Source organism: Amblyraja radiata, chromosome 37, assembly GCF_010909765.2.
Source record: "Amblyraja radiata isolate CabotCenter1 chromosome 37, sAmbRad1.1.pri, whole genome shotgun sequence".
NCBI classification, from domain to species: Eukaryota; Metazoa; Chordata; class Chondrichthyes; order Rajiformes; family Rajidae; genus Amblyraja; species Amblyraja radiata.
Window position 1 is genome coordinate 12851450 of NC_045992.1, and position 57905 is coordinate 12909354.

General features: G+C 45.6%; 1 protein-coding gene across 1 annotated transcript; it reads right to left on the reverse strand.

Moving 5' to 3' along the window:
• Positions 1–4177: 4177 nt before the first annotated feature.
• LOC116966507 (glutamine--fructose-6-phosphate aminotransferase [isomerizing] 1-like) lies at positions 4178–54897 on the reverse strand. The gene is made up of 19 exons (XM_033012824.1): positions 54732–54897; positions 50972–51079; positions 43969–44076; positions 41775–41900; positions 41031–41089; positions 40238–40372; positions 38594–38655; positions 30898–30977; positions 29830–29938; positions 29047–29210; positions 25872–25967; positions 24143–24240; positions 19377–19497; positions 15194–15351; positions 12510–12624; positions 11005–11132; positions 9516–9683; positions 5932–6093; positions 4178–4377 (listed from the first exon to the last, which is right to left on the reverse strand). Exons 1-19 carry the CDS (start codon positions 54736–54738, stop codon positions 4324–4326), a joined length of 2058 nt encoding a protein of 685 aa, XP_032868715.1. The 5' UTR covers positions 54739–54897; the 3' UTR covers positions 4178–4323.
• Positions 54898–57905: the final 3008 nt, after the last annotated feature.

Here is a 57905-nt window from a genome sequence, read left to right on the forward strand (position 1 = left end):
TCCCACCGTCACTTCCTGCCGATTATGTCTTGAAAATATGGAGACACAGGAGGACCTTGTAATCGCAGGAGAGTGGGGAGTGCCAACCACAACAGAGGGTTTTGAAAAGATTTTAGGCAAGCTAAGGTGAAAAAGAAATACTGATCTTTCCTTGGTAATAAATCCCTGCCATTGTATATGTATTTGAGTGGAGTTGGAACAGCAAGCTTTGTGAACATTGTCAGGCCAGTTAAATTTGGCACAGTTATGGCTATTACACAATATGATTCCAGGGAATTGTAATCATCTCAGCACTGGGGGAGCTTGCGTTTCCTCTCATTATGTAGCCATTGCCTGTGGCTTGGCTACTGTCTCAAGCTGACCCAGGTCGTTCTGCAGTTCGGGAGTCTCGACCCCCCCCCCCCCCCCCAATCCCCTTTCTTCACAGATTGCCGGCTTCCAGCTTGTGATTCTACCCCCACTGAGACTCCTCTCCGGCTGCAGACTTATATAACTCAGCAGCGATCCTGCCCAAACTCTTGAGCTCAGCTCTTTGACATCTCAGCCGACCCAGCACCCTCCCAACTGTGAACTGATGACATTCCTCAATATCACTGTTCTTGCTGCATTGGTTCCTGATCCCTCAAAAAAAACAAAATATTAAAATTCTTATCCTTGCGATTAAGTATCTCAATAAATTTGGCTCTTCCGATCTCCGTAACCTCACCATCACAACATTCTTCTCTGGTGTTATGAGGTTGGACTGTCCTCCTTAGAACGAAGGAGGATTAAGGGCGGTTTAGAGGCTTCTGGCAATGATTAAAAACAGGGCATGACTACAAGTACAAATATGCAATAATATTGAAGAACTGAATGGAAGCTGATGATACATCAGTTTCCACAGAGTTGTAGGGACCTGAACACTTGCACTGAGAAGGGTGGGAGCTGAGGCTGTATTTAATTTACAATGGACTAGGGCAGTTATTTGAGGATCAAGAACTTAGACATACAAATCCACGTTCCCAACAATGCAACCTCCTGGTCTGCCAACAATTATGATCAGAATCTGAAGAAGAGTCAAGACCCATCATTCACCTTGTAACCTAGCCCTCCTCCTAGACATGTATGGGTCAGTGTCCAAGCTGTAAGAGCTATCCCACAGATTAGTCAAGTACAATGCAAAACAATAATACTTTATTAGCCAAGTGTGTTTCGCAACATACGAGGAATTTCATTTGCCAAGTCAGTCATACAAATAAAAAGCAACAGAACACAAAATACATTTTAACATAAACATCCACCTCAGTGACTCCTCCACATTCCTCACTGTGATGGAAGGAGAAAAAAAGTTCAATCTCTTCCCTTCTTTGTTCTCCAGGGGTCGGGGGCCTCGAGCCTACGTAGACGGGACAATCTTGACTCTCGTAGCCGGCGACGTTCGGGCCCTCCGCGTCAGGGCGGACAGCTCCTGCATCGGGGGGATCTCAGCTCCCCCACACCGGCTCGGGGCTTGCGAACGTTCGTGTGGCTTCCGGAGCTCCCAACTCTGTCTCTCCCAAGACGGCAATCCCTTGATGGTAAAGTCAGCAGGCCGCTGTTGGAGTGATCCCAGACAAGCGATCCTAGCCTGAGAACGTAGACACAGGGAACTGCAGATGCCAGTTTACAAAAAAAGACACAAAGCGCTGGTGTAACTCAGCGGGCCAGGCAGCATTTCTGGAGAACATGGATAGGTGATGTTTCGGGTCGGGAGATTATGGCATGGGGGTTGGGGGAAGCTGGAAGCAGGGAGGGGAATGACAAAGCCTGGTGAGCAATAGGTGGCTACAGGTGATTGTTTTTTGGATAGGTTGATCAAAAACCAGAAATGAAAAGGTAAAAGGTGTGAGTGCAAAATGTGAAGCCAGAGGAAGGAACATGGGTGTAGGGTGGGGGGGGGGGGGGGAGAGAGAAATGGGTGAGAGTTGAATGGGACATGGGGAAGAGAAGGGAGAAGGGAAAGGGAAAAAAAGGGGGTTGTTTGTAGGTGACCCTACAGAGAGTCAACTAACCTTCAAACCCACACGTCTTTGTGACTTGGGAGAAAACCGGAGCATCCAGAGGAAATCCACGCAGTCACAGGAAGAACGTGCAAACTCCGCACAGGCAGCACCCGGGGAAAGGATCGAGCCCGGGTCTCTGACGCTGTGAGGCAGCAGCTCTACCAGCTGTGCCACCCCATTTTTTATGTGAACCTGGTTAAGAATTTTTGGCATTACATAGTTAGTGTGCACACTGTAGACAAAGTAGATGCCACTGAATAACTTCAAGCTTCAGGTGGTATAAAAAGAAAAACATGACAGCATTTGTTGACAAAAAAAAATCAGTTTAATTGAGTTTACAAAGTTAATATAGGGGAGAGCGAGAGAGTAACAGGGCGGGCTAAATGGTGTGGGGAGAGGGGGGCGGGGATCCCGAATACCTATGTCTTTTACAAAATCCTTTATGAAGATCCATGCAATGCAACTTGAGAGTAATTCGTACCGACAGTTCCTGTTGGTGAACAGGGTAGAGCTGGGAGATTTTTAATTTAAATGAGGTGAACAAAGGATAAAACTCATCCAAAATGAGCAAAAGGTTTTAAATAAAATCTGCCCTGATGTCCTCGAGTTTTTTTCTGGAGTTTCCAAGGTCCTTCCTGTAAAGTGATTTTAAGTCCAAACGGAGAATCTGGGAGAAAGTGGCTTGTGCAGATTTAGCTGGCACTTTGAGGCAGAGCTTACACCTGGTATAATGTATACAAGCCATACATTACAGCCGTCCTAGTCCTGCTGCTGTCAGGCAGCAAATTCAGTTATTCCCAATGATCAAAATCCTTGAAATGGTTGCCTTAACTGCTGGGGGGGGGGGGGAAAGAGTTGAGGGAGATACGTTGGGGAGGAAACGGATTGTCCCACTCTCTGTACAAGATACATGAGGCAGTGGCAGGGAAAAAGACAATCGCAGTACAGTTGTACCAAAATAGGCCTCAAGTGAACACACTGGAGGTAGTTCAAAAATTCAAAAGACAATTGCACCCGAGGCCCGACCCAAATTATAATTTTGCAGAAATTGCAGATTCCCAAAGTTATGGTCAGGGTGACAACTGTAGATCCACTCACCCTCTCATACATTTGAGAGGGAGCGGCAGAGAACGGGAGCGGATGAAAGAGAGAGAGAGAGAGAGGCAGAGAGAGAGAGAGGGGGGGAGACAGAGGGGGAGAGAGAGGCAGGGAGAGAGGCGCAGAGAGAGAGAGAGGCAGAGAGAGAGAGGCAGAGAGAAAGGCAGGGAGAGAGGCAGTGAGAGAGGCAGAGAGAGAGAGGCGGAGAGAGAGGCAGGGAGAGAGGCAGGGAGAGGGGCAGGGAGTGAGGCAGGGAGAGAGGCAGGGAGTGAGGCAGGGAGAGAGGCAGGGAGAGAGGCAGAGAGAGAGAGGCAGAGAGAAAGGCGGGGAGAGAGGCAGGGAGAGGGGCAGGGAGAGGGGCAGGGAGTGAGGCAGGGAGTGAGGCAGGGAGAGAGGCAGGGAGTGAGGCAGGGAGAGAGGCAGGGAGAGAGGCAGGGAGTGAGGCAGGGAGAGAGGCAGGGAGAGAGGCAGGGAGTGAGGCAGGGAGTGAGGCAGGGAGAGAGGCAGGGAGAGGGGCAGGGAGAGGGGCAGGGAGAGGGGCAGGGAGTGAGGCAGGGAGAGAGGCAGGGAGAGAGGCAGGGAGAGGGGCAGGGAGAGGGGCAGGGAGTGAGGCAGGGAGAGAGGCAGGGAGAGAGGCAGGGAGAGGGGCAGGGAGTGGGGCAGGGAGAGAGGCAGGGAGAGGGACAGGGAGTGAGGCAGGGAGAGGGACAGGGAGAGGGGCAGGGAGAGAGGCAGGTAGAGAGGCAGGGAGAGAGGCAGGGAGAGGGACAGGGAGAGGGGCAGGGAGAGGGGCAGGGAGTGAGGCAGGGAGAGGGACAGGGAGAGGGGCAGGGAGAGAGGCATGGAGAGAGGCAGGGAGAGAGGCAGGGAGAGAGACAGAGAGAGAAACAGCTGGGCATGATGCAGAGGGAATGCACCTACCAGCGAGGGTCTCTCAGTGCGGTTTGCCCCAGAGTTCGTTTCTCCCAAGTGTTGGGACCACACCTCCAGCCCACATGCGCGATTGAGTGATGGCCCAAATAATGTTTAACATGGTAAATCCACGTGCTTCCTTGAACAAGGTATTGCATTATCTAATGATCCCAATGAAGAGTGGGTCTTGCATGCTTCACTTTACACTGTTCCACCACCACCTGCTTCATAGATGAGGAGAGCTCCCAGAAAGCTGCCGGTTGGTCTCTGTCGCTGCGATAGGCGTGGCGCCTCACATGACCACGTAATCGGCCTCGATCTTCCTCAACCTCTTGTTGTCGTCCACCTTGAGTTGCATTGTCCACCAGGGAGGCGTGGGCGAGATCGTCCAGAGAAGAGCGCGTGAGGAGGTCGGCACATAAAGAAAAAACAGAACATAAGCTTCTGCACTCAGCTGCCTGGGGGTACGAGGTGATTGGTGGCTAGCACAGACTGGGTGGGCCGAAGGGCCAGTTTCCATGCTCTACCTCCAAAGTCTGAATTAAGCTTTACACTGTATCTGGATACTCATGATAATATTAAACAAACACTAACATTGAGGCACAGTGAAAAACCTTGTCTTGTGTGCTATCCAGATATATAAAACCGTGCATGGGTGCCTCAAGAGAAACAGAGTGACTAGGAACCCCCTATCAGTCTCCCCGCCACCCCCTATCAGTCTGAAGAAGGGTTTCGGCCCGAAACGTTACCTATTTCCTTCGCTCCATAGATGCTGCTGCACCCGCTGAGTTTCTTCAGCATTTTTGTGTACCTAGGAAGATTGGACTGTTTGGTGAACTTTTATAGCATTATCGTTGCCAGAAAAGTTGCGACTCTTGTGTACTGCCGAAGCGAAGTCTGCTGCATGATTTTACCAGGTCAACAGCTTCCAAACTGCCTGCCAAAACCCAGCACAAGAATTACACTGTTACACAGTGTGGAAACAGGCCCTTCAGCCCAACTTTCCCACACCGGCCAACATGTCCCAGCCACACCAGTCCCCCTGCCTGCGTTTGGCCCATATCCCTTCAAACCTGTCCTATACAGGTATCTGCCTGTTTCTTAAACATTGGGATAGTCCCTGCCTCAACTACCTCCTCTGGTAGCTTGTTCCATACACCCTCTGTGTGAAAAAGTTACCCCTCAGATTCCTATTAAATCCTTACCCCTTCATCTTAAACATATATCCTCTCGTCCTCGATTCCCCTACTCTGGGAAAGAGACTCTGTGCATCTACCCGATCTATTCCTCTCATGATTTACACACCTCTATAAGATCACCCCTCATCCTCATGCGCTCCAGGGAATAGAGTCCCAGACCACACAATCTCTCAAACATAGCTCAGACCTGGCAATTTTCTCAAAAATATTCTCTGTACCTTTGTGAAGAAGGGTCTCGATCCGAAACGTCGCCCATTCCTTCTCTCCTGAGATGCTGCCTGGCCCGCTGAGTTACTCCAACATTTTGTGTCTCCCTTCTATGTACCCTTTCCAGCTTGACAACATCTTTCAATAGACAATAGACAATAGGTGCAGGAGTAGGCCATTTGGCCCCTCGAGCCAGCACCGCCATTCAATGCGATCATGGCTGATCATCCCCAATCAGTACCCCGTTCCTGCCTTCTCCTCATAGCCCCTGACTCCACTATTTTTAAGAACCCTATCTAGCTCTCTCTTGAAAGCATCCCGAGAACCGGCCTCCACCGCCCTCTGAGGCAGAGAATTCCACAGACTTCCACATCTTTCCTATAAGATGGTGCCTAGAGCTGAACACAATACTCTAAATGTGGCCTCGCCAACGCCTTATACAAGTGCAACGTGACCTCCTATCTTCCATTGTTATAAGAACAGTGTTTACTCACATCGTAGCCCCGAAGGACGGCGAGATGGAACGCCAGGAGCTGAAGGGGGATGACGCTGAGGATTCCCTGCAGGCAGTCGACTGTGTGGGGAACCTGGATGGCTCGGTAGGCATTCTTCATCGTCTCCTCATCATCCTTGCCACAGATCAGGATGGGCCGACCCTGCAGAACAGAAGCAGCCGGAGAACTCACCTGGTGTCTGCACATTGAACATCAACCCCTGGACCAGCTGTACACTTCCAAATTCATTGCTGGAATTTGAGGCAGCAATGTGGGGCAGCTGGTGGATCTGTTGCCTCACAACTCCACAGACCCTAGTTCGATTCCGACCTTGGGTGCTGTTTGTGTGGAGTTTCGATGCTCTCGCCAAGACCGTATAGGTTCGCTCCAGTTTCTCCCCACATCCCCAGGACTTACAGGTTTGAGGGTTAAGTGGCCCCTGAACATTACCCCAAGTGTGTAGGGAGTGGATGTGAAAGTAGAACGAGCATGAACGGGTGATCGATGGTCGGCGTGGACTGGCTGGGGAAAAGGCTTTTTTTCCATGCTGTATCTGTCAATTAAGTCAATCAATCAATCATTTTGCCCTATATGAGAATAAGCCCTGCTTCTAAATAATGCAAAAACAAGAAAGATTCAGTGGAACAGGAGCAAAAATATAACAGCTCGGTTCCAGAAATATTGTATGAGCACGAGAATGGAACAAAGATTTATAAATATATATATAGTCGCAGAGAGATACAGCATGGGAACAGGCCCTTCAGCCCAACAAAGCCGTACTGACCATCAATCACCCGCTTAAACTAATTCCACATTAATCAATTTTTTTACTTCCTCCGTTCTCATCAACTTTAGTTTATACCTACAGCACTGCACGGAAACAGTTTAGATACACCGGGTCCGCGCCGACCAATGATCCCCGCACACTAACGCTATCCTACACACACTAGGGACAATTTTTACATTTACCAAGCCAATTTACCTACATATCTGTACGTCTTTGGAGTGTGGGAAGAAACTGAAGATCTCGGAGAAATCCCACGCAGGTCACAGGGAGAACGTACAAACTCTGTACAGACAGCAGCCGTAGTCGGGATCGAACCAGGGTACAGTGCGGAAACATGCCCTTCGGCCCATCGAGTCCATGCCGACTGACAATCAGCCATTCACTAGCGCTATCCTATTCACTAGGGACAATTTACAATCTTTACCGCAACTAATTAACCTAGAAACCTGTACATCTTTGGAGTGTGGGAGGGAACCAGAGTTCCTGGGGAAAACCCACGTGGACGCATGGAGAAGGTACCATCTCCATACAGACAACACCCGCAGTCAGGATCGAACCGGGTCTCTGGGACTGAGGCAGGGACTCTACCGCTGCACCACCGTGCTGCCCTCAGAAATGGGGCAGGGAGTCTCAAGTGATTCCCACCCGCTCTTGAGGCACACACAGTTAAGGGTCTGTCCCACTTTCACAACCTAATTCATGACCTCTGCCGAGCTTGCCCTTGACTCATACTCGCAGCATGGTCGTCACGAGGTCGTGGGTAGGTCGTAGCAGGCCGTGATGCTAGTCGTAGGTACTCGTGGCATCAAGTAGGTGGGGGCGTTTTTCTAGCCTGATGAAAAATGTCCACGAGTAAAAATGGTCGTGAATTAGGTCGTGAAAGTGGGACAGGCCCTTTAGCAGCAGGTTGACCATTGATCTGACTGACTCTTTACTCTTGCATAGCAAGTCTCTCGCAGGGGAGAACCAACCCATCTGCTAGTCCTTCCCACTCATTGTTCAACTACAAATGAAAAAGATCTGAACTTGTCAAATTTACGTGGTACAACTTTCCTCACATTTGGAATATTGTGTTTAGTATTGGTCATCCTGCTGTGGGAAGAATGCTGATAAACTGGAAAGTGTGCAGGGAAGATTTACGAGGATGTTGCCAGGACTTGAGGGTCTTAGCTGAAAGTTAGTTTAGTTTATAATTGTCACGTGTACTGAGGTACAGTGAAAAGCATTTTTGTTGCGTGCTATCCATGTGGGTTGCGCAGGCTAGGACTTTATTCCTTGTAGCACAGGAGGATGAGGGGTGATCTTAGATCATGAGGGGAATAGATATCGTAAATGCACAGTCTTATACCCAATCAAGAACCAGGGGATACAGGTTTGTGATGAGAGGGGAAAGATTTAATAGGAGCCTGAGGGTCAACTTTTTCCAAGTGGGTATATGGAACGAGCTGCCAGAGGAGGTAGTTGCGCCAGGTACAATGACAACATTGAAAGGACATGCGGACAGTTATACAGATAGGAAAGGTTTAGAGGGAAATAGGTGAAAGATGGACGTGGGACTAGTGTAGATGGGGCATCTTGGTCTACATGGACAAGATGGGCCGAAGGGCCTGTTTCGATGCTGTACGACTCAAGCAGCACTCTTCAGATGTAGAAAGCTTCTTCCAACGTTTAAACACAGTCACACACAAACCAGTTTTTCTTAAATAAACTAAAGGCAAAGATTGCAAATTCCTAGACAGCTACAGTCATCAAAGCTCCCTCTGAGTCTCAGAGCTTCCTTTCTTCAAGCTGGCAGGCAGGCAGAGCCGTGTAGTGGCCAAGGCAAACAGAACCATTTCTAAAACCCTTGCAGCATGAAGGCCAGCTTTACCCAGAGCAGCAACTCCCGGTGAGCACCTTCCCTAAACATTTCACAGGAGTTCCGCGGCCAAAGTGCCACCGGCTGAGACTCAAATAACACAGAGTGGTCAAGGGCTGGAAGAGAACAGTTAACCTGCATTAGTTGCAATTTTAAAATAGTAAGAGTGAATCCGAAATGCTCGGAGTCACACGCGAATGGAAAAAGCCCTTAGTCATGTGGAAACAAGGGACTGCAGATACCAGTTAATACGCACATGAGGACACAAAGTGCTGGAGTAACTCAGCAGGTCAGGCATCATCTCTGGAGAACACTGACAGGTGACAGCTTCAGACCTGAAATGTCACCTATCCACGTTCCCCAGAGATGATGCCTGACTCGCTGAGTTGTTCCAGCACTATGTATCCTTTCAGCCCTTTATCACGACAACTGACCATCAAGTAGCCATCTCTACCAGAAACAGGGAACTGCAGGTGCTGCTTTACAAAAAAAAAACAGAGTGCTGGAGTGACTCAGCAGGTCAAGCGGAATCTGAGGAGAACATGGATGGGTGACGTTTCGGGTCAGGACTATTCTTCAGTCTGAAGAAAGGTCCCAGCCCAAAACATCACCTATCGATGTTCTCCTGAGATGCTGCCTGACCCACTGAGTTACTCCAGTACCCTGTCTTCTCCCATCTCTACTGGTCTTATTTCCAAACCCGTGGCCACCTATGCTTTGGTGATTTAAGTGCTCGGATCTCAGAAACCTCCAGGCACGTCTGATTTAACCACTCTTTCAGTTATTAATTTTGCTTGGCAGAGACATCGGATGGGTTGAAGCTGTCGAGGACTGCTAGCATGGCACTGTCGGGCCGAACGGCCTCCCGTTGGTGACAGCGAAGCACGGGCTCCCGCAGTGCCGGCTGGGAGGAGCACACGGAACGGGTGCGGGCATTACCTGGCGAGCCACCACCTGCTGCAATGCGTTCTGACACTTGGCAAAGATGAGGTCCTGCATGACGATCATGATGATGGGCATCCGGTGATCGACCAGCGCCAGGGGCCCGTGCTTCAACTCCCCCGCCAGGATCCCTTCCGAGTGCATGAAGGTGATTTCCTTAATTTTCTGCAAACAGCATTTCAAAAGATGCAAAGGTCAATTCCAGTGTGATAGCAGAGATATTCTAAGATGGTGAATGCAAAGTCCTTCACTTATGGAACAGCATCCTTCTTCCCATCAGAACTGCCCACTCCATCCACTCTTTTAAGTCTAGACTTAAAACTTATTTCTACTCTCAAGCCTTTCTTGAGGTCCTCTGAGAGAGCGCTGTATGTATGTATCTATTGTTGATCTATCTATGTACCACGTTAGTACCTGCACCAATGTAAAGCACTTTGGTCAACGAGAGTTGTTTTTAAATGTGCTATAGAAATAAAATTGACTTGACTTGACTTCACCTGGTGCGCAGACATAATTTTAATCAATGAGTAGGAAGGAACTGCAAATGCTGATCTAAACCCCGTTCATTTCTCTCCAGAGATGCTGCCTGTCCTGCTGAGTTACTCCGGCATTTTGTGTCTTCCTTAATCAACGAGTTGCCTGCGACAAACAACGGCATTGGAATAATTTGGGAATCGTCAGCAGGAGTATTGACTGAGATCGGTATGTACATTGAGTTCTCCAATTATAGGTAACTACATAACCTTTCCCCACTCCCTTCTTTCCCCCATTTACCCCCCTTCTTCTCCTCCCCCCACCCGTGCCCCATCTGGACTCGTACCTAACATGCATGCCCCATCTACACTAATCCCAGTCTGAAGAAGGGTTTCGGCCCGAAACGTCGCCTATTTCCTTCGCTCCATAGATGCTGCTGCACCCGCTGAGTTTCTCCAGCATTTTTGTGTACCTTGGACTCGTACCTATTTCTCCCCCCCCCCCCTTTTCCCTTCCACCTCCATTCCTTCCTCCAGCTTCACAATTCGCTGCTCCTCAATCCTTTTGTCACATTCTGTCTTTTCATCTCTGGTCTTTGTCCAACCACTTGCCTATCAAACCCCCCACCCTTCACCTGTATCCATCTATTACCAGCCAGATTGTGTCCTGCCCCTCCTCTCATCCAGCTTTCTTCCCAACCCCACACAATTAGTCTGAAGAAGGGTCCCGACTCGAAACGTCACTTATTCATGTTCTCCAGAGATGCTGCCTGACACACATGAGCTACTCTAACATTTTGTGTCTTCTTTGGTAAACCAGCATCTGCAGTTCCTTCTTCCCAGATTGACTAAGATCTATTCACATACTGTTCTGGCCCCCACCGCGTCTTCTGACTGACTTAGCAGCAGAGATTTTTGGTGATATTGAAATTCGTAACCGTTTAGCAGATCAGTGGGAAGTAGAAGGGACTGATAAGGAAACATGATTGTCCCCTCTGGTGTGTGTTACTCACCAGCGCCCCCTCCAGGCATGTGGCATAATGGTAACCACGGCCCATGATAAGCACAGACTTCTGCTGGTACAGGTCGCTGGCTAATCTCTGGATCTGCTCGTCCAAGTTTAGAACTTCCTTTATCTGGTCTAGTAGAAAAACAAAAATGGTTGGGTGAGTGGTAAACGGAAACAGCTTTCTCTGCCAGCAATCTGAACTACATATTCTGAACAATGGCCGAACATTGCAGGAATGATGTTTGCATGTTGAAATTAGATGCAATTTACCATTAGATAAAGTCTTAAAAACTGAGAGTTGGTGTGAAGACATTGATGTAAATGGAATTTCTATGACAATGGAATCACCATTTAATGCAGTGAAATGTACAAAATAATGAGGGGAATAGATCGGGTAGACCACAAAATCTCTTGCCCGGAGTTGTGAAATCAAGAACCAGAGGACATAGGTTTAAGGTGAGGGGGGAGGGGGAAGATTTAATAGGAACCTGACGGGCAACTTTTTCACACAGAGGGGTGGTGGGTGCATGGTGCGAGCTGCTGGAGGAGGTAGTTGAGTAAGATAGTATTGCAACGGTTAAGAAAGGGTTGGACTGGTACATGGATTGGTATAAGCTTGCAGGGATATGGGCCAAACATAGGCAGGTGGGATTAGTGTAGATGGGGCATGTTGGTCGGTGTGGGCAAGTTGGGCCTGAAGGGCTTGTTTCCACTCTGTACAACTCTATGACTTTAAATGCCACGAAGTTGACATTGTCAAACACAACTTGACAGTGAACAAAACATCAAGGCAGCAAGTTGGTCAAAGGGGTAGGTTTTCAGGAGCAATAATGCAGCAGATACACGGAGAATTCCATGGAGGGGATGCCCCGTGATTTGGGAGCAGGCATGGCTACCCATGGTAGGGTCATTACATTTCGGGAAACACTGGAAGGAAGAATTGGACGAACGCAGTGATCTGGGAGAGGGACGTCTGTTGGAATAACAAGGCCATGGAGGGAGTTTGAAGACAAATCGTACAAAATTTGGGTAAATCACCAGGAAAATGACCAACTATATTTAGAGTTTGTACGTTTTGCCCGTGACCTGTGTGAGTTTTCGCCAGGTGCTCCGGTTTCCCTCCATACTCTAAAGACATACAGGTTTGTAGGCTAATTTGCTTGGCAAAATTGTAAATAGGCAAGTGGTTGGACAAAGACCAGACCATTGTAAATTGTCCTGATTGTGTGTAGGATAGTGTTACTGTGTGGGGATTGCTGGTCGGCACGGACTCGATGGGCCAAAGGGCCCATGCTGTATCTCTAAAAGCTTAAAAACAAAACTACTAAACACAAGAGGAAAACATATTACTTGGAAACTACAACACAGCTTTGATTGCTTTAGTACCGTGCATAAAACATGATCCCAATTCTTTGTAACACTGCCACACAGCCATACCAAACCACATCCGCTCCTGAGATATTGCCACATGGTTAGAGAGAGGTGGATATTCTTTCTGGCTCAGGTTACCTGGCAGAGACTGGAGCCCCTGAATGATCTCATTCCGCCTGTTCTGCATGGATATCCGGTCTTCTGACATCATGAGGGCAAACATTATCAGGGCCACAAACTGGCTGCTGTAGACCTGCGGAGGGGATGAGTAAAATCAGGAAGCTGAGAATGATTTTGCTCCCCGTGCTTGGCGGCACGGTGTCACAGCGGTAGAGCTACTGCCTTACAGCGTCCGAGACCCGGGTTCAATCCCGACTATGGGTGCTGTCTGTACGGAGTTTGTATGTTCTCCCAGTGACTTGTGTAGGTTTTCTCAGAGATCTTTGGTTTCCTCCCACACTCCAAAGACGTACAGGTTTGTAGGTTAATGGGCTTGGTTATGTATGTAAAATTGTCCCTGGAGTGTGTAGGGCAATGTTAATGTGCGGGGATCACTGGATGGTGCGGACTCGGTGGGCCGAAGGGCCTGTTTCTGCACTGTATCTCTAAACTCAAGTAAACTCACCCTGGCCCGAGGCCAGAGTTTACCAGGGAAGACACACACTGACTAGGCCAAAGCCGAGGCAATTTACAGCAGTAAATCACATCCATCATGGTTCTATAAAATCCTCCATCTGGTTAAAGCATTTGCCACATAAAACAGTAAAAACTCTCACCATTATACGGTGTGTAATTAAATCCTGTTGAACTGCAAGGGAGGCTGCCCTTCATTCCTTCGAGATGAGTTGCACCAGAGGTTTCAAATACACGGCAACGCTTCAGAACCCTAACATGCACTAACAAAGCGGAATGTATTTAACGCGCTTCTGAATCATGAGAATTCAGGAACTGGAAACTGGGAAAAATAAACAAAGAAAACTTGTGGACGGCATTCTGCCCGTCTCGTTGGAAATCTACAGTAATTTGTCAAATTGCTGAGCAAGGTTCCAGTTCCACTAGAGTCTGCGCACAAGTACTGAAAATTCCCCAAAATATTAGCTAGGTTTAATTGAAGTTGTTGCAATCATGTTCGCAGAATAAAGAATGGTGACCAATTCATGGTTGCTCTACCTCTTGGCTTTGAATCCACTGGGCAGGGAATATTTTCCCTGAGAATATTTTCCCAGTCGTTTTCCTGGCAGCTCTGCACACCAAGTACCACCAAGCCACAAAGGTCAGGGTGTAATTGGGTAAGCATTACAGAACATGGCCCAACTGGTTTTCTTCAGGGGTTTGTAGATTTACTGGGGAGACTAAACCCGGCAGGTCTGCTTGGGGAAGAAACTATTAAATGGAGAGGAATTGGGAGTAAATGTTGAGAAGATTTTTGAAGGTCATAACAGGATGGATGGTAGAACCTTGGAGACCACAATAACCATCTGAAGAAGGGTCTCGACCTGAAACCTCGCCCATTCCTTCTCTCCAGGAATTCAGCCGTCATCTTCTTAAATATATTTAACCAGGAAGTGAGCGGGCAAGATCATCTCTGACCCCTCTCACCCTGGCCACAAACTCTTTGAATCACTTCCCTCTGGAATGCGACTCCGGATTGTCAAAGCTGCCACAGCCAGACATAAAAACAGTTTTTATCCATGAGTAGTTGCTCGACTCAACAGCCATAAATCTGTAGCCTCCCTTTGATCTGGTATTTTGTTGGTTCACATGCTTGATCAATGGTGTTTTATCATTAATGTCTTATTATTATGAATGTTTAGTGTTTTCTGAGTCATTCGAACCTGTCACAGTATGTCATGTTGTTACTTGTGGGCGGAGCACCAAGGCAAATTCCTTGTATGTGAATACTTGGCCAATAAACTTACTTACTTACTTACTTAACAATTTGGCTTTATCCTCGGTAAAGATCTTTTTCCTAACCTTATTCCCAAATCTCTTGTGCTGTAGCCAGGGACTCTAAACATTGTTCTGGGCTCTTTCTCCCAAAGCCAGGGAAAGTATTCTCCATGTCACCAGTCCGTCTAGTCACCTCAGAATTTTATAAACCTCAGTTAAATCTCTTCTCAATTCTTCTACAAAATACTTTCTCATTCTTCCAAAGAATTCCCAAATTTATTCTTGGCCTCGTGTGTGCAAATAAACAGAAGAGTGGGCAGCGCAGAGGTGCAGCCGGTAAAGCTGCTGCCTCTCAGCGCCAGGGACCAAGGTCCTCTGCCATCTGTGGAATTCTCTGCCACAGAAGGTAGTTGAGGCCAGTTCATTGGTTATATTTAAGAGGGAGTTAGATGTGGCCCTTGTGGCTAAAGGTATCAGGGGGTATGGAGAGAAGGCAGGGCTGGGATACTGAGTTGGATGATCAGCCATGATCATATCGAATGGCGGTGCAGGCTCGAAGGGCTGAATGGCCTACTCCTGCACCTATTTTCTATGTTTCTATGTTCAATCTTGACCTTGTGCGCTGTCTGTGTGGAGTTTGCACGTTCTTGCTGTGGCCACGTGGGTTTCCTCTGGGTGCTCCGGTTTCCTCCCACATCCCAATCATGTGGGTTTGTAGGTTAATTAGCCTCTGTCAATTACCCCACGTGTGCGGGGAAAGTGGGATATAACGCAGATCTAGAGTTAATGGGTGATTGATGGTCGGCGAGGACTCGGTGGGCTGAAGGGCCAGTTTCCATGTGGTATCTCTAAACTATACCCAAGCTGGATTTGACTTGGTTCCAAGCCATCGCAGAATATCCCAACAGCTCCGAGCTGGTCAAACGTCCTACCTTTGTGCTGGCCACACCAATCTCTGGTCCAGCATTGACGTGGACACCACAGTCCGTCTCGCGGGAGATGGAGCTGCCAACTGTGTTGGTGATGCCCACAGTCAGGGCCCGTCTCCCTTTGCAGTACCTCAAGGCCATTAACGTGTCTCCTGTTTCACCTGCAGAACAGAGAGCAATGGGTTACAGGGCCGAGATGACCACTCGCCACCCAGGCATCTCAATAGCCTCTGAATCCCATTAAGCGGCACATTCAGCAACAGTGGAAGAAGCAAAACAACAGCAAACTGATAAAGAAACCACATTTCCCTTCCCCTCAAAATGATACCACTGTGGTAGAATTATTGCCATACGGCACCAGAGACACAGTTTCAACCCTGACTACTGTTGCTGCCTGTATGAAGTTTGTACGTTCTCCCTGTGACCGTGTGGGTCTTCTCATGTTGCTCTGTTTTCCTCCCACGCTCCAAAGACGTATAGGTTAATTTGGCTAACCTAAGACATATAGGTTTGTAGGTTAATCCAGTCAAAGTAAAGACTATACAATCAAGCCATCCACTGTGTACAGATATAGGACAAAGGGTATAAAGTCCAGTGCGAGATAAAGTCCAGTCATGTCCGATAAGATAGTTCAAAGGTCTTCATTGAAGTAGATGGAAGGTGAGGACCGCTCTCTGGTTGGTGAGAGGACAGTTCAGTTGCTTGATAACAGCAGGGATAAAACTGTCCCTGAATCTGGAGGTGTGTGTTTCAAACTTCTGTACTTTTGATGGGAGAAGAGTGAGTGTCTGGGATGAGACTGATCCTTGATTATGCTGCTGGCCTTGCCGAGGCAGCATGAAGTGTAGATGGAGTCAATGGAAGGGAGGTTGGTTTGTGTGATGGTCTGGGCGCTTTCCACAACTTTCCACAATTTATTGGTCTTGGATGCAGCTGTTCCCAAACCATGCTGTGATGCATCCCGTTAAAATGCTTTCTGCGGCGCATAGTTTAAAGATAGAACTTTTATTTGTCCCCAAGGATCTTTAATGCAGTCAGATTCATAAAATAAGATCTTTAAATTATCATGGTCCACAAAACTCAAAAATATAAAAACTGGCAACAGGCATGGCCATGAAAGGGCGTAGGTCATGGAAAACTCCACACAAGCCCAGCTGCGGTCTGTGTCTTTAAACATTACGCAAGAACAAGGGTCATCTCTACCAGTGAAGGCCCTCATAGCTGGGCTGAGGCATCACTTTACACCATTGGGTTCTGGCCAGTAAAGTTTAATAGTCATGATGGAATTCTGTGGAATTCTCTGCCACCAAAGGCAGTGGAGGCCAATTCACTGGATGTTTTCAAGAGAGAGTTAGGTTGAGCTCTTAGGACTAACGGAATCAAGGGAGATGGGGAGAAAGCAGGAATGGGGTACTGATTTTGGATGATCATATTGAATGGGGGTGCTGGCTCGAAGGGCCGATAGGCCTACTCCTGTAACAATTTTCCATATTTCTATGTACAGCTTTATTATTGTAAAGAAGGCAGATGCTATGTCCATTAATACTCAGAGTTTAAAAATATCACAATGTGGGATTAAGACTGAAAAATGTCAGTGTCCTCTGAACCGGTTCAGATGTATACAGGTGCTCCCCGATTTACGATGATTCGACTCGTGACAAATCTCTGGTAAAAAAGGATAGGTGATGATTCGGGTTGGGACCCTTCATCAGAGTGAAGATGCTGAAGATGCTTCGGTATAAACCAGCATCTGCAGTTTCTTCCTGCACAGGGTTGTTAATACAATCGGTCAAAATACGATAGAATACAGGCCAAGAGACATCCTGTACCAGATTACCATGCTTTATAACCAATCCTGATGTAGTCCAAACAGAAGGACGGTGAAGAAGGGTCTCGACCCAAAACATCATGCATTCCTTCTCTCCAGAGACGCTGCCTGTCCCGCTGAGTTACTCCGGCTTTTTGTGTCTATCTTCGGTTTAAACCAGCATCTGCAGTTCCTTCCTACACAGTCGTGTACTGAGGTCTCATTCAACAGGCCGACTGTCAGTTGACCTTGTTAACGGTTGGGTTAAAGTTACGTGGCCCAAGGCACATTAACACAGGCCAGCATTCTGCCTCAACACTACAACAGTGACCTTTAATATAGCAGAGTGCTGTCAGCAGTGCTGGAGAACAGCAGCTGCTTCTTAAAATATGTTTGTACTGGGTTTGTATTTATTTGGATCAGGTGGGTTGAAGAGAGTGAGTGTCCCTTGGTTCACAAACACAGCAAGAACATTCGGCAGATAGCGCACCTTACAAACCACCAGTGGGTCCTCCACATTTATACACGCACGCACTCAGACGCACACACAAATTCATTGCAATTATACAGGAGCGAGAGATGCTGGAGGCCATGGAAAGCGATGTCCTTTTTTATTCGAACAGACCAAGAGGAAGATCTAATACTAATATTAAAATAATAAAAAGCTTTTGATAAGGTTGGTAAGTAATCCAATGACACATTTGCTTAAGGTCAGTATAGACATATTAGAAGTGTTTTGATGTGGTGGGTTGCTGGGAAATAAGATGCTGTAGCAGGAACGAAGACTTGGAGATGGCAGACTTTAGGAAGCAGCTCGCATTCACTGCCATCTTGTAGACCAAGCCCACACTTTCTCCTGTGTAGAAATAGAGCGGCAGATACTGGTTTAAACCGAAGATAGACACAAAAAGCCAGAGTAACTCAGCGGGTCGGACAGCATCTCTGGAGAAAACGAATCGGTGACATTTCAGATCAAGACCTTTCTACAGACCTTCTTCAGTCTGAAGAAGGGTCTCGACACAAAACGTTGGCTATTTCTTTTCTCCATAGATGCTGCCTCACCCGCTGAGTTTCTCCAGCATTTTTGTCCAGCTTTGATGTGTCCAGCATCTGCAGTTCTTTCTTAATCAAAGAAAAATTCAGTGCCTTTCAGCTGCCCATGCAATTGAACCACACTAGTTGTTCAGTAAAGTTGAGAGTGTGTTTTCAGATTTTAATTTGGAAATGCATTGCATTCTCCATTGACGACTCTGCTTGTTTTACAGGAAGGTGCTTTTGCCTTTTCTCCAGAGATGATGCCTGACCCGCTGAGTTACTCTGGCTTTTTGTGTCTATCCACACCGTCACGTTTTGTTCATCCCCCAATATGAAGCTGTTGGACAAAACTGGCGCCAATCTCACTGGCTTAGTACATTGGTGTCAAGACAATCTCTCCTTGAATGAGGGCAAAAGAAATGAGCTGGTCAGGAGGTGGGGTGCAGTAAAGGACCCACTCTGAATCAATGGTCCTTTAGTGGAGATGGTCGACAGCTTCAACTCCCTTGATGTAAATATCACCGGCAATTTGACCTGGTAAACTCTGTGACCAAGTAAACACACCTGCACCTCGACTTCCTCACAACACTAAGGAAATTCAGATATCTTCAACAAATCTTTCCAATGTCTACAAATGCACCATGGAAAGCACCCCATCAGGATGCATAGACCTTTGTTATGAGAAATGTACTGCACAAGACATAACCCATTATGCAAATCAGACTCTTCCCCTAACCTCCCCCCCCCCCTCCCCCCTCTGCCTCTCCATCCAATCATGGCTGATCTATTTCCCCCTCTCAAGCCCATTCTACTGCCCTCTCTCAATAAACTTTGAGGCCCTTACTAGTCAACCTATTAATTTCCGTTCTAAAAATACCCAATATCTTGGCCTCCACGGCCGTCTGTGGCAATGAACTCCACAGATTCACCACTCTCTGGCTAAAGAAATTTTGGCAAGCCCCTCAGATCACCAGGATGAATGAACTAACGCAGTTCATGTTGGTTCTCCATAATTTCCTCAGGGGTAACCTGACTCGCCAATAAATGGTGATGTAGAAAGGAGCTGCAGATGCTAGTTTACACTGAAGATAGACACAAAATGCTGGAACAACTCAGCGCGTCAGGCAGCATCTCTGGAGAAAAGGAATAGATGACATTCGGGTCGAGACCTTTCTTCAGACTCACTTCTTCAGACTTCACAGTCTGAAGAAGGGTTTTGACCCGAAACGTCACCTATACCTTTTCTCCAGAGTTGCTGCCTGTCCCAACAAATGCAGGTGCCGTTTGAAAGCAGGGCAAATAATCTTGCATCGAGAAACATATTTCACAGAAGCTTCACCGTACCTGACTGGCTGAGGAAAATGCAGACATCGTCTCGGTAGACGGGCGTACTGCGATCCAGGAAATCGCTGGAGAGTTCCACCATGACCGGCAGCTCGGTCAGCTCCTCGAGGATTTGCCGGGTCTGCGGGAGGAATCAGGGAACAGGCGGAAGTCAGGTCAACTCCAACAAGAAGAAGGGAAAATGGAATTTCTTTTCAACGTGGAGAAAATATCAGACATGGAGAAAATATCAGATGTGGATGCCGTAGAGTTGTCAATTCATAAGCACAGAAACAGGTCCTTCAGCCCAATGCGCCCATGCCATCCAAGATCCTCTAAACAAAGAGTTACTCCGGCACTTTGTGTCGTTCCTGCCAAATGCATATTCAGCATCAGTGAACATGAACAGGGACCTTGTGTGTAGGAAGGAATTGCAGATGCTGGTTTACACCGAAGATACATTAGACACAAAATGGTGGAGTAATTCAGCGGGACAGGCAGCATCTCTGGATAGAATGGGTGACGTTTTGGGTCGCGACCCTTCTAACGTCACCCATTCCATCTATCCAGAGACACTTCTAACGTCACCCATTCCGTCTATCCAGATCTGTCCAATTCTTATGAACATGGACTTTGTTACTCACCTCCCAACCTCAAGGTGGCACCATCTACACCTCCACCCTCCACATCGACTGGGAGTTCAACGTGGCTTCTTCATGGTCCATCTGACACGCTCACTCCACAGATGGGAGCACACAGCATGGACGCAAGCGTCAGTCAAATACTGAGTGAGTTCCTTACTGCTTGAGGTGCCATTAAACCCCAAGCCTCTTCGACCTTCAATTGGAGAAGTTGAGCTCCTCCCTCCCATTATACAAGATCACCAAAACTAAGTCTGATGCTTATTATAGGAGTTTAGCAAGGCACAACACCTTGCTACACCCCACCAGTGACAAGGTGTCAAAAGATTATCAGCTGTACAATATTTGATGATATCCCCAGATTATGAAAGGCACGACACAAATACACATCCTTTGATCATTTTCATACATGATACCAGCATTTCAACTGCACAAGGTGTTGTTTTTAATTTACATTTAAACCTTGCGGTTACATGAACAGTGGTAGTCACAGGTTGCAGAAGCAGGCTATCTGGCTATGGATCAACATACACAAACAGGGACAATACCGGTCATTTAGAAAGTACATTAGGTGTTCAATGTCCCAACAGTTTGCACTCGAGCTGGTATCGGGTAATTGAATTGGCAGCTCAGGTACCCAAGAAGGTAAGGGCTTGTGGAAATTCCCCTCCTCTTTGGTCAGAAAAGGGAGAGCAGAAGAAGGAATATCGGAAAAACAGGCAGTTTCAGTTTATCGGAAGCTAGGCACCACTGAGGCAGCCAGGATATATTATGGTGAGTTACCACATTCCTGGTCTATTGCAGTCAATAGGTATTTACAGAAGGCAGGGGGAGACGGATTGCGGGATTTCAACCCAGTGCCGATGAAGGACTGATGATATCTCCAATTAACGGACATGTCATGTCAAGTCGAGGTTAACGTCAAGCAATAAGATGGTGAGGAACAGGAACAATGAAAAATCGTGTTTGCAACAGCATCACAAGTACAGAGATGCAGCCAAGCACAAAATCAATTATATAAACCACACATCACATTTCTAAAATAAATACTGCAAAATAAAAACCAAGACAGTAATGCAAAATATATATATTTTTTAAAACAAGTTCATGGTAGTACAGGAGGTGGTGGCCCATTGTCACTGTAGTGCAGCGGTAGAGTTGCTACCTTACAGCGCCAGAGACACGGGTTTGATCCTGACACGGGTTTGGTGCTGTCTGTACACGGTTTGTACGATCTCCCCGTTACTGCGTGGGGTTTTTCTGTTTCCTCCCACATTCCAAAAACGTGCAGGTTGCAGGTTAGGTGCCCTTTGTAAATCGTCCCTAGTGTCTCTCCCCACCGCTCCATCCCCCGTCTCTCCTCCCTCCCCCCACTCTGTCACTCTCCCATCCACCCCCATCCCTCCTGCCTCTCCCCCCCTCTGTCCCTCTCCCTTTCTCCCCTTCTTTCTGCCTCCCCTCCCCCCCTTCTGTCTCTCACACCCAGTGGCGGACTGGGTCTAAAAATATTGGTTGCCAGGAGACAAAGGGGGCCCACTTCATCAGGGGCCCACTTGCCATCGGGCAAGCTGACACCCTGGCCAGTCCGCCACTGCTCACACCCACCCCCCTCTGTCTTCCTCCTCCCCCCCCCCCCCCCCCCCCCCCCTCTCCCCTCTGTCTCTCTCTCTCTCTCTCTCTCTCTGGGAAATTGGCACAGTGCTCCTTAGGAAAAGCCACAGATCTAGTTGATGGTTAGGATAGAAAACTGGATGCGAGTCAAGCAATGTCAAGTCAAGTTTATCGTCGTATACACAACTGTGGTGAGGTACAATTAGAATGGAATTCTTGCTTGCAGCAGCATCACAGACAGTTAGACACGGACAAACACTAAAACAAAATGTGCAAAATTGCATACACGATTTCCCCCAAAAAAAAGAAATTGACTCAGACAAACACACAAAAAATAAATCGTACCTAAATTACACATAACTATTTTAAAAGAAAGACGACTGTACAAAAAAGCAAGACAAGTTCTTCCCAAATTTCCCCCACAGTTTGTGCAAAGTAAAACCACCTCCTGACGCACTGAATGATTTCTCATGTTACAAGTTGAACTTCCAAATATAGACAGGAGTTGTGTTACACTGGGGAATTGGACGAAAAAGCAAAGGGCCAATTTCAACTGGAGCTGCAGGGCAATGTAAATAAGCAGCCAGGAGGCCAACAGTGGAAGCACAGAGGGACAATTATCCTGCTGCAAACTCCGGGCCAGTGGGTGGGAGTCGGGGGAGTTGCAGGGCTGTGGGGGAACACCGATGGTGCAGGGTCTGACAGTGCATCCATTTACATATGAATTCAATTTCTGGAGAGGTAATTGCCTCATTATAATCAAACATGGTTAATGAGGCGTGGAGCCTGTCAATAGGGAAGCACAGTTCAGCGTGAAACACCTCCCCACCCAGCCTCTCTCAATCGGAAGACAATTTGTCACCATTAGACAACAGCTGTGAGAGACAGACTCCAGATCCAGAACTGCAATAAATTAGTCGTTAACATATGAACACATCTGTGTAGTCAGGGGCAGGCATGCCCTCTCCGAAGATCAAACCCACGTTTAGAAAACAGTACAGGGCACAGATTCACACACGAGCAGGCCCTTCGGCCCATGATGTCTGGGCCAAAGGTAGACAAAAATGCTGGAGAAACTCAGCGGGTGCAGCAGCATCTATGGAGCGAAGGAAATAGGCAACGTTTCGGGCCGAAACCCTTCTTTAGATCATGTCTGGGCCAAATATGCCTATTCTAACTAATCCCTTTTGCCTGCACCTGGTCCATATCCATGTGTCTCTTAAACCCCACTATCGTGTCTGCTTCCATCACCACCCCCAGCAGTGCGTTCCAGGCACCCACCAACCTGTGTAAAAAATAAACTTGCCCCACACATCTCCTTTAAACTTTCTCCAATTTTCAAGTTATGTTCTCTAGTGTTTAACATTCTCACTCTGGGACAAACAGTTCTGGCAGTTTCCCTGCGTATGATTCTCCTAAGTTTCTATACTTCTATAAAATTGTGGGTGGCATGGTGGCGCAGTGGTGGAGTTGCTGCCTTACAGCACTTACAGCTCCAGAGACCCTGGCATGATCCTGGCTACGGGTGCGGTCTGTACAGAGTTTGTACCTTCTCCCCGTGACCAGCGTGGGTTTTCTCCAAGAACGTTGGTTTCCTCCCACACTCCAAAGACGTGCAGGTTTGTAGGTTAATTGGCTTGGCATAAATGTACAAATTGTCCCCAGTGTGTGTAGGATGGTGTTAATGTGTGGGTACCATTGGTCGATGCAGACTCGTTGGGCCGAAGGGCCTGTTTCTGCACTCTATCTCTAAACTAAACCAAATGAGGTCACCCCTCAGCCTCCAATGCTCTAGAGAAAACAATGCATGTTTTTCCAACCTGTCTTCAAAGCCAATACCCACAAACCCAGGGAAAATGTTTACCTTTACCAGGCCAATTTACCTACATACCTGAACGTCTGTAGGCTGGCCCAGAAGGCGAGATCACATGGGATCCAGTAGGAGCTACTCCACTGGCTTGGTGGTAAAAGTTTGAGGGTGGGGGTGGAGGGTTATTCAGATTGGAGGTCTGTGACCAGCAGTGTGCCACATGGAGTGACGTTAGGCCCACTTTTGCTTACCATCTATCTGGATGATGGGTAGTTGGTTTGGTTAGTAAGTTAGATAATAAAACTGGTGGGTCGACTGGACAACGGAGAAGATTATCGAAGATTACAACAGGACTTAGATCAATCGAGGAAGTGAGCTAAGGAATGGCAGGTGGAATTTAACTCAGACAAGTGCAAGGTGTTGCATTTTGATAAGTTATTTATCAAATGACATTTACTCAGGTACATGGATAATAAGCATTTGCAGGGATATGGGCCAAACGCAAGCAAAAGGGACTAGCACGGGTAAACACCATTGAAGGGCCTGTTTCCACACTGTATAACAAAGATAAAATAGAAACAGCAGTGCATACAGAGATGAAACAGAAAATAAACTATTCTGTAAATAAAGTTGAGGTTTCATGGGCTGATCTCAGCAAAACTTGAATTAGAACTTTTGATATTTGTTCCAACTTTACGACTTTAAAAATATCAATGAAAACATACCGCCAGTCCAGAATGGTAGCTGGTTCCACAGGCAATAATTAGCAAGCGTCTGCATCTTCTGATATCTTTAATTAAATCTTTTAATCCTCCAAGGATCACTGAGGAGAAACAGGCAACATACAGGTTGAGGCTGAGCCAAACATTACGGCTGGTCTGTTTGTACGTGGTTACACAATAACAGTCAGGGTGCACTTCTCCAAACACCCACAGGACAGGATTGCCACAGATCTTCTACAGGAGAGCATCCAATACCATTGCTACATTGCACTAGACATCTTTGTAAAACAGGGAAGATAGACACAAAATGCTGGAGTAACTCAGCGGGACAGGCAGCATCCTTCTATCGAGTTACTCCAGCATTTTGTGTTATCTTCAGTGTAAAACAGCATCTGCAGATCCTTCCTACCCATTTTGTAAATCAGGGTGCTGCAGAATTGGAATTGTCTGCTGCATTAAGAAGAGTATGGAGTGTCCCCACCTTCACACTCAGCGAATACCTGTTATCAAGGAATCAGGGATTTTCCTAACACCAACTAAATGCTTTTCTGGTCCATAGCCACTTCAACACAGAGGGTAAACGACACTGTTAGCCTCGCATGTTGGGTCGGACAGTCCGATCCGCGGGGCAGCAGTAACAGGAAGAACTCCGCGGGTCAGGCAGCATCTCTGGAGAAAAGGAATATGTGACGTTTCGGGTCGAGTCCCTTCTTCAGACCCAACCCGAACCATCACCTATTTCCTTTTCTCTAGAGATGTTGCCTGACCTGCTGAGTTACTCCGCATTTTATGTCTAACTTTGGTTGAAACCAGCATCTCCAGTTCCTTCCTACACATCGGAAGAACTCTGAACCTTAACTATGAATTGCACTATTCTCTCAATGACAGATGCTAGACTCGGTGCCCGATTACAAGGTGGTCAGACTAATGGAGTGGCTCTACGAATGCTGACACAGCCAGCTCCAACCTGCAGCTCACTCACTGCACAGTAGGGAGGTGAAATTGTCCATTTAAATCTACTTTGAAAGCCTTTGGCAGCCAGTGATCAGAATATTCTGGGGGATGGGGGGGGGGGGGGGGTTCCCAAAACAAACACAGAGGGAGCTCTACCTTGCATGGGCTTCCATTGGGTACAAGGCATCAGTTCAACTGGCCCTATACACCCTTCATACAAATATTATTCCTTATAACATTGAGACCAGTACCTCAGGTGTGCTCTAACCACCACCCTGTAAAATTGCAACAAAACACCTTGGTAGATTAAATTTAAAGTGTCCACTATCCCCCATAAAAGTAGTAAATGTGGAAATATTCTGGAGGTCTGGCCACATTTGTGGGAAGAGAAACAGAGTTAACATTCACCTCTCCAAGCCAGACTGATACGAGGGCAAATTGTGGACGACACCAGCAACAAAGGATCAAACAGACCACTGTCCCTCGTGAACACAGCAATGGAGATTTCATGTACAATGCAAGAGAAAAATAGGCAATTGCACTTTTGGGGAAAAAAAAGTTCTTGCAACCTGAAGTTTGACCGCAGTTGCCTTCAACGCGGGAAATGGTTCCAGTACATACACAGATTACAGCAGCAGGCATTTGTGCTGTTCCTCCTCATCCCCTCCTCTTTGCACTTCCACTATTTCCCAGAGATTCCCAGTTGATGCAACTTCTAACAGTGTTCTTGCTAGGAGTTGAAGGTGGAAAAGGGGCAATTGTGCAACAGCGTTATTACCTGTGTTGTCCGCAAAATTGACTCGTCCTCTCATTGTGTTCACCACCGATTCTGGTTGCTCGAAGATTTCTTTCTGCATGAAGGAGCTATAGCTTCCTGTGAACAGATCAGGCAGAACAACAACGTGAAAATTACTTCATACAAAAAGGATTTGTCTACAGGATAACAAAGTATTAAAACTACGCTCATAATAATTCATCAAGAGCCATGCAGATTCATGAGTCTTTTTGCTATAAAAATAATTCTAACTGTGTGTGTATTTAACAACTCCCAACACCATCCATCTGAAGAAGGGTTTCGGCCCGAAACATTGCCTATTTCCTTCGCTCCATAGATGCTGCCTCACCTGATGAATTACTGCAGCATTTCTGTCTACCTTCAAGTTGAGGTATAGGTTGCCTAGAGGAGGTGCTGGAATTGGGCGCAATCACGACATACAAGAGACATTTAGGGAGACACTTAAATGGCAAAGCATAGGAGGAGATTTTGCAGTGGAGTAAGCTTGCTAGTGGGCTCGGAGCTCATTGAGCTGTAGGTGCGGGGCATACAAAGGCAAGGCCTAAGGCCTAGTAGAATACGGATATTATGGATGAGAGTAGATGGGAGAGAAGGATTGACACGGATGCGGTTGGTTGAAAAGCCTGTTTCCATGCTGTACAAATCCGTGACTAATGTCAGAGGATTAAATGTCTTTCCGGGAAGGAAATGTGTTGCCCTGACCCAGCCTGGCTTGTACGTGACTTCAGACCCACCAACGCTGCGGACCATTAACTATCCCCTCAGTTCAGGAGCAGGAAGTGAAAACCAGATAGACAATCTGTTTGTTGTGATGTTGATCGAGGGATAAATGTTGAGCAGGACACCAGGGAAAAGGCCCCTGATCCCCTCTGCCTGATCCCACACGTCACTGGAGAGCAAAAGCAGGGCCTTGTTTTAATCCTTCATTTGCAAGGCAGCACAGATGACAATTACCCAGACTGGGCCTGTGCTCTCTTTAGTTCAGAAGAACGAGAGGTCACCTCATTGAACCGTATAAAATTCCTTAGGGATTTGACAGGCGAGATGCAGAGTTGATGTTTTGCCTGGCTCGGACGTACAGGACCAAAGGACACAGTCACAGTAAAAGGGATAGGCGACATTTCGGGAAGGGTCTCGACCCGAAACGTCACCCATTCCTTTTCTCCAGAGATGCTGTCTGACTTGCTGCGTTACTCCAGCACTTTGTGTCTATCCTCGGTTTAAACCGGCATCTGCAGTTCCTCCCTACACAAAGTAAGAGGGGTATGTATCTTTAGAAATTTCTATGACAGAGTGTCTTACGGTCTAAGTCCATCAATTTTTAGCTTTGAGGGATAAAAGTAATCAGTGGAGGAAAGCAGGGGTGAGGCAAAAGATCTGCCTTTATCTTATAAAATCACAGCGCAAATATAAGTAGCTGTTCCTAGTTCTACTTATTTTTTCCCTCAGACTCTACCAGACTGGTAGCCCATGATTTAATGAAGTCTGTGTAAGTGTATCAGATCACAAGGGGATAGATAGGGTAGATGTACGAGTCTTTTACCCAGAGTAGGGAGATTAAGAATCAGAGGTCATAGATTTCAGGTGAGATGGGAAAGATTTAATAGGAACCTGAGGGGCAACTTTTTCACAGAGGGTGGTGGGTATGCAATGAGTTACCAGAGATATACAGTGTTGGAGTAAATCTGTGGGTCAGGCAGCATCTGTGGAGAAAATGGATAGGTGGCGTTTCGGGTCGGGACCCATCTTCATTATGCTCAACCCACTGAATTACTCCAGCACTTTGTGCCTCCTCTTTGGTATAAACAAGCATTTGCAGGTCGTTGTTTCTATGAGTTACCAGAGGAGGCAGTTGAGGCAGGTACTATAACAACATTCATCACATTTGGACAGGTACATGGATTGGAAAAGTTCAGCGGGATAGGATTCAAATGTGGGCAGGTGGGACTGCTGTAGATGGGACATCTTGGTAGGCATGGGCAAGTTGGGCCGAGGGGCCTGTTTCAATGCTGTATGGATCCATGACTCTATCCCGCTAAACTTTCGGATTCAGTAGTGACTAGTCATTGACGTTCATATCCAAAGTTGGGCAGGACAAGGGTCTGGGCTTCACTGCAGAGAAAGGTTAACTTAGGGCATTCCTCTTAAGGGTCTGTCCCAATTACACAACCTTTTCGGCAACTGCCGGCACCCGTCATAGGTTCTGGCGGCGATCAGAAAGATGCTACGACTCTTTGGGTGACTAGGCGACCTCTCACGACCATACAGGTGACCCCCTGGTGACATTCCCCCTGGTGACACCTTCGACATGTTGCCAGGGGTCACCTGTATGACAGTGAGAGGTCTCCCAGTCACCCAAAGAGTCGTAGCGTCTTTCTGGTCGCCGCTGAATTTTCAATATGTTGAAAATTGTCGGCGACCTATGACGGGTGTCGCCGAAAAGGTTGCGTAAGTGGGACAGGCCCTTAACGTAAACTGCCAGTCTGCTTTTAGTGGCGACGGTGAACACAGCTTCCAGCCTTCCGAGGAATTAACAATGCTGTTCTGCTCACTTCAAACATTAAAGGGCGAGCACTGTCCTGTTTTCAGTCAGTAAAGAAGCAACTAGGAACTGGAATGAAACGGGTATTCTAGCAAGCAAGCCTCGAGCTCAGGCTGCCACTCTGCAGAAACAAGGCCGATTTTTAAAATAAAACAAGAATTCTGTGGGTGAGAAGTGAGAGTCAGCCCTCACGCTTGCTCGTGCGTTCAAACTCCAGGCAGCCTCCGCAGCTAAACATCATAGAACCTTAAAACTGGACGATTTTTCTTTAAATTCCTAGCGGACCAAATCTATGCAGCCAAATTGATCAGAAAGGTTAAAAAAAAGTCATAGAATCCAACAGGAATTAGCAAGTAGGTTTAAAATTGGTTCAAAGATAGACACAAATGCTGGAATAACTCAACGGGACAGGCAGCATCTCTGGAGAGAAGGAATGGGTGACGTTTCGGGTCAAGACCCTTCTTCAAAATTGGTTCAGTGCGATCTCTATTGGAGCCATCACCAACATAGCCACAAATAGAGAGTTTGAGGAGGGAGTACTTTTGGTTGGCATGGACACAATGGGCTGAATGGCCCCCTGCTACACTTTACAGTGTTGAGGACATACGGCCTTACCCTTCATCATCTGTTGAAGCTCCACCTGCAGTATCTGAATACCCCTCGCTGAGCAGTCACTTGCTGTGCGCTCGACACGGTGAATAGAGAGACATCCATCCACTACTGCTGCCACGTCATCATCCTCCAGGAAGATCGCTTGGTTTGTGTGCTTAATGATTGCACTGCAAAATAAAACAAAATAACACCCCCCTGACACACTCATCGACACCCTCATTGGAAACTGCCCCCCCCCCCCGCCCGAAGATTATAGGATTAAAAATATCCCCATGTCATCTATTTGTGGAATCTCTGTGTTTGATCACAGTTTCACAGATTCACTGTGTAGGAAGGAACTGCAGATGCCGGTTTAAATGGGAAGATAGTCACAAATAGTTGTAGTAACTCAGCGGGACAGGAGGCGTCTCTGGAGAGAAGGCATGGGTGACATTTTGGGTCGAGGCCCTTCTTCAGACCTGTGGAGATTGAATGCTGGAGCAAGTGTGAGAACTGTCCCTCTTCCCCTCATTGACAAGTTTACTACCTTAAAGCACAGTGCTCCAGTCGAGAAGGACAGGCCTCAATTACCTCACCTTAGCAACAGAAAATGCTAACCTAACCAATGCCATCAAAGGTCCACAAATGTTTCAGTTCAAGTGGAAGTCTTAATAGAGTTAACTGGGGACACTTAACATTTAAGTTATGGAAATGCATATGTAAGTTCATAAGTTCGAGGAGCCGAATTAGTCCATTCGGGCCATCAAGTCTACTCCGCCATTAAGCCTGCAAGATAAAACCATTCACCTGGCATCGGATGCAAAGAAGTACTCCACTGATTTATCTTCCCCAACAGGGTACAACGAGGAAGAAGCATCAGTGCGGGGCAAGGGACAGCTTGGCTTCAATTCTTTGCCTGTTAAAATCATGCAAAAAGTGTGTAAATCATGGGAGATTGACATTTTTACACGTGACTTCTTCCCCACCAGCCCCCTCCCCTAACAAAGGCTCAGAATAAAAGACCCCCTGCTTGCATTCTGTGCTGAAACACAAACGGACAAGCTGGATTGATGTAAAACAAAATGGTTTCTACTTAGACCCAATGAAATCAAAATGGTGAGATCGCAAGCTGGCGCTAATCAGCCATTTAATTAAATCATTTAACAACCTCCACTATTTTAAACCAATCTGCCTTCCTCAAATCCACGTTATAAATGCATCCATGAATCAAACATGTTTGATTTTTCTTCCCATTACAAACTATTTCCCCTCTTCCATTCAAACCCAGAATTCTACCGCTTGGCACCACAATTCATGATCGTATGGTGTGCCTAATCCTCATAGGTTTTGAGCACATTATATTAAATGAGGCCTTATCATAGGGCAGATGGGGCTCGTCAGCCTGGGAAGGCAGTCCATCGAGGAGAGGGAAAACTCTGATTTAAAACCCCCACTGCCTTGTGGCCATATCCAGTCATGGAGAAGGCTCCAGGAGTAAACCTCAAGAAAATCCGGAGTTGGAGCCCCTAAGGCAGTTCGTCGTTGTCTCCAACCTCGCTCTGGCAGCTCTTGCGACGGCGCTGGTGCCAAACTGTAACGGCCCTGCAGTTCCTTATAATCGATCAGTGACGTGGAGAGGGGGGACGTGCTGCATGGGCAACAGCCTGTCCTCCATATGACATTGCCCAGGCTTGCATCCGACCACAAATCACCTGCAAACTAGGATGCATCATCCATGGTCAGGCATGACCGAGGGGGGGCCTACGACTATCATATTATGCAGTATATATTCCTTTTAGATAATCAATAACTCATTTGCTCAGATAGAAAGCACAATGAATAAACCTCTTTACTCTCAGCTCCACAGTTACTTACAGGTGCGATAGAGAACAGGTATATGATCTGTTGAAAACTTATGTTCACTCTTCACACCAATCATCATAGGACTTCCCCGTCTAAGTAATAATAATAAAAAATAAATCAGCATTAAGTCATTCATCAGGCAAAATTTTTTTTTTATGAAGAAGCCAATATTAGAAACTGGAACAGTAGAGCACAGGAACAGGCCCGACAGCAGGGGTGGGAAAACCTTTCATGTTGGAATGCTGCTTTAAGTTAGCTGTACTCTAACAAGGCCGCATCCAAGAAACTTCAATTAGATATACTTCAAAATGTACATTATTTTGTGAAAATCTATCTACCATGTACTAACTTCAAGAATATGAAATTCTAAAGTTAATTAACCTTTTAGTGACTTTGTTGCGACTGCTTTTTGTGGGAAAGCATTTGAATATTTGGTTGCAACATGGAGGTACACAGTTTCAGCTGATCTTCTAGATGGGTATCCGTCATTTGTGACCTTAAGGGCGTCTTGATTTGGGTTAGGTAGGAGAATGTAGATTCGCAGCAATAAGTGGTTGAAAAGCAAGAAAGCATTTTTCGTGCATGTCAAAGTTAAGGTACATTCTAGAGTTGCATTCGAACTAAATCATGAACATAACAGGTGTTAAAATAGCCCTCATGACTTACTAATGTTTTAATTGTGGCCGTCAGTCAGGGAGGATTCTGTTGTTGAATCTTCTTTTACACTTTGGTATTTTAAATACGTTAATTTTAAGACTAAAATAAAAATAATAAAAGACGAACAAAAACATATTCATAAATATAAAAGGATTTGTTCTACAAAATTTGGATTCATTCAAAAGGCCGCATTTAATGAGCACTTAAAGACAGCTAGATAGGGCTCTTAAAAATAGCGGAGTCAGGGGATATGGTGAGAAGGCAGGAATGGGGTACTGATTGGGGATGATCAGCCATGATCACATTGAATGGTGGTGCTGGCTCGAAGGGCCGAATGGCCTACTCCAGCACCTATTGTCTAATGGCCTAGAAGGCAGCATGCGGCCTTAAGGCCGCAGGTTCCCCACCCCTGCCCTACAGCCTACAATGCCTGTGACAAACATGATATCAAGATAGACTAATCTCATCTGGCTGCACATGATTCATATTTCTCGATCCCTACATATCCATGTGCTGAGCTAAAAACATTTTAAACATCATTATCGTACTCATTCAGGCAACCAAGATTCTCAGTGTAAAAAAAACTTGTCCCGCACATCTCATTTAAACTTGGTCCCTCTCACTATAAAGCTATGCCCTCTCGTATTTACCATGGTGGGAAAAACATTCTGCGTACCCTTTCCATATTATGAAAGGCCTTCACATCCAATGTTCAGCTGTTCTCACTCTTACAATGGGGTGGAAGATTGCAACCTTCACGTGGTCCGCCCTGTTTCAACGAATGCAATCAACCCGACGTGCACAATCAAATAAGATCAAACAGAACAAGTTGTCCTACAACTTTAGGCTGTGCACGCCATACGCAAGAAGAAGAAGAAGACTTACAATGCTGGGACATGGAGCAATCAACTTCTGCACAGCAATGAAAGGGTTGGCCAGGTAACATGCAGTTGAAGGATCTCGAAGGATAACTCTAGACCAGCACATTGTACTAACGCCCAAGCCTTCTTTGCACGGCAACACCTTCCTCCAGGGTTAGTGTCTCATTGGGAGGGTGGCAGGGTGGTCACACCTTCTCAGCATTACACTTAAGTAGCATCCTCCATACAAAGGTCCATGTTAGGAGGAGGGCTTGAGGTTGCAGTGTTCTAACTAACGTACCAAGATGTTGAAGATCTCTATTCTCCTCCACATGCTTGGAAACATTTTAACTAAGACATAGTTTATCTCAAACTAGAACATTAAATATTCTTTCTCAAACGACATGGTTTTCTCAGTGCTACAGATTTCATGGTTCTTTGGCCATGATCAAGGCAGATCATAAAGGTGAGGCAGAACACATATTTTAGAGTAGTTTATTACCAAGGTGCAGCCACAATCTTTTGGTCTGTGTGCTATCCAGTTAGCGGAAAGGCTGTATGTGATTACAATCAAGAATTCTGTGCCCATTTACTGAGTGGGACGAGTAATCTCTTTTATCATGCCTCATCTAAAGTAGAAGTCCAGGCCATCTTCTAGTGAGGTCACTCCAACATCAATCGCAAGCTGTTACATGACATACACTGACCATTTCCAAAGAAGACACCACCATTCAGTGGTCTCCCATTGCTATGTAACTTGGCATCAACACCCTGTAGGCCACCAGTAAATAGACCAACATAAATGGTCTGGCTACCAAAGTAGGCGATTCCACCATTAAAGGCTTACCTCTTAAGTGGCAGAGCTTTTCCAAGCAAAGCATAAGTCAAGAGCATCAAGATTCCATACCAGACATAGATATTCCAACAGATATCAAAAACGTTGAAACTATCCCAATCCAGAGGGGGAACTTAATCAATCTCATCCATTGCCTTAACCGTCCAACACCAGCATATCTCCAAAGGGATGGACTCCGGTGACTTCAAGTCCTCTTTGGAAGCATCTCTCCAATTAGCAATCCCTGCCATCCAGAAAGGTGCAAGCACCACTGGCAAGATGCTCTCTCTGATGTGCACTTGACTGTTTAGTATAGAGATACAGCATGGAAACAGGCCCTTCGGCCCTCTGGGTCCGCGCCGGCCAGTGATCCCCACACACTAGAACTATCCTACTCACACTAGCGACAATTTACGATTATACCAAGCCAATTAACCTACAAACCTGTACATCTTCGGAGTGTGGGAGGAAACCGGAGAAAACCCAGGCATGTCACAGGGAGAACGTACAAACTCCATGTAGACAGCCCCCTTAGTCAGGATCGAACCCTGGACTCTGGCGCTGTAAGGCAGCGACTCTGCCGCTGCGCCACCGTGCCGCTACTTGCTTGGACATATATCCACCATTCCTGGCTCATCGCGGGTCAAAATCATGCAGCTCCACAACCTACTAGCTCTGTGGGAGTTCAGACACCACATGGGCTGCAGATGTTCAAGCAGAATCACCACCATCTTTTGAAAGACAAGACCATACTTGTCTCTCCATTCATCTCCACGTCCCAGGAACAATCATCCTCTCAAATACAAAATGTGCATTTCATAAGTAGTAACTAGAATTGACAGCATAAAAGCAAAATCTTTGGATCACCTTTGGTGTTTAAAAAGAGAGTTAAGTTAGGCAATTTGGAGGGACAGAGAACTTCAGATTGCTGAAAGGTTTACATTGAAGGTTGGACAAAATCGTAAAAATAACTCAACTGTTTCCTGTCAATGGTCGTATTACTCTTAAGCTCCATTGAGCAAAGCTTGCAGGTTTCAGTGGAGTTGGATTTGGGGATTAGTTTATCTTGCCCACTGCCACACCGTATAAACATACACATCGACCACAGTGTAAACAGAGTGCGACTGGTTTTGTCAGATACTTGGTGGCAACTGTGCTAAAAATTCCTGTGGATTTGCCAACAGACGTAGACATTTTGCCAAGAATGGCCATCATTGAGTCAATCTTTCCATTCGACTTTCCTACAGATTTTTACTGTAACACGTCCTGAAGCCTGAAAGCACAAGGCTGCCACCCCACAGCCTTTGTGAGTACATTCCTGACATTCCTGTCAGTCTTTTTAAATACATCCTTGTAGAAGATATATTTAAAATCATGGGAGAAATAGATCGGGTAGATGCACAGAGTCTCTTGCCCAGAGTAGGGGGAATCGAGGACAAGATGACATAGGTTTAAGGTGAAAGGGAAAAGATTTAAATAAATCTGAGGGGTAACGTCTTCACACAAAGGGTGCTGGCTGTGTGGAATGTGCTGTCAGAAGAGGTAGTTGAGGCAGGGACTATCGCAACTTTTAAGAAACTGTTAAGATAGGTACATGGATAGGACAGGTTTAGAGGGATATGGGCCAAATGCAGGCAGGTCGTAAGTGATAGGAGTAGAATTAGGCCATTCAGCCCATCAAGTCTACTCTGCCATTCAATCATGGCTGATCTACCTCTCCCTTCTAACCCCATTCTCCTGCCTTCTCCCCATAACCTCTGACACCTGTACTAATCAAAAATCTATCTATCTCTGCCTTAAAAATATTCACTGACTTGATCTCCATAGCCTTCTGTGGCAAGGAATTCCACAGATTCATCACCCTCTGACTAAAGAAATTTGTCCTCATCTCCTTCCTAAAAGAACTAGTGGAACAGGTGGGGCTAGTGTAGCTGGGACATGTTGGCCGGTGTGGGCAAGTTGGCCCAAAGGGCCTGTTTCCACACAATATGACTATAAGCTACAAGGAGCCGGGCACATGGAAGCAATGTGCAGCTCAATCTTCCATACTTCTGACTTCCCCACCTGGGAACTTGAATGGTTCTCGAATCTGTGATCCCACTGACTCAGAAACCTACCCAAACTCCCACTGATATCAGACGGACTATCTCCAACAGGCATGTTCCATGGCCACCTGTGGTAATAGGGTGGTTTGATTTTGTTGTGTTGTGCCAAAATAACCCTTCATTTCACTGCATGACCTTTACGTTTAAGGACAACGCTATTTTGGAGGGGGGGGGGGGGGGGGATGCAGGCTAAGTGGAGCAGCTTTAATCGAACACAAGGTCAGGCGAATCCAAAGCTGAAATTCCTCCACGAGTCATAAGTGATACGAGCAGATTTAGGCCATTCGGCCCATCAAATCTACTCTGCCATTCAATCGCGGCTGAACTATCTCTCCCTCCCAACCCCATTCTCCTGCCTTCTCCCCAAAGCCCCCACTTTCAATATTTCGGGTGGCGAGGGAGAGGGAGGTGGAGGGCGGGTATTATGATTGAGAAAGTGATGGTGATAGTGTGTGGAAAGGGGATGGAGGAACTTGAACACAGAAGCTGACATTGTTACAAAATAGGGCACGTTTCCAGTCTAGGAGGCAGTGCAGAACAGTGAATGGGAGTTGGCAGGAATGGGAGTTGTAAGGGGAGCTTTGGATGTGAGGCTGACCACCAGAGAATTGGGACCCTTCATCCCAGAGGTTCAAGGGCATGGACGAGGATAGAAGAAGCAGACCAAACCAGTCTGGGGCACAGTGGAAGCGGGAGAGGACAGTCTAGTCTAGGGGTTGGGGAACCTGCGGCCTTCTTGGCCATTAAGTGCAGCCATTTGAATGAATCCAAATTTTGTAGAACAAATCCTTTTATTTTTATAAATATGTTTTTGTTCGTCTTTTATTATTTTAATTTTAATCTTAAAATGAACGTATTTAAAATACCAAAGTGTAAAAGAAGATTCAACGAAATAATCCTCCCCGACTGACGGCCACAAGTAAAACATTAGTAAGTCAGGAGGGCTATTTTAACACCTGTTATGCTCATGATTTAGTTCGAATGTGACTCTAGAATGCACGTTGACTTTGACATGCACGAAAAATGCTTTCTTGCTTTTCAACCACTTATTGCTGCGAATCTACATTCTCCTACCTAACCCAAATCAAGACGTCCTTAAGATCACAAATGACGGATACCCATCTAGAAGATCAGCTGAAACTGCATAACTTGATTTAGTTCTAATGTGACTCTAGAATGTACGTTAACCTCCCACAAAAAGCAGTCACAACAAAGTCATTAATTGGTTAATTAACTTTAGAATTAACAAAATGTTTTCATTTTCTTGAAGTTAGTACACAGTAGTTAGATTTTTACAAAATAATGTACATTTTGAAGTATATCTAATTGAAGTTTCTTAGATGCGGCCTTGTTAGATTACAGCTAACTTAATGCGGCATTCCAACATGAAAAGGTTCCCCACCCCTGGTCTAGTCTCTGCCAGGACAGTGCCTTCCTCACTGTTTCATAGAACATAGCGCACTGACACACCTCACAGGTTCCATTCCACTGCTGATATGCAGCTCCTCCAACAACAAAGGACTTTTTGATCTCCTGGTTGCTAAACACTTTAATTCTCCTTCCCATTCTCACACAGACCTTCCTGTCCTAGGTCTCCTCCATTGTCAGAGTGAGGCTAAATGCAAATTTCAGGAGCAGCACCTCATATTTCGCTCGGGCAGCTTACAGCCCAGTGGTATGAATATTGATGATAGACATAAAAAGCTGGAGTAACTCAGCAGGACAGGCAGCATCTCTGGAGAGAAGGAAAGGGTGAATGTTGATTTCTCTAACTTCAGGTCACCACGGCATTCCCTCTCTCTCTATCCCTCCCCCACCCAAGTCGCACCAGCTTCTCATTTTCATCCAACAAACAGCTAACAATAGCCTGCTTTCTTTATTACTTTTTTGCATATATTTCAGTCATTGTTCTTTATCTCTCTACATCCCGATTCAGATTCAATTTTAATTGTCATTGTCAGTGTACAGTACAGAGACAACGAAATGCATTTAGCATCTCCCTGGAAGAGCGACATAGCAAATGATTTAAATAAATAATAATAAGTGATAATAAGTGTCCGGGGGGTGGGGGGGGGGTGATTGGCAGTCACCGAGGTACGTTGTTGAGTAGAGTGACAGCCGCCGGGAAGAAGCTGTTCCTGGACCTGCTGGTTCGGCAACGGAGAGACCTGTAGCGCCTCCCGGATGGTAGGAGGGTAAACAGTCCATGGTTGGGGTGAGAGCAGTCCTTGGCGATGCTGAGCGCCCTCCGCAGACAACGCTTGCTTTGGACAGACTCAATGGAGGGGAGCGAGGAACCGGTGATGCGTTGGGCAATTTTCACCACCCTCTGCAATGCCTTCCGGTCGGAGACAGAGCAGTTGCCATACCATACTGTGATGCAGTTGGTAAGGATGCTCTCGATGGTGCAGCGGTAGAAGTTCACCAGGATCTGAGGAGACAGATGGACCTTCTTCAGTCTCCTCAGGAAGAAGAGACGCTGGTGAGCCTTCTTGATCAGAGTTGAGGTATTGTGGGTCCAAGAGAGGTCATCGGAGATGTTGACTCCCAGGAACCTGAAGCTAGAAACACGTTCCACCTCCGTCCCGTTAATGTGGATGGGGGTGTGCGTGCCGCCCCTGGACTTCCTGAAGTCTACAATGAGCTCCTTGGTCTTCTTGGAGTTAAGGGCCAGGTTGTTGTCAGCGCACCATGCTGCTAAGTGCTGGACCTCCTCCCTGTAGGCCGACTCATCGTTGTTGCTGATGAGGCCAATCACCGTTGTATCATCTGCATACTTGCATACTGCATCATCGTTAAACTTATTAAACTTGGCTCGGACAAAACTCTGAACATTAATACCCCTTTATCTGTTATTTGCACTTATCAATTTATTTATTCATGTGTGTATTTACGTATATAATGGCATATGGACACACTGATCTGTTTTGTAGTCAATGTCTACTATGTTCTGTTGTGCTGAAGCAAAGCAAGAATGTCATTGTCCTGTCAGGGACACAAGACAATAAACTCTTTTGACTTTTTTTGATATCTCTCTTTTCTCTCATCCCTAACCAGTCTGAAGAAGGGTCTCGACCCGAAACATCACCCATTCCTTCTCTCCAGTGATGCTGCCTGTTCATTTGAGCTACTCCAGCTTTTTGTGTCTATCTTAGACTTTCCAGTACTGAGGCCAGGTTAGCTGCATTTGATAAACTGTGTATAAAATACATGACAACCTCCCCGTAAGGTCCAGAGCTGTGGTGCTTTACCTGGTGCAGACGGCTTGTCCTGGGAAGTGGACACTCTTGAACACCAAGGCAAAAGCACCTTCCTGTAAAACAAGCACAGTCGTTAATGAAGAATGCAATGCATTTCCAAACTAAAATCTGAAAACACGCTCTCAACTTTATTTAGCAACTAGTGTGGTTCAATTGCATGGGTGGCTGAAAGGCACTGAATTTTGCTTTGATTAAGAAACAACTGCAGATGCTGGAAAAATCGAAGGTAGACGAAAATGCTGGAGAAACTCAGAGGGTGAGGCAGCATCTATGGAGAGAAGGAATAGGCGGCGTTTTGGGTCGAGACCTTTCTTCAGACTGAATTTTGCTTTGTAAGAGGTTTGCAAACAGCACCTAAGCTAAGCAGCCCGTTCCAAGGGCTGAATGAACCTGTTGTCAGCTCTCATTCGATTGTATCGCACAACCTCAGACGGATGCTTCTGTGCACTGAATCAGTGCAGTGACCTGATCTCTGCTCCTTCCCATTCTCTTACGCTTCCCCCCTCCCCCCCACCTACACTAGAACTCGTCTGAAGAAGGATCTCGACCCGAAACGTCACCCATTCCTTCTCTCCAGAGATGCTGCCTGTCCCACTGAGTTGCTCCACCATTTAGTGTCTATCTTTGCTTCAGTGCACTGATGACTGACACTGCTCTCTACTGTAATTAAAACAAGCTCAGATCCAAACTAGTTCGGGACTTTGGCCAGTGGCAATGTCATTGTCAGAGCCATCACTGAGATTACTCACCCGACAGAATCTCAGAGTCGCACACCATAGAAACAGGCCCTTCAGCCAACAGAGTCCCAGCTTACCATCAACCACCCATTTACACCAACAACATTTTTATATACCGCTAATTCCCATTAACTCGCTCCAGATTCCACCACGCGGTTACTTTGGATACAACGCCCAGTGGGCAATTCACATACCTACATGCCGCAGGTGTCGCAGTTAGATAGAGCTCTTAAAGATAGCAGAGTCAAGGGATATGGGGAGAAGGCAGGAACGGGGTACTGATTGTGGATGATCAGCCATGATCACATTGAATGGTGGTGCTGGTTCGAAGGGCCGGAAGGCCTATTCCTGCACCTATTGTGTATGGGAGGAAACCAGAGCCCCCGAGGGAAGTCCACGTTGTCACAGAGAGAACATGCAAGCTGCACACAGACAACATGCAGAGCATGTGGAGGGCAAGACAACTAGGCAGAACTGATAGGTAGAGAATAGGTTAAGATATCACTATCAACTGCCCCTAGTGTGGAAAGGGACTGCAGATGCTGGTTTATACCAAAGATAGACATAGCACACAACTCTGCGGGTCAGGCAGCATCTCTGGAGGAAATGGATGGGTGGCGTTTCGGGTTGGGAACGTTCTTCAGACTAGTTCTCGTCTATCTGGGGGGAGGGGGGGGGAAGCGCAAGATAATTTAAGGAGCTGAATTGGAAGGAGCAGATGGGCATAGATCAGGTCACAGTGAAATAAATAACACACATGAGATTGCACCGAGAGCTGGCGTAGACTCTGTGGCCTGAATGGCCTCCTTCAATGTCGTCATCAATAATGAAAATATAACATGCACACATTTTAACAATAAACCTCAAGGTGGGTCCAAACTCTGCAATTCTCACTCACCAGTTGCTGGATAACTCTCTCCACCAAAGTGGCAAAGCTGATCTCCTCATTCTCACTGTTGTCGTAGACGTATTTGATCAGCTTGGCAATAGACTCGGTATCGGTCTCTGACTCAAACCCGTAGCCTTGGCTTTCCTGAAGGGAACGAGAGAGAAAAACATTTGCACGAATAAGTCACGTCCAATGACACCAGCAACTGAGTCCTCTTGTGAAGGCCTCCAATGTTGTCACATATAAGGGTGTAGTGAAATGAGAGTGCGCTGGGGGAGGTGAAAGGGCATCAGCAAGTTTGGCTGAGGCTTTCATAAAGGGAGACAGAACATTATAAACAGGGCTTCTGGAGGAATATCAAGACAGTTAAAAGGTCAGGCACAAGCATGAAAGGCAACTGGAAGGGGGGCAGCGGACCAGCAGAATTGGAGAACAACTGTGTTCATCAAAATTTAAACTTGTGGTAATTTGCATCAAACGACAAACAAAAGCTTGCGCACAGTGGGGGCAATTTACACAAACGCCAAGCCAATTAGCCCACATACCTGCGCGCCTTTGGAGTGTGGGAGGAAACCAAAGATTTCGGAGAAAACTCACGCGGTCACAGGGAGAACGTACAAACTCCGCGTAGACAGCGCCCGTAGTCGGGATCGAACCTGGGCCTCCGGCGCTGCAAGAGCTGTAAGGCAGCAACTCTACCGCTGCGCCACCGTGCCACCAGTTAACTTCCAGATGAGGGAATAACTATGTTTGACATGGTAAGGATGCTTTGAAAGTCAATACTTGGTTATTGAGGGCTTACCAGGAACTTCCGCAGATTCTTGTGGTTGGTAATGATGCCATTGTGAATAACGATGAACTCTGCAGATTAAAAACAGAAACATCACTGCAAGAAAGAGACAAGAAGAGCACAACATATTAAGTAAGGTCTTAGTCTATGGTCAGGGTCAAATTATTAAGACTTATTTCAGTAAATGTTCATGTCCTTGATTAGAAGTTATAATTTTTATAATTTTAAAATATATAATTAGATTTTTATATATATTTTATATATATATATATAAAAATCTAATTTTTACAACTTTTATATACATTAAGTATGGTAATAAATATATATATAATATAATATATAATATATAATATATATATTACCGTACTTAATTTTTATAACTCATATATATATATATATATATATATATATAAATTAGATGCAGGAAATGCAACAATGCCTGGCATTCTTTACGTTCAATGCCCCAAGCCCACACATTGATAGTGGCATCAGTTAATACATCCTGTTTACATTGCACCAATGCCACTCACGTGACCTCCTTGAACAATAAACCCTTCGAGTGTTTGCGTGTTGTTATGCATGAACCAGTCCTTCAGTGTCCAGTGGGGAAAGGACTAGTTCACTGGACCAAGCTTCAGTGCATCCTTTAGCACGTACAGGCCGTACAGTGGCGCAGCGGTAGAGTAACTGCCTCCGAGGTGCAAGCGAATGGTTGTCCGTTAAAATGGTGGGGGGGGGGGGGGCACACACACTCACCATTGTCTTTATCCGACCTCTGTGGGTGAGCGTTGACTATATTAGGAACACCATGCGTTGCCCAGCGAATATGAGCAGCAGCAAAATGTGTTTCATATTCAACATCAAAGTCAATATCCTCTTGTTCTGGAAAGAAAATCAGAACATATTTAACATAGTGTGACAGCAGCAGACTGCGCAATTACAGACAGGTTCGTTGGTCGGCACGGACAAGTTGGGGCAAATGAACTATTTCTGTACAGTGTGACTCTACGACAATCACCTAAAACTCTGACTGGACAATACCTGGCATAGCGTGTATTAATTTGATATTCCTACCTGACAAAAATAATATACTTGCCACAGCTGGAATGCAAGAAGAATTCCTGAGATGCCAGGTCTTTACATGCATAAATGAGGCTGCATTCTTTAGAATTTGGGAGAATGAAAATTTACCTCAATGAAACGTACAAAATTCACAATAGGCTCAGCAGTGTTGATATTCCGATTTTTAAAAAAAGATTTTGTGGCCAAGTTATCTGGAATTGAGGGACAAAGTCCCAAAAATGAGGTGCAGAATATTTAGTAGGGAGAAAGCAGTAGAAAGTTCTAAGCTCGGGTTCTGAGCCGATTCACCTCAATCCCATTGTGGGCATTGGAACTGATGTGCTACAATGCTGAGAACTATATCTGCATTCTGTATATTATACTTTGTTCTAACTTAGGTTTGATTTGATTGTATTTCTGTATAGGATTATCTGATCGGATTGGACAGCATGCACAAAAAAAAAAGGCTTTTCACACTACCTTGGTAAATCAGACGATAATAAACTTAAAACTATGTTCTGCATTCAAAGGGCAGCTAACCTGTGGAATTCTCTACATTAGAAACTGAAATACATTCAGAGCCAGAAATCCATCAGTCTGTGTTGAATCGAATTGAAGACTGTGGGGATAGGGCATAAGAATGGTCATAGAATGACAGAACAAGCCAGAGGAGCTGAACGGCCTTTTGATCTCCCTTTTTCTTCTCGTTTCAGGTCATCCCAAATCAGCCCTTGTACTTTCGCAGACTTCAGGCTGATGCCCTGTACGACTTCAAGCTGATGGCTTCATGCGTTTGTGGGGAATAAGTCACTAGATTAAACTAAATTAAATCAGGAGTACATGACTGCATGTTGGCACAGCGGTAGAGTTACTGCCTTACAGCACCAGAGACCCGGGTTCGATCCTGACTACGGGTGCTGTCTGCATGGAGCTTGTACATTCTCCCCGTGACCTCGTGGGTTTTCTCCAGGTGTTCCTCCCACACTTCAAAGACGTTCAGGTTTGTAGATTAATTGGCTTGATATAATTGTAAATTGTCCCTAGTGAGTAGGATAGTGTTAATTTAGTTTTAGTTATATAGATTCAGCGCAGAAATAGGCCCTTCGACCCACTGAGTCCGTGCCGACCAACAATCCCCGCACATTAACGCGGTCCTACACACACACACTAGGGACAATTTACACTTACACCAAGCCAATTAACCTACAAACCTGTACGTCTTTGGGGTGAGGGAGGAAACGGAAGCTCTCGGTGAAAACCCACGCGGTCACGGGGAGAACGTACAAACTCTGTACAGACAACACCCGTAGTTGGGATCGAACACCATTTCCGCGCTGTATCTCGAACACTGATTCTAAATAAAAACAGTACGGCACAGGAACTGACCCTTCGGTCCACACTGTCCGTGGCGAACATGATGCCAAGTGAAACTAATCTTATCTCCCTGCACAGATCCATATCCCTCCATTTCCTGCATATCCATCTGATTGCAAATAGTGCTGTAAAATCTGTGTAATTCCACATTAATTAAGTGTTACATCTGTGTAATTCCACATTAGTCATTTGCGCGTCACAGATGGCGCGCGAAGATTTTGTGAATCCCCAAATCCTGGGGCGCTGCGCGCGATTGCGCGTCACTGCCTATGTCACCACGCACCTTGCGCGCGTAATGCACGCCATGCGCGCATCACGTGCACGTCACGATGCTCGCGTCGTGCGCCGTGACGCATAAATGATGTCGGGTAAATGACGCGCAAATCACGCCCAAGTGGGACAGGCCCTTTAATCTTATCAAAGCAAGTTTACATAGCAATAAATCTCTTGAGATTATGAGTTGTTAAAAATAACCATGAAAAATCTTTCCACTTTAAATCAAGAATGTACTTACTGCGTACTTCCTCTTCCAATAACTTTATTTTACCATTTATTTTAATGATACAGATCTGTTTCCCTTTGTCGCTCCGATCTTTGTTATTTCCTCCATCAATTCCAATACCTTGGAAGAAAGTCAGAGATAAATTGATGTTCAACAAAATCTTCACTTAACATAATGAGCCTTCATATCAATGTATGCTCATGAATGATAGAGTTTAGTTAAGTTTAGTTTAGAGATTAGAGATTAGAGATATGTTTAGTTTAGTTTAGAGATACAGCGCGGAAACAGGCTCTTCAGCCCACAGGGTCTGCACCGACCAGCGATCCCCGCACATTAACACTACCCAACACATACTTGGGACAATTTTACATTTACACCAAGCCAATTAACCTACAAACCTGTATGTCTTTGGAGTGTGGGAGGAAACCGGTGAAAACCCAAACAAGTCACGGGGAGACCGTACAAACTCCGTACAAACAAGCACCCGTAGTCAGGATCGAACCCGGGTCCCTGGCGCTGTAAGGCAGTAGCTCTACCACTGCGCCACTTGCCGCCCATAGTCTACCTCCAGTTATCCCCTCTTGGGGTGCTTGGCATGGAATGGAATGATGAGCCAGTGGGAATAGGAGTTGGGGAAGGGGACAGTGTCCAAACATTAAGTTTACGAGGCGGATGAAGGAGGCAATGCAAGAAGGGGTATTGAGAAGGGAGCACATATACTGAATATGACCAAGATCAATGGATAGGGAGTGCATTCGGGGGTCTCTCTCCCAGCCTCACCATCTCTATTCCTTCATCATTTCATGCCCAAACACACCCATGTTCCAGTATCCTGGAATGAGCCTCCTTTCACCTGGCTCAGACAACCACTGTGAAATCTCTTGCACTGGATCAACACAGGCGGGAGGGCAAACGCAAGACCCGCTGAGACCAGGTGCTTGGGCAACACACAGGGACATGCACTGACAACATCAATGAGGGAATTGGGAAAATCTTCCTCCACAATATCAGATGTGCACAGAAATTCAGCTGCATAGCCCCAATGAATATTGCAATAAGATGCATCCATTCACCTTACTTCTGGGGGATGTAGCAGCTTAAAATGTGCCACATTGCTTTGTGAAGATCAGGCAAATTGATATTAATGCCTCATTTCCTGACCTCAGGATGACTATGGAATGCTTTACAGAGAACCACGTACTTTCAAGGGTATATACTTTTTAAAATCCCCAGGTTACAGCAAAGTTCCGTCCTAGACAATAGGCAATATGTGCAGGAGTAGGCCATTCGGCCCTTCGAGCCAGCACCACCATTCATTGAGATCATGGCTGATAATCGCCAATCAGTACCACGTTCCTGCCTTCTCCCCAAATCCCCCGACTCTGCTATCTTTAAGAGCCCTATCTTTCTCTCTTTTGAAAGTATCCAGAGATCCGGCCTCCACTGCCCTCCGAGGCAGAGAATTCCACAGACTCACCACTCTCTGTGAGAAAAAGTGTTTCCTCGCCTCCATTCTACATGTCTGTCCCCTTATTCTTAAACTGTGGCCCCTGGTTCTGGACTTCCCCCAACATCGGGAACATGTTTCCTGCCTCTAGCGTGTCCAAACCCTTAATAATCTTATCTGTTTCAATAAGATCCCCTCTCATCAGATAATTGTTTGCAACCGAAACAGCTGTGACGGGAGAGCAAGCAGGCACGGGCCGAGTGGTCGCCAGCTGGACTCACTGACTTGGCGAGTGAGGGAGTGAGTGCCCAGCTCAGCTTCACGCCACACAGCCTCCAAGTGTCGCAGCTTGGGCTGTGGGCAAGCACCAGTGGGAAGGAGAAAAAAAGGCAGACGGGAGTGCCTTGTTCCCACATGGCAGAAGATGCTGGCAGCAGCTGGCAAATCCACCTCACTGATCTCCCACACACCTGCTCATTGGTACAGGCTGTCCATACATAAAACGCTGATAACACATGGATGGCCTGTACCAGGATATATATGGCAGCCAACACATACAACCCTGCCTAGAGTCGCATTCGAACTAAATCGTGAGCACAACAGGTGTTAAAATAGCCCTCATGACTTACTAATGTCAATACAATACAATACAATTTATTGTCATTTGAGCCTCAGTGAGGCTCAAACGAAATTCCGTTTCCACAGCCATACAAACAAAGACAATTCCTAGACATACACACAATTTAATTCACACAAACATCCATCACAGTGAACCCACTGTGATGGAAGGCAAAGTCTTTTCTCTCCCCTGTTTTCCATGTCTCTCCCGATGTCCAAGCCCCAGGCGGGCGATGCTAAGTCCCACGGCCATTTTAGTCCGTGCCGGGCGATTTACGGCCCCGCTCCCGGTCTAAATGTCACAATGTTGGAGCCCCCGGCGGGCGCTGTAATGTCCCACGGCCATGAAGCCGCGCCGGGCGATGTACGTCCCCGCTCCGGGTCGTTCCAACGATGTGGAGCCATGTTCCACAATGTCTTAATTGTGGCTGTCAGTCGGGGAGGATTATTTTGTTGAATCTTCTTTTACTCTTTGGTATTTTAAATACGTTCATTTTAAGATAAAAATGAAAATAATAAAAGATGAACAAAAACAAATTAATAAAAATAAAAGGATTTGTTCTACAAAATTTGGATTAATTAAAAAGGCCGCACTTAATGGCCTAGAAGGCCGCAGGTTCCCCACCCCTGCTCCAAGGCAATGCTACCATCCGTTGCATCATCCTCTCCCCTCCCCTTCCCTCACCATGTCAAAGAGACTGCTAGATTCTCATCCATGCCCTGAGCTCAGTCTTGTAAAGGAGGGACCAGGCATCACAATTACACCCAGTTGTTCAGATGCATCCAAGGTAGATGCTTAAATAAGCATCACCTTGACAAAGCGGTCCTTCTGCACCATTTTAGCCACTCAAAAAGGAACACCAAAAATGTCTCGAGAGAAATACTTGCAGCACTCAAAAAACAGTTGCACCTGAGTAAACCTGTTCAACAGGCATAGGTGTGTCCAATGACCCTAGTGCTCTCGGTTCTTTGGGTGTGTCTATGCAAAATAGAAACATAGACATAGAAACATAGAAATTAGGTGCAGGAGTAGGCCATTCGGCCCTTCGAGCCTGCACCGCCATTCAATATGATCATGGCTGATCATCCAACTCAGTATCCCGTACCTGCCTTCTCTCCATACCCTCTGATCCCCTTAGCCACAAGGGCCACATCTAACTCCCTCTTAAATATAGCCAATGAACTGGCCTCGACTACCCTCTGTGGCAGGGAGTTCCAGAGATTCACCACTCTCTGTGTGAAAAAAGTTCTTCTCATCTCGGTTTTAAAGGATTTCCCCCTTATCCTTAAGCTGTGACCCCTTGTCCTGGACTTCCCCAACATCGGGAGCAATCTTCCTGCATCTAGCCTGTCCAACCCCTTAAGAATTTTGTAAGTTTCTATAAGATCCCCTCTCAATCTCCTAAATTCTAGAGAGTATAAACCAAGTCTATCCAGTCTTTCTTCATAAGACAGTCCTGACATCCCAGGAATCAGTCTGGTGAACCTTCTCTGCACTCCCTCTATGGCAATAATGTCCTTCCTCAGATTTGGAGACCAAAACTGTACGCAATACTCCAGGTGTGGTCTCACCAAGACCCTGTACAACTGCAGTAGAACCTCCCTGCTCCTATACTCAAATCCTTTTGCTATGAAAGCTAACATACCATTCGCTTTCTTCACTGCCTGCTGCACCTGCATGCCCACTTTCAATGACTTGTGTACCATGACACCCAGGTCTCGCTGCATCTCCCCTTTTCCTAGTCGGCCACCATTTAGATAATAGTCTGCTTTCCTGTTTTTGCCACCAAAATGGATAACCTCACATTTATCCACATTATACTGCATCTGCCAAACATTTGCCCACTCACCCAGCCTATCCAAGTCACCTTGCAGTCTCCTAGCATCCTCCTCACAGCTAACACTGCCCCCCAGCTTAGTGTCATCCGCAAACTTGGAGATATTGCCTTCAATTCCCTCATCCAGATCATTAATATATATTGTAAATAGCTGGGGTCCCAGCACTGAGCCTTGCGGTACCCCACTAGTCACTGCCTGCCATTGTGAAAAGGACCCGTTTACTCCTACTCTTTGCTTCCTGTTTGCCAGCCAGTTCTCTATCCACATCAATACTGAACCCCCAATGCCAGTGTGCTTTAAGTTTGTAAACTAATCTCTTATGTGGGACCTTGTCGAAAGCCTTCTGGAAGTCCAGATACACCACATCCACTGGTTCTCCCCTATCCACGCTACTAGTTACATCCTCGAAAAATTCTATAAGATTCGTCAGACATGATTTACCTTTTGTAAATCCATGTTGACTTTGTCCAATGATTTCACCACTTTCCAAATGTGCTGCTGTCCCATCTTTAATAACTGACTCTAGCAGTTTCCCCACTACCGATGTTAGACTAACTGGTCTGTAATTCCCCGTTTTCGCTCTCCCTCCCTTCTTAAAAAGTGGGGTTACGTTTGCTACCCGCCAATCCTCAGGAACTACTCCAGAATCTAAAGAGTGGAGGATGTGACTTTGGAGACACAAGGTCCTGGAATCTGGACCAACAAACAACTTGATGATCTCAGCACCAGTGGACGGAAAGGAATGACTAACCCTGCATCAGGATTCAACTTGAAACTCTGTTGAACGCGTGCCCGAACACTGTGCTTTAACCTCTCCCCCAATGTCAGCAAGACAGAGGAGATTGTGAGCAACTTCAGGAAGCAAAGCTGCAACTAAACACTCCTCTCATCAGCTAGAATGCAGTCCTGGCCTCCCATCTACCTTCTTGGAGACCTTATCTCTCTTTAGTCTGACTTTATCTTGCACTAACTGCTGTACCCTTTATCTTTTATCTGTGCAGGCTTAGATCGCATTCCTGTATGAAGATAGACACAAAATGCTGGAGTAACTCAGCGGGTTAGGAAGCATCTCTGGAGATAAGGAAGCGGTGATGTTTTGAGTCAAGACCATTCTTCAGACTGGATTTCTGTATAGTCTTTTCTTTGACTGGATAGCACTCAAACAAAAGCTTTTCACAATACTTTAGTACACTTGATAATATTTAACTAAACTTCAAATATCTCATTGCCCTGGTCGTCATCTGTTGCAACCCAGGTTTGCGACTGATTGAGGATTTGTCCTACTCTGGTGTTTCACCTCAAGACCTGGGCTGATACTCCAGTGCACAAAAGAAGAATTTGACACCATCAGATTGCTGCCTTACCCTGTTCCTGCTTTCTCCCCATATACATAGAAACATAGAAAATAGGCGCAGGAGTAGGCCATTCGGCCCTTCAATATGATCATGGCTGATCATCCAACTCAGTATCCCATACCTGCCTTCTCTCCATACTCCCTGATCCCTTTAGCCACAAGGGCCACGTCTAACTCCCTCTTAAATATAGCCAATGAACTGGCCTCAACTATCTTCTGTGGCAGAGAATTCCACAGATTCACCACTCTCTGTTGAAAAAATGATTTTCTCATCTCGGTCCTAAAAGACTACCCTCTTATCCTTAAACTGTGACCCCTTGTTCTGGACTTCCCCAACATCGGGAATAATCTTCCTGCATATTCCTGCATAACCCTTAAGAATTTTGTAAGTTTCTATAAGATCCCACCTCAATCTTCTAAATTCTAGCGAGTACAGGCCGAGTCTATCCAGTCTTTCTTCATATGAAAGTCCTGCCATCCCAGGAATCAGTCTGGTGAACCTTCTCTGTACTCCCTCTATGGCAAGAATGTCTTTCCTCAGATTAGGAGACCAAAACTGTCCCTTGATTCCATTAGCCCTAAGAGCCACATCCAACTCTCTCTTGGACTTGCTAGTTGCTAGGACAAGTGGAGCTCCAACAACTCTCAAGAAACTCAACAACTCTCAAGAAACTCAACAACATCGAATTCAAGTGAGCCTGTGGCACTGGCACCCCATCAATGATCCTAAACAGCCACCCATCCACAGCACTCCAACAGCAACTCAGAAGCATGTGACCATTACCACCAAGAAGGAAAATGGATTTATACTCATGACTACCCATTATCTGCAGGCTCTCCTCCAAATTTCTTACCGTTGTCTGACAAAATGAAATCTATCACAGATCCGTGATCCTTCATGGGTCTAAATGCTGGTACTCCTTAGCCAAGAAGACCTTCACCAAAAAGGACTGCTACAATTCAAGGTGCAATTCACCACTACCTTGCCAAAAGCAATTCAAAAGCACTTCAGGAAGGGAAACAAATTTGTCCAGGTTCAGTGGGCCTCTGCAGGGTTGGTGGTAGAAAGAGCCACAACTTCCAAGTGTTTGAGCCTGCACATCTCTGAATATCTGTCTTGGGCCCAATACATTGAAAGCAAAAAGAAAGCTCTTCAATACCTCCAATCACTTAACAGAACGATGAGATTCGGAACTTAAACTAATATACTCAATTGAACTTTTACATGTGTACAACGAGCACTGGTTGCATCAAGGCCTGGTTTGGCAACTCGAATACTCAGGAGGCTACAGAGAGTGGTAGACATTGCCCAGTACATCACAGGTATTGTCTTCCCCACCATCAAGGGGACCTATGGGAAGCAGTACCTCACAAAGGCAGCCAATATCAAAGACCCACACCACCCTGGCCATGCTCCCATTTCTCTCCTACCATCGAGAAGATGATAGACGAGCCAAAAATCCGTGACGACCAGGTTCAAGGACAGTTTCTTCTTAACAGTCATCTGCCTCTCGAAGACTGCAGAACACTAACCACAACTTCCGCAACTATGATGTTATATAGTCTGTCATTGGTTGCATTACAGACCTCACTTTGAACTACTATGGTTACCAGCTGTTAACTTTATCTGTGTGTTATTGCTGTTAAGCTGCAACAAGCAAGAATTCATTGTTCATTATCAGTACAAACAACATTCGAACACTCTTGACTTTAAATGCAAGTTCAGTTTCTCATGCAAAAAAACAAAATCAAGTTACCTGCTGAATCATAACCTCGGTATTCAAGTCTTTGAAGCCCTTTGAATAAGATTTCAATGATTTCTCTTCTTGTCCGTGGAACAAGGTGGTTCAGGTAGGCAAATATTCCTTGAAAACAAAATAATTGATTCAGGTGTTAAATTTCGCTAATAGTTTAATTAAAATTAAAATCTCATAAAACATCAAATTGCATCCACTTCCTACTTATCATTTACTCCATGAAACAATGCAGACACACATACCATTGATAATAGCCCTAAAACAGTAAAGACGGCACAAAAATAAAACCAGGTCCTTGAGCCCGCCCCACTGCTCGACAATATCTTGGCTACTTCCCGATCCCATCCACTTTCCCACCCGGTTCCTACATCAGCCAAGCCTTTAAAGTGGCATCACAGGTAGAGAGGGAGATGAATAAGGTTTCTGCACATTGGGCTGCATCATTCAGGGCGAGTATGTTATGGTGCATTGTATTTGAGTATTTGATCAACTTTACTCGTGTTACAGCAACAGTTGCTCTTCGGTTTTGCCGTTTCAACCTTCAAATCGTCATTGCAGGCTGGTCCATCAGATACAGCAAAGCTGCTCCCGACTCGGTTTCTAATTCATTTGTTTAAAAGCCAACATCTCATTGAGGGCAGCACCACAGCTAACCAACTAATGCATCCAAAAAAAGTGAACCTTTTTAATCAAACGGTCATTTTATTTAGACATAGCAGCTGGTGTGTAAGAATATTACACATTCACTTTTGGGAACTGGCCATCGTTAACAATGGCAGCAAGAATTATCAATCTTTGAGAAAGTGAAGATGAGCCACCTTCTTGAACTGCAGCAGAACGTCTGGTGAAGATGTTCCCACAGTGCTGTTGGAGGAGGTGTTCCAGAGTTTAGATTCAGTGATAACAAATGAGTGGCAACACACTTCCATATCGGTGCGTGACTTGGAGGTGGTGTTCTCATTCACCACGCTGTCCTTGCCCTTTTTGCTGGTAGAGGTCGTGAATTTGCAAGATCCTCTTGAAGTAGCCTTGTTGATTAACTACAATGCATTTTACACAGTCTACACACCAGCTAATACACACCAGCATTGGAAGAAGTCAACGTTTAGAGTGGTGGTGCACGACATCAGATGCCTGTTTCTGGACAATATCACGCTTAGAGGCATAGCCTGGAAACCAGCCATTTGGCCCAACCTGCCCATGCTGACCAACATGCCCCCAACGACACTAATCCCACCTGCCTGCATTTGACACAAATCCAACTGAACCTATCAAATGCTTTACCAAAGAGACATGAGGGAATGCAGGTAGACAAAAATGCTGGAGAAACTCAGCGGGTGAGGCAGCATCTATGGAGCGAAGGCAACGTTTCGGGTCGAGACCCTTCTTCAGATGCAGGGTGCTCCATTTCACAGTCAGGGCTCACCCCCAACTCTACATACTCTGCATACCCGCCCGGAGGCTTCTCGATCCATCGCATGGTCTGTACGGGGGCCAACGGGAAAAGGGAAGGGCGGCAGTGTCTATCCCATGGTAAACTCTTCATGGTGCTTGGATGTAGTGGTCTTGTCCAACTGCTCCTTCCCCCTCCCACCTGGAACATCTAGCAGTGAAGTGTCGTCAAAACTACCTCCCCAGGGGAATTCATCTCAATCGTCATGACGGCAGTCTACATTCCACCCAGCCAGACATGCAGCCAGCACTTGTGGAATGATAAGCCATGGCCAACAAACACTAGACTGCATACCCCGATACCTGCACCATCAATAGTGGGGATTTCAATAAGGCCAGTTTGAAGTGGACACTTCCAAGTTACCATCAGCACATCTCCTGTAGAACCAGGATATCAAATACTTTCAACCACACCTATGCCATCATCAGCGTTGCCTATCCCTGGCCCGCACTTAGAAAAACCAGATCACCTGGTTGTGTTGCTTCTTCTCTCAAACAGGCAGTGACTGAAGAGGGAAGTATATTGTAAAGAGCTGGTCAAGAGAAACAGAGGAGTGACCTCACGATTGGTGAACTCAGCAGAGTGGGCAACGTTCAAGGATTCTGAGACTATATGCAATTAGCTGCCAGAGAAGATGGTTGCGACAGGTAACATTACATTTAAAGGCTCCAAGGATAGATACATGGATAGGAAATGTTTAGATTGATACGAGCCAAACGGGATGACCTTGGTCGCTATGGATTTGTTTCTCTGCTGTATGATTCTCTGGCTGTAGGCATAAGTCCGAGCACTGCAGTGCACCATTGGTAACTTGTTTTCAGGTTTATCCTCATTCAATGCTGGATTGGTACCAACAATAATCCAGGACATTAAATTCCACAACACAGGAGGTTCCACCGTGTGAAGGAAGCTAGTCTGAGATATCCTCGTAAAAATACCGTCCATTGGATTTCTCTCAACTGTCACTCAGTGCTTCAGAAGAGGTAAAGTTGTGACAATTTTTTCCAGTAGCAGTGATGAGTATTAGTAAAGGGGCCCTCTCTTTCCCAGTGACTGTCATTTTATATCAGAGATTATGTACGAAAATCTAGTCTGTAATTGAACTCTGTCTTTAAATGCATTAACAGAAAAAAGCTCTGATTTACCACCAAGTTGGTAATGTCAAATAGCCCTGATGAGTGGTAGCACTGATTTTCCACGTAGATCATAGCAGAGTCAGGGGATATGAGGAGAAGGCAGGAACGGGGTACTGATTGGGGATGATCAGCCATGATCACATTGAATGGCATAGCTGGCTCAAAGGGCCGAATGGCCTACTCCTGCACCTATTGTCTATCATAATTTTGCTTAGGTTAGGGACCACAGGAAATTGATATATTGATTTAGGATTTAGTTGTTTATCCCATATGACCTCATTAAGTGGACACAATAAAGTTTGCATCCTGTTTAAGAAGGAACTGCAGATGCTGGAATGTTTTACTATTGACTATATAAGTATTTTACACAAAGCAAGATCAAAGTTAAAATAAAAACTTTTATCGTTTAAAAAACTGCCTTTAAAAGTTAAAAATATAAAACTACTTTGAGTTGAGATAATTGCAAAACAACACCATAAAAAGCATCATATCAAGCGTCTGTTTTTTCTTGTAGAATATGATTTGCTTAAAAAAATACAGATTGGAGGAAAATGGTCATTATATAACTTGGGAAGAAGTGTGGGTTCTACCAGTGGCTTCATGTTCGCGTCTCGTTAAAAAAAGGGGAACTTTTGAATAATATGATCGCACCCAAAATTCCAAGGCTACACAGTCACTGTACACTAGTACGTGTTGTCTCTGAACGTCAGTTTGAGACCGTCTATATCAGACCCCCATAACTCGGCCTTAATTCAACTCTGCTATCACTGAGAATAACTCACTTCGCTTCTGTCCAGTTTGGAGTAATCTTATGGGAAGTCTGGGCAGTCCAAGATACTATTTTCCAAACGCATTTTGATTCCATCGACCCTTCTCCCCCGCGGCTTACACATTCTGTAGTGACACGTAAGGAAAACATATGCACTACCATATAAGGGAACTAAAACAGGCCCCAAAAACATCGGGTTTTAATTCAAAGCAATTTCACAATAAGTTGGAACATGGAACAGAAAACGGTGATGATAGCCTCCCGATGTGAAAACACACTGAGAGATGTTTTTATCAAAGCGCAAGCCCATGGAAAAGCCGTGCATTGTCCACGGCAGGGCAAGGGATGAGCCGAGAGCCCACGTACAGGGCAGGAGGGAGGCATCTCCCGCAGCTGACTTACCGCACATTGTGTTTCCCAACGCTGGCTCCTTTGTGCGGCCGCTGTTGCTGCCCGACCTGGCAACTTTCTGTCACAACATTGTACGTGCCGAAGCTCTCACGTCAAGGCGCCGCCCCACCTACTCAACACGCATCTGCCGGCGGCGTGGCCAGTCGCCGTGAAGCCTTCCCTACTCTGCACCCACATTGCACCAGGAGCCTTCTCCCCATCAATGTGTAAGGTCGGCTCCATGGAATTGCGAGCATGGGTAGTTGACGGTCTGTGTGGATTACATGAGCTAAATGACCTGCTTCTGTGCCGTGTGTTTGTACAAGTTGATGGTTTGCAATAGCATCTTCCTGTTCAGTCAGGAAGTGCTTTCAGCACAACACAACTTCCTATATGGTCAGCATTTATTGACTATTAAACATAGTAAGTTTATTCCAAATGCAATCTGTTGGTGTAATGGATACAACCTCAACAGCTTTTTAAATATGAAGATATTTTCTTCCACCTTACAATTGCTTTTAGTAATGGAGAGAGATCAACAAAATACCAATAAAGTGGAATAAGAAGTTTGATTATAGCCAAATTCCATTGTAGATCTGGTTCTTCCGAATTGCACTGCATTGACAGTTGTATCAAGACACTACTGCTTTAATCAAAATGTGTAATTTAAACCCAGAAATCAACTATGCTATACCAGGATTTCCAAATCACTCCACGAAGTTCATTTCAAATGCAAAGCAGAAATTAAGAATTTCCTTTCAAAACATTTCAATTGCATTATGGCTTTAACACATTTATTTTCATTATACAAACTATTTTACAATCCCCGTGTTCAAACTTTGCTATTTCTTACAATATCTATCAAAGTGATATTCTGATATACACAATGTACAAAATACATCATTTGTACAGTGAACAATTTAAACCTTCAACAGTCCTATAACCATGGAGGTTTGCTTCAGCTCAACCATCCTAGTTCATATGTGACCCCGTTAAAGCAGTTCCATTCAAATGTCAAGCAAATTTAAGACTTTATAAATTGTTATATACTGAAAAGGATTCACTAATAAATATGCAAACTGGAAAAATGATATTTGGTGCTCTAAATTTTAATAACCTTTAGATCAATATGTAACAATTGCAAGGTACACAAAGAGACATGGCTAAAGCATTTGATTTTGTCAGATTGCTGTTGAATTCACTCGAAAGGTTCATAATCTCATTGAAGGTCTATACACTGGTACAATCATGGTGGTTGGTTAGCAAGGAGGGAACAGAGCCCATACTTATTATAAGAGGCATCAAACAAGGGAATCCAATGTCTTTAACATAGCGATGGATCCTCTAATTTGTACGCTCTAGGAAAAGGAAAAATGAGTGTGGATGAAAGGAGGAGAACAGCATAGAACAGCTGTGCGGCTCATGCCTTCGCAATGACATTGCAATCCTGAGGGAATCTGACACTGGAATGACAGAAAACATGAAAATCCTGCAGACTTTTTTCCTGGGCACCAACCTGGAGGTAAATGTGAAAAAGACCAAGGGCTTCCATATGGTGAGCGAGCAGGAGAAAGCCATTTGTCGACAATGCGTTGAAGAACTGGATTATTAACAAGGGCTCAATCATATATATCAAACCAGGGGAGATCGATAAATATCTTTCCGCATGATCAACCCCTGTGAGGAGTAACCAAAGAAAACTGCTATTCAAAGCTTGATTAATGGTTTGACAGCCTCAAGCACAGAGTTGAACCATAATAGAAAGTTTAGATCATTAGAGCCCACGAGGTCCCAAGAGTGTATTTCCACCTTACTCTCATAAAGAAAATGGTAAGATTGATCCTCCACCTGCCAAATGAGACGAAGGATGGGATCATCTATTCAAGGGGCTGTGTCTGCCCAAACTAGAGGTTCAAATACCATCAGTTGTCAGGGAAAGATTATCCTTGGAACAGTCTGATGATAAAGTTATTGAAGCGTGTTCCAAATGGCAAGAAAGAAAAATATTACCCAGGTGGAGTAATTGAAATCACTGGATGTTCTTAAAGAAATTGAAGAATTCCAGAAGAAAAGTATACCACGAAGGCAAGACAAAGAGGCCCCTTAGCAGATCCAGCCTCAGACAAAGGAAGACAGAACCCATCCAACATCTATTAGAACTGGAGAGGTCTAGAGTACCAAAAATTGGTGAGTTTAATTTGCCAAAGATATAGGATAAAAGACTTGTGAGGATAAAAGTTCATAAAACTCATGGATGGTGTACAATAACAGCTGGACATCACACCTGCTTATAAACAGACTTTTGCTCAAGTGCAATCTTTTTCTAACAAGAGGCACAACCAGTTATGGAAGGACACAACATATCAAAATGTGCAGAAGATGTGAAGTGTCCAATGAGACACTAGATAGAACATATCTCTGGTTGGTGCCTAAGCATCAAGAATGCAAAAATCAAAAAATGCAAAATGATCACGGAGTGCCTGAAAGAAAAGGCAGGCAAATATGGTTGGTTGACTGTTGTGAAACCTCATTTAGATTTGATGATGGTGCACTGTGGAAGAGACACCTAATATTTGCAAAGGAAATGATGGCAGCTGTGGTAGACGTGACAATCAGGTTCAAGAATAGCGACCAGTGTCTCACCAAAGCATGGAAAGAAGTGAAAAATATAACCATCTAACAGAACTGGTCAGAGAAAAGTCAAAAGAACAAGAGGTTGATTACTTTGGCTTTGTTATAGGGGCCAGAGGAAAGTGGATGAATATCATATGAAGTATCTTAAGATCAGGAGATACAAGACATTTGCCAAATATGTCTCCAGCTTTACACCTCGGTTGACAATAGATATTCTCAGAAGACATAAAATGCTGGAGTAACTCAGCGGAACAGGCAGCATCTCTGGAGAGAAGGAATGGGTGACGATTCGGGTCAAGAACCTTCTTCAGACCCGAAACATCACCCATTCATTCTCTCCAGAGATGCTGCCTGTCTCGCTGAGTTACTCCAGCATTTTGTGTCTATCTTCAATTCAAACCAGCATCTGAAGTTCTTTTCTACACAGATATTCTCAGTACATGTACAGAACATGCTCCCACTGAACATATCCGAATTTTGTACAGATTAAGGAAAATAAGACCGAACACCACACCCATTGGGTCTCCGGAAATGTATTCCGGGTTAACAATG

What these genes read in the sequence shown, in the direction of transcription:
- LOC116966507 (XM_033012824.1), bottom strand. An exon ending in GGACAAGCCGTCTGCACCAG is followed by an intron (nt 30,978 to 38,593) that starts GTAAAGCACCAC and finishes ATTATTACTTAG; the next exon opens with ACGGGGAAGTCCTATGATGA. An exon ending in CAATTTTGCGGACAACACAG is followed by an intron (nt 24,241 to 25,871) that starts GTAATAACGCTG and finishes GTTTCTCCTCAG; the next exon opens with TGATCCTTGGAGGATTAAAA.